We start from the raw sequence: 72,089 nt of genomic DNA on the forward strand, positions 1-72,089 counted from the left end.
CATGTGGAAGAATTAGGAGCTTGATGAGGCATAAACCCTTTGGAATCATCTTGGATGAGACCAATAGTGTGTCATCATTAGGTTGATATTTACTTGCAAGTTGTGGGTTGGTTAAGGGTGGCATAGCATAGTCGAGTGAGGTGGCTATCTAAGTGGCCAATGGTGGAGGATTGTAACAAGTATCAACATTTCCACAAGAGCAACCAAGTGGGATTTAGTCTACCTTGATTAGATGGTGAGTGTTAAGTTCATGGCTTAGGCAATAGCTCTCAAGGCCAAGATTAATGCATCCAATGCTTCATTATAAGCACTTGGCATGGGCCATATAGGTGCCCCAAAGTAAATTATAGGCAATGGTAAGGATCTCAACTCAAGAAAAGCCAAATGCTAGTGTGAAGAGGCTAAACTACAAGACATGCCAAATTGGTGATGATCTCAATCATATTGAGACAATGAGAGGCAAAGGTCCAAAATGACCTAATGTGAAGAGGCCAAACTAAAGACAAAGCCAAATTGGTGATGATCTCAATCGTATTGAGATAGTGAGAAGCAAAGGTCCAAAACGACCTAATAGGCATGGGCACAGCCCAAGTAGAATCCTATATGGTTGAATGGAAATTTTGAGGCCTAAAAAGCCCATGCATGATGACATAAAGGCCAATATCAACCTCATTGTAATGAACATGCCCCTCAAAAGTCGAGTAGTAATGTTCCTAGTGAATATGAACCGTAGTCTTGGCACTTAGAGTCAACATGTGGTCACCCAAATCAACAATGCGCCTACTACTGGCACTTAGAATCAATCATATAACCCTCCAAATCAGTTGAATTATCATGGCCTAGTTAGCATTAACTATTTGATGCGTGGTTTTCTTTGTCTAAATTGATGGCAATTGATGCCTACTACATTTGATTGCCCGATTTCATGTGTAGGCCTTATGGCCACTGAGATAATGTGGTGTCCAATTTCTTGGAGAGCCCTTAGGCCACACACAAGCTTCGTCCGAGTCAAGATGAGAGACCCTACAGTGGTCTAGCAATAGAAATTGAACATTGATATAAGGAGGCCTTATGGTCGATTCTCTAATTGAGAGAGAGAGAGAGAGAGAGAGAGAGAGAGAGAGAGAGAGAGAGAGAGAGAGAGAGAGAGAGAGAGAGAGAGAGAGAGAGAGAGAGAGAGAGAGAGAGAGAGAGAGGGGGGGGGGGGAGGGAGAGGGGGAGGGAGAGGGAGAGGGAGAGGGAGGGAGATTCTCTAATTACAAAATCCCTTAACTCTTCTATAAATCAACATCAAATCATTAGGAAGCAAAGCAAGAATGATTCAATTTGCACTCATGAGGCTTATACCCATGTACCAACAATCAAGAGGTTGATCCAGGGTCTTTTGCCTCCTTTGCTCTCCTTTGTGATGCTCCCGAGTGTGGTCTCTTCTCACATGTCTCTTCATCTCCGTTTCTTCTACTACAATCCCTTCAAATACCCCTTGCTCTAAAATCACAAATGCAAGAGCCAAACACAAAAGAGAATGCCAAAAGCAAAAGCACCAAGCACATATTCAAACTCAAAAGGCCAAAAGAAAAGCCAGCTACATGCTTCACAAGCTCCTTGCTTCGAGTTTTTTGTGATGACACAAAGGCTAAGAGTTTTATTATTTTCAATTTTTTAAAGCTTTTTCAAACTGTGGTTTTTAATGCTTCTACCTTCGCACTCAAATCTAAATCTACCTACAATCCACAGCAAATCAATCATGCAACAATGATCAAAAATCCAACACACAAATGCAAATCAATAGCCTCTCAATCGTCATCCTACACTAATCCATGCAACATTTTGGAGTACAATCCCCTATTCTATCACCTAGCCTAGAGTGCACACGCCTAGTTGCTCAAATGTGTTGGTTCTAACAACAAAACCAAAATGTCATCGCCGTCATGAGCTAGACCATTATACTTCTGAACTACTTATTATTTCAAGCATTAAATTGAGAAACATAGCTATGGCTACCTCTTACAAGATTCTCAATGGCTCCACAATCCTTGCAACATGCCTCAAGAGAGCTTCACCTTCTTTACTTCCATTGCCACACAATCTTCCCGAAGAAGAAAAATGTTGAGATAGTTGCAATGGAGCTTCTATGTAGAGATGCAGGTTGAGAGAGGGGGAAGAGATAGAGACACACAATTTGTGGTACTAAAGAGTGTACCTCAATAATATTTTAGATAGGTATATGTATTATGTACAACCTGGCCCTTACGAGCGGACACAGGCACTGCCCTTTATCCCAACAACCTCCCCCCTAAAGGCAACCTAAAGGCAATGTGCCCAAAGGTAGAGGAAAAGAATCAGCTAAGTCTAAGTATGTACAAAGCTGAAGAGACTATCCTATCCAATACAAGCAATGGGCAAACCTCTCTGCTAGAAGACTGCCTATATGTATTTTGTCTTTGCATGAAAGACAAGGTTTCATGCTAAGATGATAGCACTCTTACTATCACAATGGAGGACAAGAAGCTCAATAATCCCAAACTCAGCAAACGTGACAACCATAAGGTCTCCATCCGCAAAGAAACAAAGATAAGTAAAAGAAATTTCAAATTCCGTACTTTCAATGGCACTCAAGATGGAAAAACTGTTCTTGCATTCATCAGTCAGTTTGATGATTACTTTCATGAGGAAGCATATGCTGAAAAAGATAAAATCAAGTGTGTCACTAATCATTTAGTGGATAGAGCATCTCTTTGGTGGACCGTGGTTCGTAAGAGCATAGATTGTCCCACTACGTGGGAGAGTTTCAAGAAGAAGTTTATGCAGAATTTCCTTCCTCCACTATTTCATGAAAAAGCCATAAAGCAATGGGACCTTCTTCAGCAAAGAGATCGTGAGCCTATTCCTCAGTACACCGAACGCTTTTGGAATGCATTACTCAGCATGCCTCAGTGGTGGCAACCACATACTCAGCCTCCATAGTAAATAGTGCAACACACTTCTGCAAAGCCTGGATATCCAAGAAATAGATCCTCCTGTGAAGGTAAACACATATCCTAAAGTGGACTTCCTACAGTCCACATGTCTAGCATAGATGCATCCGTAAAGCCAATGACAGATGCTTTCTACTTACCAAAGCAGATGCACAAATCCTTTATGCCCTTGAGGTATCTCATAATACCTTTCACTATTTCCCAATGCTTCTTGCCAGGGTTTGCCATGTACCTTCTAACTAGTCCCACTACAAAGGCAATGTCTCGACATGTAGCAACCATAGCACACATCAAAATGCCAACGGCTAAAGCATACAAAATCTTGGCCATTTCATCATCAGATGTAGGGTTGTCCTCTACATTGAGTTTCACATATGGAGGCAATGGAACTCCAATTTCTTCCACCCCCTCCATATTGAAATGCTACAAAATCTTGGATACATGCTCCTGCTAAGATAGATAGAGTAACCCCTTCAATCTACCTCTGAGTATCCACATCCCAAAAATGTGATTGGCATCACCAATATCATTCATGTCAAAGTTTCCATGAAGAATTTGCTTCAATGAATCCAGGACATGAGTATCCCTGCCAACAATCAGCATGTCATCAACATACAGAACCAAGATAAGCAGGCTGCCATCTGCAGCCTTCTTGGTGTACAAGTAGTAATCAACTTGACTTCTCTGAAAGCCCTGAGATTGCATGAAAGTATCAAACTTATGGTACCATTCCCATGGTGTCTATTTCAGCCCCCATACAAACTCCGTTTCAGTTTACAAACCATCGTCTCTTTGCCTTTAACAATAAAACCCTCAAGCTACTGCATATATATGTCTTCATGCAGATCACATGTAAGAATGCAGTCTTTACATCCATCTACATGAGCTTCATATTTTCAGTTTTGCAGCTAAGCCCAAAATGGTTCTTAGAGTAGTCATCTTGACTACAGGAGAGAACATCTTGTCGAAGTCAATTCCATGTTCCTACTTGTACCCCTTTGCAACCAACAGTGCTTTGTACTTTGGCAAAGAACCAGAGGTGACCTTCATCTTGTAAACCCACTTGCATGGAAGAGTCTTTTACCCTTTAGGAAACTACACCAAGTCCCAAGTACCATTCTTATCAAGTGATTCCATTTCCAACAACATGGCATTGAACTACTTCTTGTTATCCGGTCTATTCATTGCTTCCTTGAATCATGACGGATCACCACAATCCGTCAACATGGCATAATCTACAGCATACTATGCACCAGGAACAAACTTGTCAGGTGGTCTCGATGGCTGAGTCAACCTACTAAGCGAAGGCTTACATTTTCTGGCTGCTAATGGGCCTACAAATCTGCATTTACAAGTTGATGTCTTGAAATAGGGTCTGTAATTCTGCATGTACAGGTTGTTGTCCTAAAATTCTAGCATGTTGTCCTGACAGTTCAGGCTATTCTAACTACATGTTTTTAGGCTGAAATTGTCGTGTATCATGGGAAATACCTTGTTGGTCATTTCCAGCATCATTTCTTGCATTTTCAAGAGTATTTACAATAGGTATACGCTTTTGTCCACTAGGCACAAATGGTTGTCTAAAAGGTACATCCTCCTTGAAAACAACCCTCTTGACTTCCTCAGTCTTCTCGGGTTTCTTATGCATGTGATCTTCACGAAAGATGATGTCATTGCTACATACTATCTTTCTTTTCTTGGGATCCCCAAGTCTATACCCCATCTCACCCTCATCACCGTATCCTAGGAATATGCATTTACAAGACTTTGTTTGCTACATTCTTCTTTCCGTGTGCACAAAAGCCTCACAGTCAAACAATCGCAAATGAGCATAAGAAGGTGGCTTTCTTGACCACTCTTCTTGAGGGATTCTCCCCCCAAAGATCTATTCGGTGACCTATTAATCAAATGAACGGCTATCATAACAGCCTTTGCCCAAAAGCCATGGGGTAATTCAGCATGAGATAGCATCATACAGACGTTATCCTGTATAGTCCGATTCATGCACTCTGCAATTCCATTTTGGGGTGGATTATGAGGGGCAATGAGCTCCCTCTTTATCCCCTCGCTGTCACAAAATGCCTGAAAGGTTTTGGACACATACTCCCCACCGTTGTCAAAGCAAAGACACTTAAGTGTCTTATCAGTCTGATTCTCTACCAATGCCAATAATTTTTGAAACATGTCAAGCACTTCATCCTTGCTATGAATAGGGTAAACCCATACATTTTGAGTAGCGTCATCAACAAATGTGACAAAGTATTTCTTTCCTCCTAGAGATAACCATGGCATCTGACATACATCAAAATATACTAACTCTAGAGGCAAAGATTTCAGTGAAAGAGACTTTTTATGAGATGTATGTGCATGCTTACCATAAACATAATGATCACAATGCTCAAAATCAACATAATGAAGACAAGGAAAGTAACCCAAACGAGAAAGTACTTTCATTCTTGTCTAACTCATGCGTCCTAATCGACCATGCCACAAGGAAGCACTTGACTGCTTGGTCATAGTGACAACATGGTCACACACACTAGATACATGAAGTGGATACAAAGTATCACTCTTGCAACCTCTGGAAATAACCCTGGATCCCTTATACAAATCTTTCATTTCCCATCACCAAAGATGGTATGAAAACCATCATTCTCTAGCTATCCATTACTAATCAAGCTCTTCTTCAGCTGAGATACATGCCTTACATCCTGAAGAGTAAGGACAGATCCATGCCGAAACTGCAATTGCACATTGCCAATGCCTATAATGTCACATGCATACTTGTCCTGAAGATGGACAACACCATGTCAACCTCCTGTATAGTATGTAAACCACTCACTGTGAGGAGTGACATGAAAAGAGACACCTAAATCCAAAATCCAAGTGTGCATGTTATCTTCCGTATCGACGATCAAAGCATGTGCATTGAAACATGAAGAGACAAAGAGTATATCATTCCCACTATCACTTTCATGGCTAACTACATTCACCTCCTTGATCTTTACAGTGCTCTTCTTAGCAGGCTGACTCTCTTTCTTGTTATCAACCGTCTTCTTGCCCTTCCCTTTCTCTTTCTTCCATTTATAGCAGTCATGTTTAAAGCGTCCCTTCTTGCCACAATGATAGCATTCAATATCCTTACCACGTGATTTACGACGTCCCTTACTATTAGATTTGCCATTCTGTTGTGATCTGCCTCTAGTATGCAAAGCACTAGAAGACTTACTGGATGCATTGTTTTGCCGATTTATTTCTTCCATGAGTAGAGCACTCTCTACATCAGCATACAAAAGCATAGCATTAGAATTGCTCATAGCAGTCCTGAAGGTATCCTAGCTCTCTAGCAGAGTGCAAAGCAAGAACATAGCCTTGAACTCATCATCAATATTGAACTTCAAAGCGGAAAGCTAGCTGAAAATGGAGTTAAACTCACTAAGGTGAGTAGACATTGCAATACCCTCTTTCATATGCAAATCCATGAGTTTCTTCAACCAGTAGACTTTGCATGTAGCACTCTTCTGGGCGTATGATTCTTCCAATCGCTTCCAAATATCATAAGCAGAATCCAGCCCTTCAATGTTAAACAACAAGGCATCAAAAATCAATAGCTCAATGGTTGAGTGGTGTGCAAGCTCATTCATCTCATCCCAGTCGTCCTACTCTACATCAGCTAGTTTTGTTCCCTTTACTTTAATTATATTTGCTTGCCTTTTCTATAACAAGATATTATAGCATTGCTTTTTCCAAACTGCAAAGCTATGTGCTCCCTCAAGCTTCTTGACATGCATTAGATTATTGTCACTACTGCTAGCCATGATTCACAGCCAAATAACTATATGAGAGTACATGATAGCTAATGCCAAGCAATGAAAGCTCCAAAATCCACTCAGTAGTGCTAGGAATATCCCCAAGTATGTACAACAAGAACATACATCAGTTCATTGCCCAAAATGCCTCAAAAGCATTCAATGATAGTAAACATACCAATTTCCTAACAAAAAATAAAGTGTAGTCTTGACATTCTTGACAATATAGATGGCTATCCTACAATTTAGGAGTGAAGTCCAGAAATTCGTGACAATACATGTGGCTATCCTACAATTCAGGAGTGCAATCCCCCGGACATTTAGGAAAAATCTGTCCTGAAAATTTAGAACTGAAATAACCTCTCAGACTGACTGATATTGAGCTCCAAAGACCATGCAAAGCTACTCAAAACATCACCACAATATTCTTACATAGAAACATATCAAATTTCCTGACAATGGGGTATGTTGTCATGGATATGCAGGAAATTGTCTTGAATGTATAGCACTAGACCTGTAAGTAAATTTGATCCAAAAAATGAGCTTTAATCATTTCTCAAACGCGTTTCAGAATCAAATCCAAGCATGTAACATCATCCATAAACATGAATACATGGTATAGAATGCCCGAGACCAAGTCTAGAAGCAAGAGATAATGCATACACAATCAAAATGTCATTCAACTTTGTTATTCTAGCAACCAAATATCTGTCAAAACTGAGTGAAATCTCAATCAAAATCAACCCAAATGCACTTCAATACATAGGCATATCATTCCTCAGTGTCTTGACATCACTTGAGCATGTATACGCATCAATATACATGTCCAAGGACCAATGTCATTAAAGGACAGAGAGTTGCTTGTAAATTGTAGGTTGTGGACTCTATATTTCAACCACAAGCAAGTCTACAAACTAAGCAAAATGATTGCCAAGATTAGGTGCAAATGACCTCAAGTCAATGCCACATGATCCCTAAGACATCCAGTGTCCTCTGACATCCAATAGCCATCAAATGAGCATGATCTATATGCACTAGATGCACAAAGATATGTGCTACCCTATTTATTTCATATCTAAATACTGTGTATTTCAGACCTAAAGCTGAATGTATATCGGCCCCAAGTGTAATTCTATACTTCAATGCTCAATGTTAAGCATTAGATGCAAAGTTTGGAGCACAACCATGATGCCAAACGAAGAGAAGCAACTATTGTAGGTCCTAAACATGCTAAAAACCAGATCTGCATACCCATGCTGATGACGCCTTCAGCCCTGAAGATATTGTAATGTTGGTCCAAGTGTTGGAGATAATGGGGAGGGTCCCCAAGTGGCCAACGATGGCTATCAACAAGCTCAAATGAAGAGGGAAGCTTCAAGCTTCAAGAAGAAGCTTCAAACCTTGCTGCCCTGCTTGCAGACTCTTCACATTGAACTCTTCTTCAACTTCAAGCTCCTACACGTGAACAAATTCCAAGCTCCTGATTGCCTGAACCAAGCTCTGATATACCAGTTTGTTGAGATAGATACAATGGAGCTTCTATGTAGTGATGTAATTTGAGAGAGAGAGAGAGAGAGAGAGAGAGAGAGAGAGAAGAGATAAAGACACACGATTTGTGGTACTAAAGAGTGTACCTCAATAATGTTTTAGATAGGTATATGTACTATGTACAGCCTAGCCCTTACGAGCGGACACGGGCACTGCCCTTTATCCCAACAAAAAAGAAGAGGAACCACAAGCTTATCTCTCTCTCTCTCTCTCTCTCTCTCTCTCTCTCTCTCTCTCTCTCTCTCTCTCTCTCTCTCTCTCTCTCTCTCTCTCTCTCTCTCTCTCTCTCTCTCTCTCTCTCTCTCTCTCTCTCTCTCTCTCTCTCTCTCTCTCTCTCTCTCTCTCTCTCTCTCTCTCTCTCTCTCTCTCTCTCTATGCAAGCAAGAAGCAAGAAGAGAGCTCTCAAGATTGCACAAGACAAGAATGAGCTTATCCATTCACTTTCTAGTTTTTATACATGGTCTCAATTTTTGGGCACCCTCTTATTGTGTTTGCCTAGACCATCCTTCTCTCACCTTGCACACACTATTTACATTTTTATTTCAATCATTTTTCGACTAGCTTGGCCAAGATCCATTGTTACAATTTGCACAAGAGTGAGTCTAGCACTCTTTTATAAAAATAATTCCAAGTAATTTTTTAGTTACATAATTACATGCATTAAGTTGTTGCTCCATTTTCACTTTTCTTGCTCTTTTGTATTTTTTATTTTGCCTTCTTTTGCATGCTCCTTGGTTGCACCTTCCTAAAAGAGGTTAACATCTATCTTTTATACCTTTGCAAAATTGTTTTCTATGATAGATATGGATCTTGCCAACGACGCTGACATGATTCAATTTGCTTTAAAATGGCCATCCACTTGGGAGAAGAATGATCATGACTTTTGCAAAAGCAACCCTATCTAGAATACGTTTTCAAAAACCTTTTCATAGAAGCAGTTATAGTCATCACACCTTATTCCGCCATATGCTTCTGCTACCAAGAGCAATGATTAGTTAGATATTGAGAAGCTTAAGCAAAACTATAAATCATCTATTTTCATTATTACATAAGTGGTATACACATTAACTTGAACTTGCTTGCTTTTTTGGTAGTCATCTCATGACGATGGCTAAGCAAAGACATGCAACTCAATTATATCAACTACCACATGTGGCTGACCTAGCAGAGACCCATATTCTTTAATAGCTACTTTTGGACTCTAGTTTTTGTCCATCTTACTAGTAGCGTTCTCATGCTCGTTTTCAACTACCACATATGGTTGATCTAGCAAAGACCCATATTCTTTAATAGCTACTTTTGGACTCCAGTTTTTGTCCATCTTACTAGTAGTGTTCTCCATGCTCTTTTTCAACAACTCCTTTTCCCTCAACAATGCTATTTATTCCCATCTTTGTCAGTTCAAGATTTTGTGCTTCATTAGATACTATCATCAAAAAGGAGCCCATTGAGTATCCTTACAACTAAGTATTAGCCTATGTAAGCATGAGCACTCACATACTATTTGAACTATAAGCTATTCAGAGTTTGGGTTCCTCAAGTGTAGAACAATACTTCACACTTGCATGCACTTTGACCCATCTCCCAGACCACCATTCATATAAGTCCCATGCACAAGGCAAAAGACTAGTACTCTCACTTAGGAAGTGAATGCACATAAGATTTTTCTTTGTAGGTACAAAAGTTTGAGGAAAATCAAGTGCAATCACTTCTACTTCCACAATGAATATCCCACCTTCTACAACCTCCCATTCATTTTTCAATGACCATTGTAACTCTCTCCAATAGGAAGGATCATTAATCAAGTATATGTCAAGAAATAATGCCAACTTCTATAGGTTTTGTCAAATATAACAACATCAACCACAATTTGCTAGCATATGAATCATCTGTACTATCAACAATAACATCATTTTCTTCCTCATCAATAGCATTCATTACTTTTCCATCAAGACCATTACTTCTTCATAGAGACTTCATCCACCATTCTAGCATTTCGCATCTATGTTGACATGAGTGCCATGAGACTAGCACTCATCTCAAAGGAGGATAGTATTAACACGAAATGTGAAATGATACAATAAGTCAAGGAAATTCAAAGACAATCAATGTGCAAGTGACATAGTTATATTTTTGTAGATATTATTTTTGGAGGGCTTCAACATGTTATTTATGATCATGTTAGTATTATTTTGTGAGAGCAAGGCTCACTACAACTATACACATCGTATTCTCCTACAATTGTATTTGTCATGTCTACAATTGTTGTGTGGATTGCACTCATACATATGTAATTGCAATAGTGCGGGCTAGATCTAATTAGATCAAGGTATAATCATGCGTCAAGCAAGGACTGGCCTACAGCTCACGAAGTAGGTAGAATACCCAAAAAAGTGGTGCAAACCCTAATTCACAATTGTGGAAATTTTAAAACACAAAGTGTACACAAAGCTTAATTCACAAGGGTATAAACTCTAAAATGCAAAAGAGGTGTAAACTTTAAAACACAAATGGGCTATCATCCTATAAAAGGAGACTAAACTAACCTTAATATTGATCTATAAAAAGGGGGGAGGTCTTGGTAGTATTCACCCTTTTGGTACATCCATGCTACAAAATATTTATTAGTGTAACACTTGAAGCTTTCCATTCATTTCTTCTATTCTATCATCTTGTCTCCATTGTTGAGAGTGAGGGAAAGTGAAAGAGTGAGAGGTGTGTTGAAGTGAGGAAATTGGGATAGTGTTCTTTCCATTCATGTTAAGAGGTTTGACTTCGAAGTTGCATGTGAGGTTGTGAGATTGCAAGAGAGTGAAGGATTCAACAAGATATAGCTCTCTCTCTCTCTCTCTCTCTCTCTCTCTCTCTCTCTCTCTCTCTCTCTCTCTCTCTCTCTCTCTCTCTCTCTCTCTCTCTCTCTCTCTCTCTCTCTCTCTCTCTCTCTCTCTCTCTTTGTGATGCAAAGGAGCAATGGCACAAGATTGTGTTGTTTCGATTATGGAACCATCTTTGAGCCTTCAAACTTTTGAACTATAATGCAAAAACGTAAGATATGCGAGATCACTACAACTCGAAGCTAGTATTGCATTCTTGCTTTCTTGGGTTAGGAAGAAGGATGCATGGTTAGTTAGAGTGGAGTGTCGAGAAGACAAGATGAGAGATTGTCACCAAAGTGACAATCTCATGTTATTACTAACCTTAATAATCCACTTGTGTAATAATTATGATTAATCCATTTCGACGTACTAAAGTAGTTTTATATTAATGTACTAATGAATGCCAACATGCTTAGCTAACCCATTATTCTCAATACGATCATTAGATAAATATATACATTTTGTGTGACCATTATGTTTATGCCAAGATTCAAGATTGTCTTGATGCTTGGGGATTTTTGAGAGACAAGACTTAGGTACATTACAATTTGCAAGGATTGTGCAGCTACCTACTTCTTCCTTCTAGGACAAACTATAACAAGGAGGTGTTAAAGAGGTAAGTCTACTACAGTCTCTTGAGTCGTTGGGTTTTCTTGATTGGTTGGTATTGTGAGAGTAGAACACGATGATTTAGAGCCTAGCATATGAGCAACTAGGTGAGAGATAGTAAACCTAGGTTAGTCAAAACTCTTGAAATAATAAGAGATTCATCTATGTCCCATTGTTGAGCACTCAATAAGCCCAATAAATGGTTTGTTTTGAACTATGTTATCATTGCTTGACCACTACAAACTACTTATAATATTTGAATGGACTAAGGAATGTTAGGAGGCATATGAAACTCTAAATTAGACTTTAATGATGGCACATATCTTATGAGCTCTAGATTGGTCATTGTTGTTCATATGCATATTGATGCATTTAAGATTGCCATCCAATAGTCAATTCAAGTTAGAGAAAAAAAACTCTAACTTTTATTAGGTATAGTCGGGGCAAGCACTGCAGCTAGGGGTCCTCTAGTTAGAGATGCCCAAATCGCTCCAAACCTTAGCCCCATTCTTTCCATAGTACACAAATTCAGGGCACATCGAGGGGGCAAGACACCCGACTTTCTCAATAGAACTATCACCCTAAATTCCACTACACCACTCCACCTTCCACCAATTGGATCCTCAAGTGTGAGACGCACCAAGGAGCTTTTGTAACTTGTTTGCAATTGCACGTGCACCATCCCAATTCACAACTAGACAAACATACTCCCAAGGAGAGCACATTGTTTATGCAAGTAAACTAAAGATAGAGTGCAATAACCATTAGCTTCAACAATCCATAAGTCCTCATTGAACAACAATTATTTTGTACATTACCCTTCCCTCTATCAATTTCCGTGCACTTTGAGATCCTACATCTTGTGAGGGCCACCACACTATAAGGACATAGCATGCAATGGGACTAGCACTAGCAAGGGGGGACAATGTTAACCCTCACAAGAGAAAGGCTACTAAATACAAGTTGGAAGTTGAATTAAGGTGCAAAAGAGAACTAATCAAGGGTGCATAAAATTAATTGCCCTTATTGTTTCAAATTTTAAAGAGCTCAATGTATCACTTTTGACACCTTTCATCCATAAGATGCCCATGTGATATTTTCAAACCCATTGCTCACGGGTGATTGACATTTTATTGTAAGTAATTTCAATGTTAGATTAGAACACCTATAATGAATGTAAGGATCATGGGTAATCTCTATTTGTTTTGACATTGACCATGTCCACAAGGAGGTAATGTAGGCACAAAAGAAGAGGATCGATCACTAGATCAATAGTAAAAGGGGAGAATGCCAATTAGGAGATGGTCTTCTACATCCCCTTCTTCTCCTCCTCTATCTTGTTCTCTTGGTGTTGGAGCTACATGGTGTAGATGTGAAGGCGTGGTGGCTTGGTGTGCAATGCATGAATTGTGAGACCATCAACATACATGTTAAAATTTTAGTACATAAAGCAAGTTTAATATATTCTCTTGTAATGTTAGAATTCAATGACAACACTAGCTATGTTTCCTTCTGTTTTCAATAACTTTGGTACATCCATTTTTCATTTTGTTATTATTTCTAGTATTTTTCACTACATTGTAATCTAGTTGTCTCTCTTTAGAGAAAATAGCAAGGACATGAATTTGATTTTCCAAACTCTAACTAGTGCTCTTCGTAGCCCATTATGATCATTGATGAATAGTTTGAGCTAAAGTTTATTGCATTTCAAAGTGTAAGCATGTTACTATATAATTTTCATCGTTGTTATACATCATAAATTGGTAGTATTAATATTCATGTTGTAGCGATTAGGTTTCAAAGTATGGACGTATATGTCATTCAAGAATTGTGAATTATCATTTTTATCAAATAAAATTATCCACACTACTGCTCAATTTTCATGCTTAGTTCTTTTACACAATGCATTGCACCATTAACTATACATTCTTGACCAAAGATCAATTATCAAATTGGTCAAAGTTGCATTATTTAGTGCAATTGCACTCTTACTTGGAATTGTAAAGTGTGTAACTCATTGTGAGCAAAGGTCACAAGCTATGAAGTTGCATTATTTAGTGCAATTACACTCTTATTTGGAATTGTAAAGTGTGTAACTCATTGTGAGCAAAGGTCACAGGCTATGAACACACTCCAATCATATTGTTGAGAACAAGGCTATCATGTTTAATACTTAGTTCTTTCACATAAGGCATTTGCACCATTGACTATACATTCTTGACCGAATACCAATGATCAAACATGGTCACAATTGTATTATCTAGTGCATTTGCACTCTTATTTGGAATTGTGACGTATGGTGAGCAAAGGTCATGGGCTTTGAACATACTCCAATCATATTGTTGGGAAGAGGCTATTACATTATATAGTTTTCTGAGTTGTGGTGCTACAAAGATTAATGAGACTACAACAAAAGAGCAATATACCAACAAAAAATAAGACGAGAATACATGTAATCTTATTTCAAAATGTTGGGCCTTGCCGTCAAAATACGCACTAATAAAAGCTTCAATGCAAGTACATCTATATAAGCATTGAATTTACAAATGTAAAAACTAGTACATATATCCACCGATGCATATATCAACACATACCAATGCATATATCAATGAGCATAACAACAAATACCATTGCACATATCAACACTATATTGATGTGTAGAAAACCATTCCAATGTATACCACACTGTGTGCAAGGAATCATTCCAACAAATATATCAATAGATACATAAAAGAAAAACGCAAGATTTGCCCCTACAAAAGGGTCAAATCCTTGGGTTTCAAGCCTACATCAAAGCAAGTTTCCAAAGAGATGAAAGCAAAGTTTTTTGTGTAAAGATTACATTGTTCACTACAAATGTGATAAATCAGTGCTTATGAGATTTTGAAGCCACCACAATAGAGTACTCCCTCATGACAAACTTAGAACTAAAGGAAACATAGAAGAGAAGTTGGAAGCAAGCATATGATGAGTGGCAACTAAATATATGAGACTTTGAGGACAAAGCCATCATATATTGCATTTTTTTCCTTCAAACTCAAATTACTAGATTGGGTTTAAGGGTGTTTGAGTTTAAATGGGGTTGTTTGTATACAATATAAGAGGTGCTAGAAGTCAAAACAAGTCCCAAGCCAAGGAAATGACTCCCAACTTGTCACGGAAAAACACCTTGACCTATGGCTAAAAAAGTTTAGAAAGGTATCATATACAACACAAACTACCCAAACAATAAGCACAAATTAGGAAGATTCTTGTTAAAAGACCCACAAACCACTCATTGCCGATTGGAGGCAGAAACTCTACACTAAATCACACAAATAGCAACTATTAAATATGAATGCAAATGACTCAATGACACACCCTTTTGACCATAACAAAGCTAGTCACAGTTTAGCCACCAGCTAGTTAATGCATGAGATGTCTGACAAGGAAGAGGTCACACTTCATAGAGTAGATGACTCTTGTCATAGACACAACAACTCCAAGTAAAGTTATGTCACCAAAGATCCGAAGGAGTCCTAGGATGCTACTCCAAACACAATTCGTAAGATAATCAACGGTCGTGTTTCCAAATATACAAAAGGGCAAACCTTACTCGTATGCTTTGGGGTAGTCACGTGCTTCAAAGAACCCTAGCTTTTTCCAGCTTAAGAAAACTTGAGAAACCCCCAAATATTGCTCTTTCCATATTGCTCTCTACTTTTTTTAAAACATGAAGTCAGACCCCACGTTGCTAGTGAAAGTAGGTTAATCCACCTACCATACAACCTCTGTTTTTGGACAGCAAATTTCCAATTTCCACACCTCAACCATGATCCCAAGTTACTGCTAGGAGTGGCGCATAGATTTTCACAACAACGTTCAGCACATGACTTCAGCAAAGGCTTACTTGAACTTCCATAAACAACTCCAAGAAGATCAAAGTTAGGGATCCCTTCAACTCAAGTTTATCCTGAAAGAGAATCAATGAGTTCCACATAACATCTCAACCACAATTTGCAAAAATATCAGATCTTGAAAGCTCGCTTCTAGTGATGGATTTATCAACCACAATTTGCAAAAATATCAGATTTAGGAAGCTAGCTTCTAGTCATGGATTTATTTCTGGAGTATGTTTCAAGGCAAGAAAGTCCCCGGGCAAGGAAGACTGAAATCAAAGGAGTACCAAAAACAACTATACTGAGCCCAGCACTTCACACACAATCTTGTGTACAATTATTCCCCAACATCAAGATCACAAAATATACAATGTACAAGTTCAATATATTGATATGATAGAGACTTCAAAATTGGTAAAGCAGGCAAGATAGACATAACATAGATCTGAACATTTGGTAGTACAAGATTGAATACATTGAATGCAAACCATTCAAATTAGAAACAATGAGTGTGTCCAATTCTTTCTGAGAAGAACCTTCTGAAAGAGCCCTTGCTATGAAGACCATTAATGTTACAGAACAGTACAACAGTCATCTGACAAGATTGTCTTCCATTGGCACATACCTGCAGAACAATGCTTTGAGGCTTTATGCCTCAAATGCTAGCTGCCTGCTTTCTGTCAACCCTATTTCGTCCATGATATAGGTTATTCACAATCTTTGTAACTTCCACCTATATAGTGCTCTTTACAGCATGTATATTTACACATATATACACTTATTTGCTACATCCAAATAATTGAGGACAGTATTAATGCTAGTAGGAATGCTCTCCCCAACAAATGGGTCTGCCGCTTCATCTCGACGTCAAGTATTGCTCAAGAGTTCAACATGCTAGCACCCACCTCAGATTTGGAACTTATCTGAAGCTTCACAAGCCAATCCCCACTCATGACAACACATTAAGAAACAAGGCATTCCTCTAATCAGTACTACAGTCAGAGCTGACACATTCTACAAACCACGGATGAAGCGGAGTTTGCACAAGTACATTGATCACAATACCAGTAATCATCACTGTCCACCACTTGGCTTGTGCTCCCACTTCTGGAGCTACCGACTCGTAACCTACTAGTCCTGCTCTTTCGAGACGTCTGTGCCTTAGTCTTGTTACCTACAGCCCTCGAGCTGTTGACGTCTGCCAGGCCATTCTCAAGTGCCCGAACAAGATTCTCAAAGTAATTTTTTGTTACACTGAGCCAGGGTCCAAGCAATGTCAGTAAAAGAGAACTTATGCTTGAAAACAAAGCCATTTGTTGAAGAGATGCACTGCCGTAACCCACCTTGTTAATCCAGCAAGCTTTGTGCGGAAGTCATTGAAGCTTCCCTCTTCATTTGGCCCATCCTCCAGAAAGCTTTTAAGCTCTTTTTCTGCACACTGATGAAGCCGCTCCAGTCCAGCTTCAGCTTCACCTGAGCAACTACTCTTGCTTAAACGCAATTCATACACACAAGATTTTATTGTATATAGCCATATGCTATTTTACCTTGCAAGTACTCAAAAAACTGCTTCTTTGCAACTTCATGTTCTGGAAGGTAATATCCATAGGCATATGTCCATTTCAACACTCGTCGGCATTCTATTATCTGCAGAATAGTGAAGACTCAAAAAAAATTTGAGTCGCCCCAGCATGGCACCCAGAAATTTCACTAATCTAAGTAGAGAAGCTAAATGCACAGAGTCTGCTGCCTTAGTTCTGCTGCATATAGACTCCACCACAATTCAACTCAAAACTGTAACATCCATCCCATTAAGACACAATACTTGGTCTCACAGTTTCAAAACTGGAATACACTTTGCTGTACTTATTTACACTGCCATAAAATCCACCCTCTATTCATTTCTCTATCCAGTATCTTTGACCCAAAGTTATTGTATATTATCCACAAGTCGACCAATATGTCAACTACTCAGTCAGGCAAATAATTGAATTGAAAATACATATTCTAAAACAAGAAGCCACCCTTTAAAATTCCCTCATTCTTCAGTTCCCTTACACCCATGAGTAAACAATCTGTTTACTATCTCTTGCAAGAATTTATAGATACAAAAGCAGATATGTGCAGGTACTAATACAAACATAGTCATATTGTAACAAATAAATTGATACAACACCTCCATAATCTAAAACCAAATGTTTTATTCTCACTCAAAACACAAACCATAAACAACAATAACACTAAAGACAATACCTGCAGCCATGCATCAGTTACGAACTTTAACTGGGAAACTGGCTGACATTGTTTGTCACTCAACTTTTCAATCTGCAACAAATAACCCACTTATTGATCATTTAAAAACTAAATCTCACAAGCATTTGCACAGAAATCAAAGAAAACAACTTTCATTCACCAGCTCTGCCTGCATTTGTTGAAGGTCGGAGATTGCCTTGGCCCGTGACTGTTGAACCATATACTCAATTAGCCAAAAGTAAAAAATGAAGCATAAGTACAAGCACCATATCTAGAATGGAAATTAACATCCTTAACTGATTCATTGGAGGCCCACCGCTCATAATAATGAGTGTACCGTTCCAGGGAGTTTTTGGCCATCTCTCTCTTGCGCTCAGCCTCATCATGCTGGTCACGTGGTGGAGAGAAGCATGACATGTATTCTGTATTATTTGTCATCACAAAATAACATTCAAGCAATATCAGACACCATACCTTGCCTTCCTTCTTTTCTGATTCATATCGATTGCAAGCATAGAAACCGCCAGTCCTTTCACCATGATCGGACCATGCACCCAAGCATAGCCTGTTTCAAACATTGGTTCTTTAAGAATACATGTTGGTGGTTTCAAATAAATAAGGACATACAGCTTCTTTGGAGTTTTAAACAGAAAGCTCACATGATCTAGAATACTAGAGAAAAATAAGAAATGACAAGGAAGACCGAAGCAGTGGCTTATGTGATTTACTTTGTGTATAAAGCCCTTTGAGAGATATAGGGTTACAAATAGATGCTATGGTTGTGTTATGTCAGACAGCTTTTAGAAAAGATGGAGAAAGCACAAGAGGAGAATATGCAAAAACCTAAGAGAAAAGAAATTAGTACACGTGTCACTCAAACACTGTCAAATCTACATGGCATGCTATACTGTCCAACAAAAACATGTGCAAACTGGAACTAAACAGTAACTAAACCAGCTTTGATAGAAGCACTGCAAAACACTGTCAGCTGTAGTCCATGTGGCATACTATACTGTCCAACAGAATCATGTGCAAATCAGAACCATTAAGTGACTAAACATAGCTAAACCAGCTCTAAGAGGAGCACTGCAAAACCATGATCACATATAAATCTGTGGCTCCTAACTTGCTCTATGAAATCTAAAAACAAGGGAAATGTATGATTACTAAGCAATTATAATCCGCATGTTTCTGCACCTTGAATCACCACTCACCAACAAAATTCATATTTACAGGGTGGTGTACAAGTTATATGCATGCAGCCCTGGTTTTTCTCAATCGGACGCTTGCATTTAGGACAAGGCTTTGAGTTTGCAAGAATCCTGTTAAAAAAAAGACAACAAATCAGTTCAAGAGATATTTCAATTACTGAATGCTTGAATATATAAGAGTATTCATAGGGCCTTGTTGAGATAAAGTTTTCCCTTTGGGGCTCCTGGGGGACAGCAAATCAAGCACATACATAAAAGGGATATAGAGATTGACATGCATTACAAGTCTAAAACGTTTAGGGACTGTATTTGAGCCTATCAGCGCCGAGCCAATTCAGAACATAAATAGAAACCAACAAAGAGATTAACATCTATCACAATTTAAAAGGACTTAGAAAGGGGGATGGGTAGCACACACAGATAGAGAGAGAGAGAGAGAGAGAGAGAGAGAGAGGGGGGACCAGTTCATGTTTTCTGATTCTGCAGAGTTCTTTGTTATCCACTGTGCTACTGTGGTGCATTCAACAGGCCTATGGGCCTCCTCTGAACACTGCACAGCAATCCAATAGAACTCATGAGCTCTGTAGCATGTCAAGCTACCCTACTGCAGAACCATTCCACAAGACTTGCATTCCAGCAGAAGTTGTAACCGCATTTGCATGTGACATCGTATAAGCCACTTCCTGCCGCATACTCCACAGCATATTCACAACCTGGAGCAGGACACCACTTTGCCTGGGCAACCACAATGCACAACGCTTTAAAGAAGGCTGTTGAAAGTCAAAGCCATCTCTCAAAAAGTGTTGGCCACATTGACAACTACTATCTCAGTCTTTACAACTACCATCCTCATGTAAGGGAGGTAAACATTTCTAATGATTTCTTATCAATTGTTGACCTTGAAATTTGCCTGGCCTTTGTCATTTCAACAGTAAAACTTGGAAACCATTGACTTACATACATATAATAACAGGAGTTCTAACCTTTCGATTATCTTCAACATAAGACCTAAGTACATAACGCATGTACTTGGCTTTGTCTTCATTTGACACCAGAGACAAAATCAAATTTTCTCCAACAGCAGCAGCACATTCAGGATTTGGACACCTCAAGGACAGACAGCCAGGCCCATCACTTATAGATGTATGTACATACCCTACAATGAAAGCAAACAACGTGATAAAGAGTATTGATAGGTGTCACAGATACTGGCTGCTTCATAGATTTGAGTTCTACCTTTTAGCACATACCTTCCCAGCATACTTTACAGTAGAAATGGGAGCATGCAGCTGCTTGCATTTTCTCGGTGGGATGATAATCCAGGCAGATACCACATTTAAGCTGTCAACCAGAAGTAAGAACAATTAGGAGTAGCAACTTCCAAAAGTAACTCCTACATTTCCCTCCCTCTCTCTCATTGTCTCCCTCTCTCCCCTTTTTTCTCGGTCTCTATATTCTTTCCCCCCTATCAGTATCTTTGTACTCTTACTCCCTCTATTTCTAACTTTATGTCTGTCCATCTCTCTTCCCTTGCCTGTTAGCCCAACCAGCAGCTCTATTCCCTACCTTTCCTGTAGGACAGACAAAGCTAAGTGAAAAACACTCAGATTCCCATAACTCAAGACGACAGCCTCTAAGTTTTGATATGAAGGGAGAATGGATTACAGCCTTTTGAATTTTAATTTAGTTCATTTAGAGGCTTGTACTACTTCTGTTCCTAGAGTTTTTCTCTGTAGACTAATGACAACAGCTAAAATATCCTCATATATTTATAACAGGATGGTCTCTCAGCTATTATTTTATGTTAAAATATTTATATAGCCTGCTGCCACACAACCATAGTTGCCAGGGGCTTCTGAAAAAGGAGGTATCAAATCGGTCTCATACAAGCTCGTAAAACATTAAAAAATGGAAAAAACAAAGCCCATGGAACTTTATGTACAAATGTATAGATAGAATACAACCCATGTAAGACATTCATTATGATTCATGATTCTATACACTACAAAACCCATGGAACTTTATGTACAAATGTATAGATAGAATTCAACCCATGTAAGACATTCATTATGATTCATGATTCTATACGATACAAATGACACATTCAATGGAGCATCAATGTCTACATGCATCATGGTTATGGAAGAAGCATAAATGGACAACAACTGGAATAATCCCTGTAATCAATGCCAATCCTTAATGATAAGCCATGTGAATGTGTCCATGATAAATGTTGATTACAAAAATTCAAAAACATTTTGTGGGGTAGGACTTTTTAATGTTTGAAGTGTGTGTTTCATAGATATGAGACAGGTATCCTAACCTTATGAAACGAGTTTTTTGATAACTACGCACAACACAATCACCATGGATTTGCAGAGGGAGCACATGCTAACTGTGTGGGCACTAAAGCAAGGGAGAAAGCTGAGAGGTGATAGAGGACAAAGACTCCCAAACAAGAGATGGGAATTGTAAATAAATAAATGTCCCCGACACATCTGATGGTAGTCCTAGTCCAACAATGAAAATAAAACTACTCAAATCAAGCAAATAGATTGAATATACTTTGTTAGGTGGCCAGTGTGTCGAGAGCAATGGACATCTACTTGCCTATGTCGAGAGGTTATGAATTTTTAACATAATGCTCAAGGGGTAACCAAGTTGTGTGCACATGTGAGATTAAGTGGAATGTGCATCGCAATTATAGGCAACCCTAGCTTAGGCAATGAGGGACATTGGCAGAAGCTATGGTGTATAGTGCTAGTCGGTTCCTAGGACAACAAAGACAAATAAAACCTTGGGAATTTTGGGTGTCATGGGGGTTGGGGAATTAAATCAATAAAAATGTTGGACTAAAGTTTGTGGAAGTTTTGAACTCTTTCTTGTTCATAATGGTTAGGAATTTAAAATTGGCATTGGGCAGTGGCCAAATTTTATGCATGGCCAATTATTGTTCCATATACTAGATTTAAAAAGGCCAGAAATTGTTTTCTAGAGATTGAGTTTGCATGTCCAGGTCTTCCACATTGCGTTCAGCCATGAACAGAGCAATGCAAGGTCAGGGGAGGCCATTCTAGTCAAATTTGGGGGGCAGAGAAAGTAGCTGAAGGTCAATCAGTAGCAGTGACCTCGTCAGTGCACTGATCTGGTCTGAAAACAGCAGCAAAGCCCTAATTTGCTGTAGGCAACAGCAACTGTTCCCTGATTTGGGTGGAGACCATTCTGGTCAATTCTCGGAGAGCAGCTAAAGGTCAATCAGTAGCAAGTGACCTGCTTTGTTCACTCATCTGGGGCAACAGTAGCAAAACCCTGACTTGCTGCAGGCACCAGCAGCTGTTCACTGATTTGCTGCAGGCGAAAGCTCGTGATGCACCAAAAATAGCTAAGTGATTCCTGTTGGAGGCTCGTTGATGCAATCAACTGCTGTTTGGGCACTTTCTAGTCAGGAAAATTAGAAAATCCGCTCTTACTGCTTCTCTCATCTCCATGCCTGATGCATGACCAATCTTTGTGGAGAAAGTTGTTTGAGGCCTCATCTTTGGACCTGAAGTGTTGCTGTTGGGATTCTGCAGGAATTAGGGTATGCACGACTGCCTTGGGATGGCATGTGTGCATGTTTTTGTGCAGCATGAAGGTTCCTATTGTAAATTCAGTCAGTGGACAGGACATTGCAAGGTATCTGGTGGTCCATGGCAGGGCTGAATTGCATGCAATTAAAAAAGAACCAATTTTTGCTCCCCGGCATGTGAAATCAAGGGGGCATACTAAAAATTATTTTGGTCAAAAAATTTAAGTTTCAAGTAGCTTTTAGGAGAGAATAATGTATTTTTATCACATTGTACATTTAAAAATCTTAGGATAGCATTTAGTTTTCATGGCGTATCATACATTTCGTACTTAACAACCATGGTGTGGGCTAGTGGTATAGGACACCAACCCCTAGAATGTGTGTCAAAAGTGGATGCAGCAATAGAAATGCATACATATGTTGAAATAGACTGCTGAACACAAGACAAAGAGAAAAAGAACACTGCAAAAGAAGAGAACTCAAAGATGTGCTCAAGAAATGGAATCCATATACCAAACATGAGGCAATCGCGTACAAGAGTGAGTCACTCGCTGCATGGCAGCACCGGCTCCTCTCTCCAACAGGAAGTCCACCTGGTAAATGATGATATGAGGAAGAGAAGGAAACCCACTATAAATAGGCACTAAATATGCTAAAATCAATAGCTAGTCGACCAACATTAAATGCTGGCCGATTGGTATTAAATGCCAAAAATAAATCACAACAATAATGCCTAAAATAAAACAATGTGCCCAACCCTAAATGGCATGCACAAACTCACACATGAGCTGACAATCCTGCTAACACCCTCTCTCAGATCATGGGTGATCTGATACAATGATTACAAGGAGAATGACTCATCATAGTCCATACAACATAGAATCACCAAAATAGAACCATGGATACCCAAGCAATGGGCGATCAAGCCACCACCAAGGTGCCTCGAAGAGAACCTAACGTCGATGTCCATCATACGAACTCTTGAAAATAGAAAAGAACCATAGCATGTCTCTATATCCGTCAGCAATGTCTCGCAATAGCATACAAGACCATCATATCAAAAATGCCTCTAAACAAATGTGATCATGTATTCCCCGCCTTTGGCCAAACCACCAAAGTGTCCCCTCGTGTGAGCTGAAGACTAAGAGCCAATCCCACTCTCTGTCAAATAACCAGCTCATCATGAACCTCAATGCCAATCCTAGCTCCAAGGTTTGAATTTGCAAGACTTTGATCAATGCGTCAAGGACATCCCTCCCTGGAACTTGTGCACCTGTATACCTATATAGATGAGGTTCTCCTACCCCATCTCACCACCCTCTCACACTCCCCCTCCAGCACTAAAGAGTTGTGAGGGATGACCGCATCACCTGTACTAGAAAGCAATAGAGGAACGTGCAGCCAAGCCCTTCCCTTGATTTGAAGAAGCAGATCCCTTCCATACCTTGGACTTCTCCTTGGCTGCACAATCAGAGTCGGAGTTGAACTTGGAAAAAGAGGATGACTCGTCAGAGGAGTCCACATCCTGCTACTATTGCTTCTCCTTCTACTGAGGTTGGACAAGCTTTATAGTTGCCAAGACATATGTTTTCTAGTTGTACAATAAGTCTAAAACGTTTGCAAGTCTCAAAAAAGTATGAGACACAAAGACTAAAAGTTAAAAATAAGTGACCGAGTTGGTCAAAGAAAATGTGCTTGTTTAAAAAAGATGAGTCTTCTAGGTGTGGCACTAATAGTGAGGATGAGGTCAATGACATTTAAGTTTGGATATAAAAAGATGGATACAAATGAGAATCTAGATATTGATGAGATTCGACTCATATAGAGCTCAAGAGTTAGGATCTAAGAGATAGTAACATGGGAGTCAAGATAGGGAACGAGAACGCAAAGGGGCTCGGAATGGAAGACAACCAAAATTAGGGAACGAGAACAAGGGGGTGGGACAGTGGACAGGACTTCATACATAAATAGCATTTTAAAATGTGTGCATGTGATATGGTGGGTGGATGTGTAGGTGAATGTGTACTGCCAAGGAACATATGCATGTGCATACATACATACGTTTATTTTTCACTGTAGAACAACTGTGTGTATATGTGGGCTGATTTGATATGACTTCATACAAGAGTATGCTGATTTTGTGTGTATGTCTATGTGTGACGCAAGGGGAAGAAACAATGATAACTTGCATATTAAACTCGTTGAAAGAAGGCTAAAACACCCATCCACCCACAACCCCCAAAACAAAACGAAAAAACAAAAACCTGTTAGCCGTTCCTAACAAGGGGACAACATAGGGGATGGCCGAACAAGGAGGCAATTGTCAAGGACACGACAAGGGACGTCTCCCATCCCATTTTTCCATTCCCTTTGGCAGATCTATTCAAGATGATGTTTTTGCATTGAAAGGGCCTGGTATGGCCATTCCTTGTTACTATGGTTTAAGGTTTAAGATATCATTATCATATTAACATGTTTATTAGCAATTCTCAAGTGACAAAATTCATTTTGACGTCCCACAAAAAAGGGCATGTTTAAGTTGTTATATATCTATGGACTTGTCTTTTCTATATCTAAGGTTATGGTTGGTCATGAATGATGGATGGAGAATATAAATAGTTGGTCTAATGAACTTAAAACATATTTTTGTTTGTAAAATGTAATGCTTATCAAATGAAACCCATTTCTAACATTTCATAAAACTCAAATGAAACCTTTGAAACCCATTTCATACCTCCCACTTATGAAAAAACCCTAGCAATTATGGCAAGCTTGACCAACAAAAACCGCATCATGCAAGACCTACGGCATCTTCCATATTATCCTACATTTGGAATACTTCTAGAGCTCCACACCAAGAGTAGGAGGAGGGGGAAACACCTAGGACAAGAGTGCAATTATAAAAACTAACTCCATTCCCATTGTAATTGGCTGATGAATGCTAGAAACAATGTTGCAATACTAAACATTGGCTTTGATCCAACTATAATCTTCTACCTACAGCACTTGGCACGTTGTTATTCAAATCCCTTTGCAATTTCGTGACCCGTGCCAACAGGGCCGTCAATGGTGTAATGCATATTAAAGAGTTGGCGAAGAGACTCCTAGCATAGTGATTATCTATGGAGAAAGCAATAAACACACACTCCTCTTTATTCATGTTCTAAAGAACCAATTCATTTCAATAACATTGAACAACATGCAATAACACCAACCATTATCAACCCACCTTACATGATGCTCAATTTTGGCACTAACAAAAGAATGTGATAGAGCCTTTTCAAGAACAAGTCATCTTACAGGATTCTTATCATAGATGGATCTAGAAACCTAAAGGTGGTTCATTGAATATTTATTGTCTATAGAAATGTCCAATCCGCTTCAGTAAAACCATCAGTTGCATGCAGCAAATACAGGTTCTCTACCATCTTCTATCTGCCAAGGTATCCACACTATCTAAGGAGTTGTGGTTGTCTAATGAATTTTAACACCACATAATTGCTCTACATGTTGCAAAATCATATATTCTTTGAAAATCGACCAGATATAACTCTAAATTCTCTCATGTTTAATTATCAGATATATTCTCTCCTGTTGGATATAACTCTAAACTGTCACATGTCTAATTATCAAACATAACAAGCAAAAATACCAGCATAATCTACCAGGCCATATTTCTGTGAACCTTAACTTTTACTGTGTCTACTTTACTACTAGTTACATTGCAAGTCTCACAGATTTTCCCTGAATTTAGTGCTGTCAGCACATATAGAAAACATAACTTGGCTAGGCGAGTCCTTACTCCAAGAACACAGTTTGAACTGCTGCTCTTATCAGAAGGCATCCATCAAACTAACCTCTCTAATATCTGGCCTTAGAACAGAGGAGGGTCTATCAACTAGCCCCAAGCGCCGGCGAACTCTTGATTCATCAGCAAACCACTCATCATTTACTCTTGTGACACACCTGCACCAAAAAAAAAGGCAAATAAGATAAGAGTTGCTTGCATTCACTGTGTAATAAAGAAGTAAAGTCAAGCTCATGAGATAGTTATTGAATGCACCTTAAAGCAGTAGCATTATATTTATCACAGAGCTTTGTTGAAAGTATGCACAAAGTGAAGTACATACAGTGACAAGAATTGCAATTTTGATTTCAATGTTACTTGCCCAGTAAAAAACACTGATGCAGGCACATCAATTTGTTGGTCATTGTGTAGCTTCAAGTAAAAAGACCCAAAAGAAGTTTTACAATTAACATTTGTACATTTCTCCTCGCAAGTTTAACATTTGTACCTTTCTGACCAGCTATAATCCAGATTCCTCACCTCGCAAGTATGCTAGACGTGCTATAACAAAACCTAATTCTATGATTCCTTTCTCTTGGCTCCTTAGCCTTCTTGCCTTCCAAAGTGTAGCCATAGATCTCTAAAGTTTAGAATTTTACATGTACTTTTTACAATTTTAAATATACTTTACGCCACAAATCCCAAATTCATTCATTGCTAGGCCTTCCGAGCCCATTCACAATGATGCACATTTACTGCAAGGCAGCTCAGCTCAACTTAAAGAATCATAACATCCTACACCATCTAGTTTTCTCGCAAGAGAAGTATTACATGGAGTAGAATTTTTTCCTTGCCAAGAGAAAAGCATAAGGTCTACTTAGAGGATGATCCTGCAGCACATCAGAGTATACATGCATTATCAAATTGAGACAAGGAGCAAACATAGGCTATCTACCTGGATGGAGTGATCATCAGAAGAGAAGCAAACCTACTGGGGGGAGCACAACCTATGAGACCAACTTAGAGATAGTACTATGGAACTACAATAGCTCCACACATTATGAAGGTAAGGTAAGAAGGAAAATGGATTGTCTACTAAGATGGAAAGCTCATCGTAATGGAGAAATGAGATCATTAACAGTACACAACTTATGAGACCAACTTAGAAGTAGCAACATGAAATTAAAACAGTTCCACGAGGTGCTTGTGGGCAGATGTTTGGTTGTTCACAAAGAATTTACATGCCACAATCTTATAGTTTACACAAAGACCCAGAGAGTATTAGGGCCAACACTGCAAGAACCAAGGATACCTACATTAATGATTACAGACTGCTAGTTTTGCCCCAGCCACCTCTCAGTGCATTACCATAGGAGATAACCCACCACAGCAGACATTACAGAATATGTGAGACATCCCCTTGACCTAGGAGGAGCATTCTTAATGGCATGGGATAATGACAGTTATCAATAGGATCACATCTTTTCCATTTAGCAATGGTGCTATCACAATGGACTATGCCATGGGCTCTCTCTCCTTAATGCCTTTAATCTCTGGAGTCACAGTTTCAAATCAAACAACCAGAGTGAGGGCAGGCCATGTTGAACTGGCTATATTGCTGACATGCATGTATCATGTACCAACACACAAGCAGCACCATATAGCAAGGTAACCACAACACATTTCACCCCCGAAATATTGCATTTCAGCATGAAATGTTTCACCATTGGGTAGATCCTAAGTGAAACGCCACATGAAATGGCAGAATAACACATTTACAATACCTATGTTTAGGAGGTTTTAAATAGAATGTGCTTTTTTTCATTGGAGTGAAACAAGTAGGTGAAATGTTGCATGTTGAAACATTTCATTAATGGAACATGTTTCGTGTTTCACCCTTGGTGAAACACATTTCATGGTTTCTATGCTAGCGGATCCCCTTCTCATAACCACCAAATTTTACAAATTGATCACATATACAAGCCAATCCAAGACATGGACGATGGATCCAAAACTACCATTGGAGAAGCTCACTCCACTTTTTTGTGAGATTCTACATTCTGCAAAGGAGAGATCTAGACAGCCATCCAAGAATGTGCCAGCAACCAAATCGTACAACTAGGAGTGCCACACCACAAGAGCACAACTCCACAAGGCAGTGACTGTAGGGCAAGTTACCATACTAAGTCATGCCACATCTTTCAACATCTCATTAAACAAGAGAAGACCTATTTCACCAAGATTAAGGAGTTCTATAAATGTTGATAGGTCGAGACTACAAGGAAGCTTGGAGGAGATTCCAAGAGCACCAAGATGTTACCCCCATTTCCTCGCTACATCTTTGGTACACACATGCTCATTCCCCTTACCACATACATAGTCAAGCCCCTTTGTCTTATGCCCAGAGCCTTATCCCATGCCTTCCTCCTCCTATAATACCATGGTGAGTGGAGCTACCAACCAATTGGAGAATGGTAAAGTCCAAGATCATGATGTATAGATTATTAAACATTTAGCACATCCTAGAAACATATTGGCTCCCTTGTGAGCACATGTAATTAATAAAACTCTATGTGAAAGGTTCTTCACCAATTGGCTTACCACATAGTACCAATCCACAAGGCAATCAATCCTATAAAGCCATGGAACTATATATCTATCATGATTGATCATAATATGGTCACCAAGTTCTTTGGTTCTACTCTTGAGCACAAATGAGTAAATGGTTGTCACACAATTAAAGAAATGAGCAAATGGATTGTCACACAAATTAAAGTGTTGATCGATTAATATAACCAAGGAAACATCTTAAGGAGTTGAAATTGATAACACTTATACATCATCAATGGTCTATCCAAAAGATCTTAGTCTCTCAAAAAATTCATTGCCCCATTCCTTGTAAGACATCCTTCACGTTTCCTTCTTCTATATGGATGAATTTAAGACTAAGTGCTCATTGGCAATCACATGTGCCTTGCACAATCATCTCTTGCATACAAATCTCAATTTGAGTTAGACAAGGACATTAGTAGCTCTGACTAAAACCAACCTTCCTTCTTGAATAGGATGGTAATGACCTCACAATAATTACAGCAAGCAATAAAATTCACATAAACTGAAATACAAATGTTACCACTTAATCTTGTATAGTTGACTCTTGGTTGGTCCCAAAAATTGGCACTCCATGCAATATTTATTTAACTTGTATTGCAATTTGATGATATATAATGGGATTGCTCCAATCTCCTTCACTTTCCAATGCCTCTCGCTGTCATTAATGACCAGAAAGCCTTATTATCAGTTTGCCCTTTGATCTAACAAGAGATTGGCCTCTAAATAACCCTTGGTTGGTTAAATCTAACCCCAAATTTGGATGGCTACCTTCTTGAAATCTCTTGCATTCCTTGAATTCCAGCTACTGATTTCAAGTACTAAGCCTTCAATTTGCTGGCATGGGATCTGAGGCAGCTGCTAAATCCTAATTTCTACTATGTAAACTAGGGTTGACAACAGCCAAAACGTAGCTGCTGTTCACCAAGGCCTGAAAATAGCTGATATCTACCGTAAATGGTTCAGAACTGCTGAGGGATTGCTTGTAGAGGAGAGAGGAAGCTGAAGAGAGAGAAATCTCTGATTTCTATTCATTCATTATCTTCTTTCATGTTCATTGTCTCTTAAGTTACCCTAAACCTAACTATGTTCTTTTTCAGTCTATGCTTTGTTGTACAATTGTGTATGTTATCCGTAGACAAGTGTTACAAATAGCATTCTGACCATTACTTTATTGCAATCAGCCAAATTTTATGGTTCCTCTTGGATCAATCAACCAGTTTCCAGCATTTATGGCTATTTAGAGCTAGCTTCCACTTGGCTGGTCATTCATTCAATCATTCACAAGTTTTCTACTGCAGATTTCAGCACACTCTTACATTCAAGGATGCTCCTCTGTCTTTTGGTGTTGCCTTCCGTCATCAACCTGATCAATGCCCTCACTGATGCCTTGGGTTACGTTCAGGGACTGATCAATCCACCTTGTATTCAGCATTCTTTTGAAGTTCAGAGCAAATTTTCTTCTTCCATTCTATTCTATCATTGCAAAATCTCTCTTTCCTTCCCTCTCAATGCTAGTGTTTCCTCTTCCGTTGCACACTCTCACAGCGGTATTTGACTGAATTTTAGACAAGTTCTTCCAGTCTAAGCAAACGCGGACTCCTTAAGGAAGTTGGTGATGCCTCAACAATGGAACCATGACACTAGGCCTTTGGTGGATCAAAGGGCAATAAAACTTAACTTTGTGAGCACACAGTAACACAAAAATTCAACAGCAGAAAAACAAAATAAGCAATGGAGCTAGAACGGCCCTACACCAAAACACAAAGGCAAACTGGCCCCACAACCTAGCACCCGTTCCGGTATTTCCATATCATTGTTAAAAGATCGATACAATTGTTCACAAATCTCACATGCCTTTGCACCCATCTCCAACTACTAACCAATCAAGACCAAAAGCACCAAATTTGAACCAAAACAATTCGTATGAAAAGTCTATCCATGCAAAACATCTTTTGTGAGTGGCAAAGATCCTCACATGAGGAGTTAGTTTTGAAGATATATTTTTGGAGTACACAGCACAACCCTAAAGTTGTCATCTTCATTGCAGTAATCTATTATGGAAGGGGAAAAGAAAGTCCAACCCATTTTGCATAAAAAAGATAACGTCTTTGAGACTGACAAATATGTCCAATATCAATGAAACATATATTACATTGAAGTCAACTCTCCAAAAGATTGGAGGAAAGCAAAAGAAAGCAATTGACTTTCACAACAGAGCTTTAGAGTTTGCAAGAGGGTGATTAGGTATTGTTATGCTTTCAGAAAGTCAAGTAAAAGAAAACAAGGGTAGAGAGTCTCTTTCCTAAACTCAATATGAGTACTATAGCCCTTTAAGTGATACAAAGGATAAAAATTACATAAGCTAGCTTATAGGTTGAAGCTACCTCATCATTGAAAGGTTCACAAAGCCTTTCATGTGAGCCTTCATAAGCCTTTCTATGTGATGCACTAGAGGAGATTACTAATGAGATGTAGTCAAATGGTGAAGAACTTGATAGTAAGATCTAGGTTCCAAAGCAAACACAAGCACATAAGAAAAGAAAGGTCAAGGGTAAAGTTTCCCATCATTATTTGGTAGAGTTTCAACACTACACACCAATTGATGCAAGTGAATATGAAAGAATGACTTAACAGATTCACCTCACTTATTGCACTTGATGCTTTTCAATTAGAGTAAGCTTTGATCATGGCTCATTCAAGCTCAACAAAGTGAAAATTTGAAGCATTGTCTAATGCTCATAAGAAGAGTGGTGCCTAAAGTTCCTTAATACAAAATACACACAATTATCCAAAGGTTTTTTGCCAATCCTTCAAATTTCATCTAAGTATTGAATGCTAACAATATCTATGCCTAAAGTTCCTTAATACAAAATACACACAATTATCCAAAGGTTTTTTGCCGATCCTTCAAATTTCACCCAAGTATTGAATGCTAACAATATGTATGCTTTGAGACTTTTATGATCAATATAATGGATACTTATATTTCTTTAGTTATGCTTGGTTATTTACTTGCAAAGAAAGTATCAGTTTGATACTTATACATTGGCACTACATATGCAGATGCACTTGTAATAACAATATTGCTTAATTACTTTGTCACATGTACTTGCTGCTACTTGGAATACCTTGTTGGATTCTCTCTAAATCTAATCGAGGTTGATTGCCATTTTGAGCAAACAATCTTCTGAAAGTGGAACATCTACTTACTTACAAGATTTGCTTGATAAAACATTCAACTACCATCATCCTAAACTCATAGGCCATTTTAGACAGATGGACCTCCTTGGTTGAAGTCCTACTTATCTATGTTGCCCCTGGAGTATCCAAGGCATAATCAATAGACCGAATGACATAATCATGTTAGAGATTTATTCATCCCTTGAACAAGCATTGGCAATTTACTGTTGTACAATTAGCACTCTCGAGCACAATCACACATTTCCTATTTATCAGGTCAGAGACCTCGATGCAATCTACAGTTCATTTCCAGCTTCACCGAGAAATTGGGCAAGCTTGGCAAGCTATACAAGTTGCCATGTGACAATTGTCAATTATGCATAGCATTTTCAGGTATTATTTTATTCAGCAATTGCATATGTGCAACAGTCAGCTAGTTTTTAGTAGCTGACCTGATTATTTTATTGCCTTTATTCATGCCTATTTATAGGCAGCCTGCCTTGATCATTCTTTACTTGTCATTTCACATGGAGAGGGAGATTGGCTCGTGGAGATACTTCAATAGCATGTGTATACATCTACCTTCTTCATTTCAGCATTCATCTTTTGTAAATTTAAACACGTTCAAAGCAAATGGAGGAAGCCCTAGCAAGCACCATTTGCGGCGGCAAAGGGGGCTACCCTTGTTTTTCTGCAGGTTATTCAGCTTACAATGTCTTTCGAGATCAATGTGGAGTTTTAGCCTATTATGGACCATAACGTCCCATGTTACCGACTCTTCCTTCGAATCACAAGCTCGACAAGGAGAATCACCACACCTAGAGGGTAAAGATAATTGCCATCTTGGAGTCATATGATTCAACGGAGCTCATGACCGAGACTTTTAGACCCTCGTATAGCTCATGATGCCTCCAATGAGAAAGCTGAATTGATGAATATACATGCACATTGGGATAAACGAAATGCATGTATCTGCTCTTTCCTCTCTCTCTCTCTCTCTCACACACTAACCATTATAGCTCACATCAAGCATTTGACAATTGCTTGGGAGATATGGCTGGAATCAGACCTATTGTACAATTGAATGATTGTCATGAAACGGGTGTCTTTGTTGAGAGTCATCTCTTGCCACGTCAATAGTGCTACATGGTAGTCTGCCACGTGGCAGCAGTCAAACTGTCCGACTGCAGTAATGCAGCCGACCTGATTATTTCAGGTATTTTTTCAGACACTCTTTTCAACCTTTATAAGGCTGAGTTTCCAGCAATCTTCTACACTTGTATCTGACATATTTCAGCCTGCTAGTGATGGAGACTACACTCAAGCTGACGGAGATTGAGGTCCTCATGGTGGAGACATACGCAGATATTTCCTCTACACCCGTGTATAATTCTGCATCCTTATACAACATTCTTCACTGCAGATTTTCTGTGTTTCACTCTCTTTCTCTTTCTTTGTTCATTCTTTGTCATGGTCATTCGCTTCCGCATTGCTTCACTCTGACATGGTATCAAAGCATTGAAGGACTAACCTAGTGGACCTATCTGAAGAGGAGTTTTCAGCGCAACACAAGGCTGTGTTTTCAGCGTTCAAGTGCGAGCAGGTGGCTACACATCAGACAAGGCTGAGGCGAGCGCGGGCATGCGAGAAAAGAGAAGATTTGCTGAAGCTGCTGCTGTTTTTCTGCTGTTAGAGAAGGAATAAGACTCCATTTTTTGGCCTTCAAGTGCAGGTTTTACCTTTTCATCGCCTCCAACGGCTGAAGAAGGTTCGGGACACGGAGACAAGAGCCCTGGCAAGCTGCATTTTCACAGTCAGAGGGGGTTTCTTTTGCATTTGTGCAAGCATTGCAAGTGAAGATGTCTACAAAGACTGACGTGGAGTTCTAGGCGATCATGGACCTAAAAGTGCCTGTCTTACCAGCTCTTCCATCAAATCAAAAGCTCAATGGCGACAATTACGGCATCTAGCATGTGATGATATTGGCCATATTGGAGTCTTATGATTTGGCGCAGCTTGTGATGGAGGAGATCAACCAGCCCTCCGTGAGAGATGAGTGCAAACTCTCTTCAAATGCTCGTGCAAAGTTGACCAAGGCCCAATCTCATTGGGATAAGCTAAATGCCAGGATTCGTTCTTTTCTTTTTGTCTTGTACAACAACTATGATAGCCCATATAGAGCACTTGACCGTGGCTTGAGAGATATGGCTGAAGCTTGACCACATGTACAACCAGATGACCCTTATGAAGAGGGTTTCTTTGGAGGTGCAAATGCGAACCCTGTCCATGAATAAGTCTTCTTTGCTTCGAGAACACATCAACAAGCTTCGACAGCTTTAGATGCAGGTTCAAAATGCAAGGAGGCCCATTTCCTCCAAAGACATGGCAATCACCTTACTATCCCAGTTGCCGCCACAATTCAGTACCTTTTATTCCACTCTTATTTCTTCACGGCGACAGCCGACTCTTCATTGGAAAGAGTTAGTTTCTAAGGTCTTGGACCAAGAGAAACAGTTGAAGGGATAGAATGCTTCCAAATCGGAGGCTTTGGTTGGTCAAGCCTCTCAGAAGAAGGGGAAGAACCAAAAGAAGAAGGAGGACAACAAATCCAAGAAGGACAAGGAGAAGGAATCGACTTGCCATATTGGTGGTAAGACCAGTCGTTGGAAGAAGGATTGCCCCGACAAAGACAAGTAAGACACCAAGGAGGAGGACACGAAGGATTCTGGAGTGGTGGCTGCACACTCATCACCTGCTTTTCTACACTTAGCAGTCATTGAGAACTCTACACCGAAGACTTCTGATGCTGCGATGACAGCTCCCTAGACTCAAGAGTAGATCGTGGAAAGTGGTGCCTCACAGCACAGGACTCCTCCCGTTGGTGTTGCCCATTTGCGACCTTCGCATGGACAGATTCTCATTGGAGACACTTCTTTTGTGTCTATTCCTACGCGGGGTGAGATGCAATTGATTCTAGATGGACGTGATGGTGCCCACAATTCAAAGGTGTTGCATGTGCCTAGCTTGGGGTATCATTTGCTTTCGGTCCATGAGATTTGTTCTCTTGGTCTCTTGGTGGAATTTGACAGTAATGCTATTTGAGTCCTTGATCGTGGATCAAGGAAGGTTCTCTCTGCAGGGTATGAGGAGAATGGCATCTACAAATTGAAGTCTTCTACAACTCTTACCTCTCTTCTTCTTACTTCTCGGACACAGTCCAAGCTATGGCATGCTTGGTTTGGCCACGTGAACTATGAGTACCTTTGGAAGGTGTCGCGAGGATCATTTGTCCGAGGTTTGCCAAACACAGAGGTGAGCCATCAGCCATGTGTCTCCTGCATTCATGGGAAACTGCATCGCGATGCAATTCCCACCAAAGCTTCGAGGCGGTCTACTTCACCTATGGAGCTTGTACTTCATCTTGATCATAGATGACTACAACAGGATGACATGGGTCTATTTCTTGACATTGAAGTTAAAGGCTTTCTCCCACTTCAAGGATTGGCTTTTCTTTGAGGAGAATCGTTCTAGCCGGCGACTGAAGACCTTGCGCTCAGACAAGGGTGGTGAATTTGTGTCTAATGAGTTTACTTGTTTTTGTGCAGATCGGGGCATTCACCAAGAGTTTGCTAACACCAAGAGTTTTAGTGCAGATAGGCGCATTCACCAAGAGTTTGCTAACACCAACACTCCTCAAGAGAATGGCATTTTGGAGCGGAAGAACCGAAGTGTGATCGAGATGGCACACACCATGATGGAGCACCAACAAACACCTCAGTTTCTATGGGCCGAGGCAGTGGCTACGACAGTCCACATCCTAAATCAATCCCCCACTTCGGCCATTGACAGGATGACCCCTTTCAAGGATTACTTTGGGGCTACGCATGATGTCTCTTATTTCAGGATCTTTGGGTATGATGTCTATATGCACATCCCGGAGGCGCAATGTGACAGATTTGAAGCGGCTTCTCGATCTGTTGGCTACAACTCCCAATCCCAAGATTATCACTTGTATGATCCTCTGAAGCGGGATGTCTACACGAGCCGAGATGTGCCATTCATGGAAGTTCCAGCCACAAAGGGGGGTGAGGAACACCCCATACTTAGAGATCCAAGGGAGAGTTGGGCTCCCGAGCCAATTCCTTTGGAGCCAGAGCCTCTTGATGAGGATTCTTCTTCAGATTTCGAGTCTTCTCTTCCACCGGCCACCCCAATGGAGATTCAGCCGATGGAGGTACCGGAGTCTTCAGTAGATGAAGAGCCACGTGGAGAGATCCAGCCTCCTCCTCGTTGAGTCCGTGACACCCTCTGAGATTCAAGGATCAAGGGGGTCCTTTAGGAGTGGGAACCGCAAGATGGACCGCGGAGGTCACGGAGGCATCAAGCACATTCTACGGAGCTTGTTTGCTCTAACTACCGTTTGATGTCACGTGTTATGCAAGATAGAGATCCTACATCAGTGAAGGAGACTTTACAATCGATCATTGGTAGAGCCTACATCAGTGAAGGAGGCTTTACAGTTCATCATTGGCGGAAGGCGATGGAAGCCGAGTTGGAGGCTATTGAGCAGAATGGCACTTGGTTTCTTGTGCCTCGTTCCTCTCATAAGAAGACAATTGGTGTCAAATGGGTCTTCAAGACCAAGTATCATAGTGATGGCTCTTGTGAAGTCAACCTTCTTGAATGGTGATTTGAAGGAGGAGATCTATGTAGAGCATCCTCCTAGCTTTGGTTCCTCAGATGAGCAGGTTTACAGGTTGAAGAAGGCCTTGTATGGCTCGAAGCAAGCTCTGTACACTTGAAACAAGAAGATTGATTCGTTGCTCCAGACCAAGTTGGGATATCAGTGCTCTAGGGCCGATCCGCAACTTTGTGTGCACACTTCCGAGGGTGATCGTGTATTGTTTGTTTTGTATGTTGATCACTTGATTGTTACAAGTGATCGTGCCCCGAAGGTCGAAGAGACGAAGGCAGCCCTACATGAGAAGTTCGAGATGATGGTTTAGCCTTCTCCATTTCTTTTTGGGCCACATGATTTATCAACCTTAGAGGGGGATTTTCATCTCTCAACAAAGATATGTACAAGAGCTCTTGGTGACTTTTGAGATGGAGGATTGCCAGTTCATTTCTACTCCTATGGATCCGAATTGGAAGGCCACTTCACACACAGATTCTCCTTTGGCAAATGCTACTCGCTACCGTCAACTAATTGGATCATTGATTTGGCTTCTCAACACAGGTTGATCTATGTTTTGTTGTAGGTCTCTTGGCTAGGTTTATGAGTGCATCTCAACACGTGCATTGGTAGGCTGCTCAAAGGATACTTCGGCTTTTGAAGGGAACCTCGGGATTTCCTATCCAGCTCGGTATTGTGGATCAAAGGCAATACACTACAGGTTATTGTTTTACCTTGGGTATTGGTGCTATCTCTTGGAATAGCAAGAAGTAGCCCACGATAGCCCTATCTTGGACTAAGGCAAAGTATCGAGCTGTGTCCTCTTCCACATGTGAGACTGTGTGGCTTCGGCGGTTGTTGGAGAAGCTTGGCTATCCCCAAACTCATCCTACTATTTTGCGGTGCGATAATGAGGGTTGCATAGCCTTGGCATGGAATCCCATATTTCATGCCCAGACGAAGCACATAGAGATTTAGTATCACTTCATCAAGGAAAAGCTTTGTCCTACTATTTTGCGATACGACAATGAGAGTAGAATAGCCTTGGCACGGAATTTTGTATTTCATGCCCAGACGAAGCACATTGAGATCCAATATCACTTCATCAAGCAAAAGCTTCAGGATGCGACCATTGATGTGGAGTACTATAAAACTGAAGACAATCTTGCAGATTTGTTTACGAAGGCACTTCCCCAAGCTTTACTTCATCGACATTTCAAATCCCTCCGTCTACTGCCTTGTCCAATATTTGAGAGGGGATATTGAGAGTCATCTCCTGCCACGCTAGCAGTACGCCACGTGGCAACAATCGAACTGTCCAACTACAGTCAGCTGCACTTTAATGCAAACGACCTAATTATTTTAGGTATTTTTCTAGGCACTCTTTTCAGCCTTTATAAGGCTGAGTTTCCAGCAGTCTTCTACACTTGTATCTGACAGATTTCAGCCTGCTAGTGACGGAGATTGCACTCGAGCTGATGGAGATTGAGGTCCTCGTGGTGGAGACATGCGCAAATATTTCCTCTACACCCGTGTATAATTTTGCATCCTTATACAACATTCTTCATTGCAGGATTTTTGTGTTTCGCTCTCTTTCTCTCTCTGTTCACTCTTTATCACGGTCATTCGCTTCCGCATTGCTTCACTCTAATGGTCTTTGCACATACAGATGTGGACATTGAGCCCATCTAAGTCCACTTCCATGTGGGAGCATATCAATAAGCTTCAGCAATTGCACATGCAAATCCAGAACACAAGTAAGGTGATTAGCACGAAGGACAGGCAAATAACTCTTCTTTCACAATTACTACCCCAATTTAGTGCATTCTATTCCACCTTGAATGCTTTACGGTGGACAAACCCTTAAGTGGGAGGAGTTGATTCCAATGATCATGGACCAAGATCCAGGAGGCACCACTCAAAGGTCAAAACGCTCCCAAGACGAGGGAATTGCCAAGACAATCTTCCCAACATAAAGGAACAAACAACAACAACAAAAAGAGGGACGCAAAGACCGAGCAAGATGAAGCCTCGAAGGAGTCTCCTAGTAACATTTATGGCAAGACAAGTCATTGGAAGGAGAATTGCCTTAACAAGGACAAGGACATCAAGAAGAAGAAAACTACGGAGGACTTGGGAGTTGTGGCTCCTTCTTGAGAATAGTGGCACTTCTCGCCACATGACTCCTACACATGGTATTGCCAATATGCATCCAATGCATGCGCAAAATCCCATAGGTAATAGCTCTTTAGTGCCTATCAAAGACAAAGGTGATATGCAACTTATTCCATATGGGCAAGGTGGTTAGTCTACAAGATGCGGACTTCATCAGCCTTTACTTCTCTTCTTCCATCTTCTCAAACTTAGATTGAGCTATAGCATGCTCAATTTGACCATCTCAACTAGTACCTTCAAAAGACAGCTTGTGGTCGACTTGTACATGTTTTGCCAAAGATCGGGGTAAGCCATCTACCATATGTATCTTGCATTCATGGCAAGCAACATAAAAGTGTTATTTCCAACAAGGCTTTGCATAGGGTTGAGGTGCCCTTGGAGGTTGTTTCGATGGACTCGTGTAAACCAATGCAAACGGAGTCCCTTAAGACACGTTTATATTTTATGCTAATTATTAATGATTTTAGCAAGATGACTTGGGCGTACTTCTGGAAGCTGAAGTCAATAGCATTCTCATACTTGAAAGATTGGTTGATCTTTCAGAAGGACAAGTGTGACAAGAAACTAAAGACCATGCATTCCAACACAGGAGGAGAGTTTGCCTCCAACAAGCTAGTCATGCTTTGTATATTGGAGTGAAAGAATTGCAATGTGATCGCGATATCATCAACCATGATGAAGCATCGGCAAACATCTTAGTATCTATGAACTAAGGAAGCACTGGCCGCCGTTATCCATATCCTTGATCAATTCCCTACATTGACCATGATAGGTATGATACCTTTGGAGACTTACTTTGGTCACAAGCCAGATGTTTCTTATTTTAGGGTGTTCGAGTGTAATGTTTATGTCTATATCCCAAAGAAACAGAGAGATAAGATTTAACTCAGCTTCCAAAAGACATGCGTTCGTGGATTATAGCTCGCAATCCCAAGGATACAAGCTTTATGATCTAGTTTCAAAAGAGATATACATTGTAAGTATGGAGGGAGAACATAAGAATGACAATACTTTGAACTTAACCAACTTAATCAATTATCACTATGAAAATTAGAAGATAGAGAGGGCGGGGGGAGAGAGAGAGAGAGAGAGACAAGAGAGTCAACACCATGTTGAGAGGGAAATCGACCACTCTCTCTTTACAAGAATTTGTTGAAAAAAACCGTGAGCACCAAGTGCTTGAACCATACACAAAAGGACTAATTTGCTACAATTCTAAAAATTAGCATTTTGAAACCCTAATATCTACCTACTCTGGGCAGCAAGCTCATTTTCTTCTTTAGTGTTTCGACTAGATCAAGTTAAGTAAAAAGTGCTTCTTGAATGAGTGATAGATAGGAGCGTACAAAGCATGTGGCTGAAATTTTAGCCTGAAAGCTTATTGGAAATGAAAAGAGAGACCTTCAATATATTGGCATGGGCCTTAAGTGCTCAAAAGTGAAAAGTAGAGGCTACAAATGACAAGTGTTAGGACACTTGACACCTGTCTCTTCAAAATAACGCATCTCATTCTAGACGCCACATGACACTTTTCTAGAGAAAGAAGCTTCCAAATCTTCTACTCCAAAATTCTCTCAAATGGTTCAGAATTTGAGATAGCCACTGAAGACCAAATTGTTCCTTGTGAAATTCCAAAGCCTTTGAGAGAACACCGTTTCTATTTGAGCAACTTCCAAAAATAGTAATCTCCTACATTTTAGTTATTGCTAAATTTAAATTCTAGAGACCTTCAGTATATAGATTCAATGGTTCATGGTTTGTTTCTTTGATCATGGGCATCAAATTTACTTTCTAAAATTAGTCATTATATGAACCTTTAATCAATGTGGCTACCCGAGTATAAAAAGTCTTAGTCATCTGAGCATTCTAGTCAATATGATCATCTTACTAAACTTTTAATTTCTCTTCGACATCTCATATAACAACCCAAGTATAATTATAGGGTGTTTTGGCCATTGACTACCTTTGAATAGAAACATGAACATTTTATCATATTTTAAAACACTCAAATAATACAAATCACTTTTCACAGTATATGAGCATCAAGCTAATTTGGATCATTGAGCCAATATGTCTTGGTAACAATTGATATATAAAAGGTTGCTTACATACACGAGCCAAGATGTTCAGTTCATAGAGTTTTCAGCTACAGAGAGGGATATTGAACATCCTGCACTTGGAGATCTAAATGACAATTGGACACTTGAGAATGTGTCTTTGGAGCTTATGCCTCTTCAAGCCCCACCATTAATGGAGAAGCAGATTGCTTCACCCTCACATTCCCCCCTTGAGTCAACATAGGTGGATATTTTAAAGACTTCAGCAAAGGCAAAACTATGAGGGGAGTATTAGTCTACTCCTTGTTAAGCACATGATACACTCTGTAATACAAGGATTGAGAGAGTTCTTGAGTGGAAGTCGTAGGATGACTTGCGGCAATCTCGAAGAAAGACATACTCCACCTACTTGTTTATACTAATAATTGTTTAATGTCTCTATGCCACACAGGACAAAGGAGGCTTTGCAATCATAGCATTGGAAGAAAGTTATGGAGCAAGAGTTGTATATGATTGAGAAAAATAGCACTCACAATCTTGTGCCTCAACCCCCTCATAAGAAGGTGATTAGAGTCGAATGGGTCTTTAAGGCCAAGTATCATAGTGATGGCACTCTAGATAAGCACAAGGCGCAACTCGTTGCAAAAGAATTCCATAGCAACCAAGAGTGGATTTCCACGATACCTTTACCCCTATACGTTGGATGGCTACCATTGGACCATTCTTGCCTTAGCAAGCCTTAGGAGATGGCTAGTTTATCAATTTGATGTGAAGTTTGCATTTCTTAACAAAGATTTGAAGAAGATCTATATTGAGCAAATATCCTAGCTTTTCCTCATCAAATGGCACGATGTAAAGGTTGAAGAAGACTCTTAACTACCTCAAATAGGCTCTACATGCTTGGAACAAGAAAATAAGACTCATTGCTCCAAGGGAAGTTAGGATATATCCCTCTGCTTCTGATCCATAGTTGTATGTCCAAACCTCAATTGGAGAACATGCATCGTTCGTGCTTTATGTAGATGATCTCATCTTGATGGGTGACGATGCCCAAAAGATCAAACAAACAAAGAAGACACTATACTAGATGTTCGAGATCACAAATATAAGCTTTCTCCATTTCTTTCTAGGTCATGAGATTTGGTAAACCCCGAGGGGGATTTTTATCTCTTAACAACAATACGTGCAAGAGTTTTTGACTATGTAGCTTTTGACTATGTTTAAGATGAAAGGTATAAGGCTCTTTCTACTCCCATGGATCTAAACTAAAAGGCTATAGCCCATGTAAATTCACCGACAACAGATGGTACCAACTACAAGAAATTCATTGAGTAATTGATGCTATGAGAGTGCATAACGGAAGAAGGAACTAGCCAAAATTCCCAAAACCGACCAACCTAAAATTTGGGGCCAAAAAAATGTCCAACCAACATTTAATGTTGGTAAAAATGCCAAAAATGCTCAGAAAAATCCCAAAAAGAATGGACAATGTTTGACAGATGAGGCACGTCGAAAAATGCAGAAACTGCCCCAAGAAATGCACATAAAATCCTGACTAGAGGAGAAAATGCACTAAAATGCAATAAACTAAGTGCTCTAGAATGACCTACCTCCTCCGTCAAAACAAGTGATAGATAAGTCAGAGCTCCTAATGTCCTTGTCTGACTTGACTGAGTCAACTAAGGCTCACAAGCAAGAGATGACAAGGCATGACAAACACGACTGCTAACATCCCTTCTCAGATCCTAGATGTGGTGGAAGGCCAAGGGAGAAACGGATCTTGGAATGGCAAGAGAAATGCCAATGTTGATGAAGTCTGTCGATGAAGACTACCGATGAAGAAGCTCCTCGCAATCCTGAAAAGTCCCCCTCTAAAACAATAAGTGCAAGAAAATCCACAGCCACATCACCGAGATTATCCCTCCCTAAAAGGAAAGGGGGGTACGAGGGAACCATTGGAGGAGAGGGTGGAGAATGGGAAGGAACTTGTGGAAAAGAGGGTGCACAAGCAAGAACGGGTGTAGCAATAGACAGTTGCCTTGGAGGACCTTGCATAAGAGAAGGAAAATGAAGCCTATAAAGCCCGCTCTCCTGCCAACTTGTCGCAATAACAGCCCCTATAGAAAAATCCTCAATACAACCGGCCTGCTCGATGAAGACAACCCGGGTACCAGGCCTAGTAAGGCCATAGACTAAGAGGAGGGGAAAGACCAAGACTAGAACATAAAGAGTCTGTGAAAGGGAGCTCAACACACGCTTGGAAAATAAAGGCAAAGTACCAACACCACAAATAAGCACCGAAACAATGTCACCAACAACGACTGAACCCTCAAAAGGACATAGATCCTGCATCAAATCACCTCGTGGAGTCATATGACTAGAAACTCCACTATCAACCAGCCAAGGCCTCTCAAAAGATGAGGCAACCACAGAAGAAGACTCCTCCAAGTCAACAATATGAAGAAACACTGCCTACTGGAGTAGAGGTAGAAGGCTCAAATGTTTTAGCTCCATCCTTCGCTCTCAAACGAAGATGAGGATACTTCTTCCAACGTTTATCCTCTGAATGTGTCCCCTTCCCACAATATAGGCATTTAGGCTTTTCCGAGTCAAAGTCAAAACTTGAAGAACTCTCTTATCTTTTAGCATGTGACTTCCCTTTCTCTGTGTCCCCCCTCCCAAACCTACAACAAAAGCTTTGGTAGAGGTGGATCCATTGGCTACCTCTTTGGCGCACTCATCATGCTCTAAAACAAGAAGAACAAGCTCCTCCCATAGAAGCTTCTCATGGGTCCTCGATATAAAAAGACTAGTGTAGAAGACATTAAACCGGGGAAATGGCAGCTAAGTCAAAAGAATCATGGCTATATTCTCTGAAGAGATCAACCAACCAAGGAAAGCAAGCTCATCCCTCATGTCCTCCAACCTATTGATATGATCCTTCATGAATGAAGAATCATCAACAACGAGCATCTGTAATTTCTTCTCAAGAGTAATCCGATCGGCAAATGACTTTTGATGGTACAAAGAGGCAAGCTTGGTCCACACTTCCATTGCTTTCTATAACCTACGCACATGCACTAGAACAAAATCTCATAAGCTCATAAAGAGAAAAGATCGAGCTCTTGAGTTGAGTTAATCCCATAAGGCCGCATGATCCATCCATGATCCAACATTGGAATCCTCCACTGGACGAGGAATAGGGTAGGTAATAAACTCCCAAAGATTGAAGGTATCAAGGATACACTCTGTCTTACATAACCAAAGCAAGTAGTTGGAACCATCAAGCCGGTCTTCTTTGGGAAAAGAAGGGAGTACGAGCACCTAGATAGAGAATGCCATGGAAGACAAATGAAGGCCAACAAAACGAGCCTTTCATGAAACATGGAGAGAACGGGGAGGAGAGGGATCTCGTACAAACGGGCTAGGCGACCTTTGATCGTTACATGAACTAGCACAAAAATCGCTCCATCTCTCAAAGGAAGGAACAAAGACCCCATCCTCTAAGTCAGCAAAGATCTAGTGATAAGTGAAACCAACCTTCCTTCTTGGAATGGTGGTGATAACCTGATTAAAGAGTTAATTACAGCAATAAATAAATGCATATAAAATGAAATACACACTTTATCATAACATTCTTAGACAATAGACATCCTGTTGGCCCCAAAATTGGCGCCCCTTGTGGTATTTCTTTAAATTTCATTCAATTGTAAGCAGTACAACTCGAGATTCTTTAATCTGCTCCTGCTAACCAATTGCTCTTGCTGTCATAAATGACCAGCAAGCCTTTTGGGTCATTTGCCCCTTGATTCACCTAGGACTTCTTCTCCAATTTGACCCTTGGCTGGCCAAATGCTACCCCAAATCAATTCGGGATGGGCTAGCTCCCAAAATCCCTTGATAATCTACTGATTTCAGTCCCTTGAGCCTTCAATCTCTGGCACGGATCCCAAGGTGGCTGCTAAACCCTAATTTCTGCTGTAAATTAGGTTTTACTGCAGAAATTACAAATGAACCCACCAAAAATAGCTGAAATCTCCTCCAAATGGCTGAGAATTGCTGAGAATGGCTGAGCATAGGCTAAAGGAGATGAGAGAATGCTATAAAGAGAGAAAATTCTGAGATTTGTCGCCAAGAACTGATCAAAATCAGCTGCTGCCCTGCTGTACCAACCCCAAACGGATGCACCAACAACAATAGGAGCATCAGAGACTGTGATCTTCAGGAGAAAGTGCATCAGTAACAATTGCCAGCTTCCCAAGGTCAAGAATATGCAATCTCCATCACCAAAATGGTCTCCAATGGCTGGGAAATGGCCAAAAAGCTGGCAGCAACAGTCCCAACACCTCTTCCCGACAGCTCCAAAATAAAAAAATGAGATTTCCCTCTCCCTTCAGCCCTATTTAGCCTTTCCCCCACTTGCATGGGAAAGTTTTGCCAAATGGCAGCTTTCTTAATCCATTTTCAGCAATTTCCAACCATTTAATTAATTTTTAGAATTAATTAATTCTGAAAATTAATTCAGCCCTTAATCCATAACCAAAAAATTGACCTTGCCCATCCAAAAATTAATTGGCTAGGCCATTTGCAACCCAAAGTGGTCCCATGCATTAATTGACCCTTGGACAAGCATTAATCCATTAATTAATGCCTAGTCCCTAGTGTCACCACTGACACTTAATGGCCAATTAATGGTCCTAGGGGTAAACTGACACCAAAATTCACCTAGAATCTAACAAGTGTAACTTGTTACAACTTTTGCCTTTCACACCCATCTTTTTCACAGGGTCCTTCGGCCTTCAACCGTGAAAAGATAGCTTCCACCTCACATGTGCAACACATGTGCATCTTTTAATTGCACATTTGATTAATCCTTTAATCAAATGTCATTTAAACATAAGCAAAGCATCAAATTTTCACGTCCTTGTGACTAATAAGACATCTTCGTATATAACTACAAAACACCCACAAAAAATTTGCATTTTGACAGTAGACAACCCCGAAACATGAGGAAACAGCTACAACATCACAAGGAAGTCGATGTAGAGGGTTAACCTAGGGGAGATAGACTATTGTCTGCACAAGAACTATGTGTGTTTGCTAAGGAGGATTGTCGCCTGTCCAAGGAACTTTGCAGCAAAAGACTGTCGCCTAACTCAAGAAGCTTGTTGCCTTCAACAAGAGAGGAAGTGGATAGCAAAACATGTACTTGGCACAAGAAAGGCTTACGCCTCCGAGCAGAAAGCCGCATTTTCAGCAAAACATTGATGTGGCAAGGCCGCCTAGCATTTTGGGGTGGTCTCCTCCATGTGAAGTCAGCTATGTGTCGCTCTTAGGCAATGATACCATGCTCTGATACCATGTGAGAGTGTGCAACGAAAGAAGGAACTCGAACGCACAGGAAGAGAGAGACAACTGCGAGAGCAATGAACAAGAAACAAATGCTGAATACAAAAGGACTGATTAGTCCTTGCATGTATGTAGCCCATACTGTCAATGAGGGCGCCAGATCAAAGAAAAATAAAAGAACTCTAAGCAATACACTTCTAACACAATTATAGTACAATTGAGTGGAAGATCAAATCAATTTTATCCAAGTTTTGCAATCAAGAGATGTAGAGTTACGACAAACTCTTCCTAACCAAAATAACCTAAAGACCAAGGACACATACATGTTTGTATACGCATGCAAGCAAACACATCTTACGTATGGTATCCATATCCATGCATGTACCTAAGCATTTGTGCATGTGTTTCTATGTGTGCATGTGGGTGTGGGTGTGTGTGTATGTGTATGTGTATAGACGTGTGTAGGTATATGCATGCATAATGTGTGTACGAACCAAGGCAAGATTACACATCACAAATCACAGTTTCAATCACATAAAGCTTTTCAACATAACTGTCTCACATATTATGCTGGAAATAGAAATAAGCGAACTCCTTATGCAACAACAAAGGACTTCATTATAATACTTTGAACCAAAACAAATGGACGGTATCATGATATAAGTGTCTGTGTGTTCGTATGTTGATCACCATTAAACAACTCTTTTACCAAAAGTATCATGTACAGGTAGGACCAAATAACATTAAGAAATTGCCTTTGTTCCACCCCACTAGAGGACTATGAATACCAATATACTAGCATATTGAGAAAGTTTAAAATTTCTCAGTCAGGCTGATTTTGCAGCGTGGCAGGCATAAATTCCTTAAAGGTCTCCTTGCACCCAAGTTTAAGCAAACTAAACAAATCATTAAAAAGTGGCTCACCATTCACAATTGCGCAATAGAATGCTTGCATGCTCCTTTGATATCAAAAGCACCATCATAACACTACCAATTGCTTCATCTTGCCTTTGCTGAATGTCCTGCTCACTCAAAACTGTATAAGCCAACTGCAAAACAGAAGACAGAGTTCCAGAAGGTTATGTTGCATAAAATTTTTAAAAGTGATGGAAGCATTCATTGCCATTCAGCATAATGTGCATGACATGTAAGACATACAGCTGGGACTGCATGCAGAATGCATGAATAATGGTGCTATAGCCTGCACAAATGAGCAGCAATGTAGCTTGAGGAGATTTATACTTGCAAGTTCTTTAGCAAGTGTTGAAGATTACAAATTTTTCTACTAAGTGATATTAAATAAGTAAGTTGCCATTGTGATTTTGATTTCAGTCTGTGCTCTGTGAACTTGAATAATGGTGACCAATCTTCTCCATTGTCAGTAAACTCTTTCTACCATTTTGTACTCAATCTTGATAAAAAGAGAACATCTTCATTAAACATCCATAACATTTTCCTTTTTTTCCATATTAGATTAAGGGAAAATTTTAGTAACTGTACAGTGTACACGTAGTTAGACCACAGTGTGCCAAATGGTTGGTCATCATTAAGAGTAAGGGAAGAACTCCAACTGGAAAGAGTGCTGGAATGATTTGTGCACATCACTGCGGACTGAAAGACTTTCCATAGCATCTGTCCTTGCCCCCAGGGCGCAGCCCACAATTCCCAACTTTGACCTAGTACTCTTTATAAGATTTGCATCAACCTACTTGATTCAGCCTTGCAAAGTGCAATTGAGACCTCAGACTCCAATATCAGCAAATTCACAAACTCATTCAGTCCTAATAAACAACAGCTCCTGTTTTATTTTCTTCTAACCATCATCACAATCATTCAACCTCACCGCTTCCCAAACAAGTCATGCAGGACAAGTATGCTTGCACACTACAGCAAGTGACATAAGCTGCACCATGTAGAAGGGTTGCTGCATGGTGCAGCTGATCTATCCCCCATTTTGATATCAGTAGGTATCTCCCCTTTTTCGTTGGTGCTCCAGCATACACACATGAAACCACTCACACACACTTAACTCATTAGAACCCTGGATGAAGTGCCCCCTTGCCAAAATAAGTATGCCACTTGCCACAACAACAGTGTACAAGCTCCCGGGACGTATGAACAACGCTGCCATCCATATCTGCTTTGTGCCCATGACTTTATTGCAAAGTGCAGTAATAACAGAACCAGGTCAATTTGTACCAGCAAGCGACAGGCAAGAGTTCCATCAGCCAATGTATGAGCTATTCCAACCCTTTCAGTAGGAGTTTCAATACTTGCAACATTGAAGAAAAATGAGAAGGATGGGCCTTGCAATGTTTGATTGACAAGCCATTGTGCCTGGAAACTTTAAGCTAGTGAGGGAAAGCGGCACGGTTGTGCGGTTCCTCAATTACCTTGAGCGGTTATTTTGATGACAAAGGGCCAGTCTCACACGGTTATTAATGATGGAAATAAATGGTATGAAAAAGGCGCTTACTTGACCACGGCTGTGTGCAGAATGCAGATCACGATCGTCGAAAACATACTCTCCTTCCTCTTCGTCTTCGTCCGAACGCAAGAGATCGCTTTGGGAATCCTGTCCATAATCATCCTCGGAAGTTTCGCAGAAGGCATCCTGCATATCATCTTCCGAATCCATGATCCCCTTCTCGAAGTGAAAGCAATGACCCGTGTGAGCCTTGAGCGTGTAATGCGAGTCTCCCGCGTCCTGACTAAAGAAGAGCCTGACGAACGAAGAGCAGACTGAGGAAAAGGCCTTAACAAACAAATTGCGTCCGGTCTAAAGAAGGGCCTGAGGGAGGAGGAGGAGGAGGAGGAGGAGGGAGGCAAAGGGTTTAATGAACAAATTGAAAAGGAGCTCCTTGCATAAGCAAGCGGATGGAGCGCCGGGGCTTGACCGGGACAGCGATGGAGGTACTGCGCTTAGACTAGAAAGCTGGTGACATGAGCAACAGGGACAGTGGATTAGGGTTTTGAGGGAAAAGACGCACAGAAAGAGAGAGAAAGGAGAGACAGACAGAGAACGACATATGCTGGGCTTTGCCTCCTCGAAAACACGAGCGGAGGAAAATTGCGAACGAATGAAGGCCGAAGGGGAACGAAAGCCAATTCATTCATTCCCTTCCCCTTTCATTCATTTGATTCATTCCTTTTCCTCTTTCATGATGTCTCAGCATTTTTCTTTCTCTTTTCCGTCCTTTTCTTTTCTAGTGTCGCCCCAAGGACTAACTAGGGGTAAAGGCCCAGGGCCCATCGCTAAAAAGATGGGTTCGCTTCAACTTAGAATTTGTACACCTTAGAAAAAATCCTCCTCAAATTTCTAAAAGAACACAATAAGTCCCATTCAAATTATTAAAAATATAATTATGTTATTAAAATTTATGTACATAATACCGGCTCAATAGAAATTGCCTCCTTGTACGATGATTATGAAATGGATTATCTTTCTTTTCACTAAAGACGAATTTTTCTGTTCTCGTTACATCAACAAGTGTGCAACATTGAACTTTATCCTGCAAAACAAATATAAGCTCACACAATTTGAAATTCATGATGAAAATAGCTCGCGATGAAGTTCTTTGAAATAAAAACCTCCCTATAATACATAACATCCGAGCACCGTTTTAAAATGGAACATGGACTAGTGATAAAACAAAGGGTTGAACTCACATCTAGTGAAATGAGGAGGTGTCACATTGGGCTAAGCTAACTATTACCCTATCTTTAACAAGTTGTAAATGAGTGGGCCATGTATCATTATTGGTCCCCACTAGGATCTAGAAAATGTATCATTGTTGGACCCTATTCAACTATTGGCCCCATATCTTAGCAACCCATAGTAAAGAGGTTTTCGCGACGCAATAGTGCAAGCTTTGCTCAAGAAAATGTTCCCCCCCCCCCCCCCCCAAAAAAAAGGCCTTCAAGTTTGTCTGTAAGCTCTTCAAGAAGCTTGTCTAAAGATTAGTATATTGGTTTTACCCTAATCCTAGGAGATGTTAATTGCATGTTGTTAATATATATTACTTGCATGATCCAAAAAAAAAGGCCCCTTTATCCTAGACTTGTCTTTTGGGAGGAAAGAAAGTGAGTACTAATTAAGTAGTTTACACACACACAAAATTCAGTCCTCATTCTACTATCATGGTTTGCTCTCTATTTTATCACTTCCATGATCACACTCCTCTATGTGTTAATATCAGAGCCTCTCTATCTTTCCATTTTGTCATATCTAAAAGAGGCCATAAGCGGTGTTCCAAGGTTGCTAGACTCACGTGATTTTCTATAACTATTGTTGTATGTTACTGTGTACTGTGGTATAAGGTGTGAGGCTTCTTAGGCGTTAAGTCTTTGGCTTTAGTTGAATGCATGAATCCTTCCAGCCTAGTAAATCCTCTAATGTCATTCACAAGCAAGAACTCTATTAGCTCTACCCTTAAAGGTCTTTCTAAGTGCTACAAATCTCTTGGCAACTCTACAATTATCATGGATGAAGCAAACCCATGAGCTAAGTGGACACTTCCCAAGATAGAAGCAGCCAACATATATGGAGAATGAGGTATACTCAAGTTTCGAGCTTCAACTTTATATGTCAAGGACCAAGGAATCCTAACCATAGGAGACACGAGTCAATTTGATCAAAGTATCAATCTCTTCTCATTAACAATGCATAAGACCAAGAAAATCAAGAACCTGCACTTAGGCTATATTGCTATAGAAGTTATTCCATTGTTTAAAAAAAGGCTTAAATGTTTCTTTCAAGGAAGTAGTATTAGATACCCACCATAAGGAGTTTATCGACATGATAGTAGGTGTTAGATTCCTCCATTATCTAATGGTCCTATTTTCTTTGAGTTGAGGCCCAACTATGTTGCTTTGATTGATGATCCATATCTTAATGAAATGCATATGCTTCATCTTAGGGCAAGAGGATTGCATATGAAATCTTCTTCTACACATTTAGCTAGTATCAAATAGTGCTTTGTAGCATGTCCTTGGGAATTCCTATAGTAGTAGAAGGTAAGAAAAGTGATAAGGATAAGGGGCAAACCATTATCATGAAAGCTAATGAGACTACCCATCAATTTCTTTATGAAATCATTAAATGGTCTGATATTGTGCTTCCCCAAGCATGGCAACTCGACATTAGTTCCATTCAAAAGAAAGAACTTCACCCACAATAGCCTCTTAAAGTCTATAATGATAAAAGAAAATCCATCATCATTCCTATTACACCAACTTCTTCCTCGACACGGACTATAGCTTCAACTAAAAGCTTTGGAACCTAGATTCTTCAGCATCTCTCCCAAAAAAAGGACTTCTACTCGCAACTCAACTTCAAGCCAAAACTCTCAAGCTTCTTCTTCCTCTTTTCTTATCAGTAGTAGTAGCTTACCAACAATTTAGACTCATTTCACTACTAAAAGACTCCAAAAGGGATGGACATCATTCTCTATTCCTCTCAAAGATACTCTTAATGCACATACTATTGTGTCTTCCTCAAATGACAAAGCACCAAAAGACTTACTACATGAAATTCAGCATATCTATATGCCTCTTATGGATCAATGGCCACATGAACACGAAGAGAATTTCCGTTGCGAACAAATATCTCTCTTAGACCTGCTACAAATGATCATGAAGGCTACCCTTCTCAGCCCCCTACAAATGAAATCTATGTTGGGCAAGCTAGGCTTCTCCATTTGTTTCTTGATGAAGTCCCTATTATGCAGCAATTTGAAGGCTATCTTGATAAGGACAACAATTGGTGGAACCAATAACTCCTCCACCAAATGCCATTAAAATTTGGTCATGATGATGAAGATAAGGATGATCTCCAACACTTCATTGACAATGATTACCATAGCTGAATTTGTGGTGGGATGGTAGTGCACACTCCAAATGAGAAACTCCCTACTTAGTACATTTATGATGAGGAAGTTCATCATCAACTTTATATTCCATCTCTCTCCTGATGATGATGATGGTGATAGTGTTATTAATGAAACTCTTGTGCCTTTATAAAACCTCCATAGAAGATGAAGCTCGAGCTCATCCATTCAATGGCCATGGCTACTCATCTTCTTGAAGTAGAAGAAAGGCATAACATTCAATGATGATATCAAACTAGTCAAAATGGGTATGCCTACTAAAGCAGGAAACTTCCCTATCTAATCCCTTGATGGCAAATCTCCCAAAGAAATCAAGATGCTTGTCTATATGATGTGTGCCTTTGTTTCCCAAAGATTGCTGGAAAAGCCAAAATGTCGATCGACTACCATGACCCATGGTCTTGTTGAAGGCTTGCAAAATAGGTGGATTTCTATTCACATTGGTGTCAAATAGGTAATTGCCTCCCGACTCGATCCAGTGCATGTTTTCTTTGAACTTCTTCTTGGAGAATTAGTAGGTAGTAAGCTAAATATAAATCATACAAACTATTTACGAGACAGGCAAGGAAGTGTGTGATCAATGGAATCTTTTGACTCTCTATACAAACCCAAGTAAATAGTCATCGTTATTATCATCCTATTGATGAACATTTTGATTATCTTAACGATGATGGCTATACTAACTACTATGAAGAATATGAATCTTCGTATGAACCCTCTTTGGATGGTAGTATTGACTCATGGGAATCAAGTTTTCCTGCTCCACTCGGTGAATATGATCCCTCTAATGTCTCTTCCATCCATTCTTGGCACGAGTCTGATGTATTCTCTGATTTTGCATCAAAAGATTCATTTGGAATGTAGCTCTCCAAGAATTGGATTTTGGTTCCTCCTATTCTGATGATTGGTGACAATCCTCTGGCTTCTCCAATAACTATTCCTATTCTTCTTTCTATTCCTATTATATGCTTCAAGTTGATATGTTTGAGCTCTCCTTTGATAATGGTATTTTGGATGGAGCCGATGGATATGGAACAAATGAATCCTATATCGCTATATTTGATGAAGCCGATTGGAATCAACTTGTCAATGAAGATGATGAGCTAGACAATAATATTGATCTCACTCTAGTTGAGACACTTAATATGCACAAGTTCCAATCCCATTCTGACTCTCACTTTTAACCATACTTCTCTTCCCTCAACTCCTCTCGAATCCTCTTTATCTCCAGAGCTTAAGATAAAGGAAATCAAATCATTGAAGAAGACACATCCTCTTCCTCTACTCTTAACAATGGGAGTAGTTTTGAAACTTTTTCAGAAAAACATTAGAGAATCCAAAAACAAAAAGCTAAAGATAAGTTCAAGCATGAGTTATTTTCTAATCCTAATGATTTTCCACAAATTGATACCTCGGTAATGACACTTCAAAGAAAGCCAAACTATTTATTCCTCATAATTAGATCACATTAAACATCCTCAATCTATTCATGAATTTATGAAGGAAACTACTATTGGGAAAAGTAGGCTTTAGCATGATTTTATTAAGCTCAATATTGCTATTATGCCTATGTAGCTATAGCTTAAAACCTTGTGCAAACTTCTCTCGAAGAATGTGCATACTCAAAAGAACTCAAAAAACTCTTGTTCAACAATCAATAGCCATCCTCTAAGAAGTTTGTTCCACTATCTCTCCTATCTCTCAAGTACTTGAGTCCTCACCAATCCAACCTCTTAAGTAGGTGTGAAGGAAATCTTCCAAACAAGCTACTCTCCATATCCATGCTCTTAAGGGAGAGGGACCTATTCCCACAATAAATGTAAAAATTAAATCCTCATAGAACTTCATCATGTTCCTTGATAAATTGTTAGATACAGGCTCCAATCTTACTATAGCTCCTTATGAGCTTTTCCACAACACTATGTAGAAGATAGAAATCCTATTATTATAGAACTCTCTAACCATAAAAAGTTAGCTCTAATCTCTATAGTTTAAGGTCGTAACCTCTATAGCTAAAGCTTTTTTCATTTTAGGAGACTTCAAACAGCCCATTGAGATCCAACTTATGTGAGGATTGAAGTATGATATCATCATTGGTACCGACATTCTTCAACATAGTCCCTTATACTTTATGGACTTAGCTTGTGACTTTTAATTACAAGGAGCAAGAGGTAGATGTAGCTCTCCTACCTAGGATAGGTAGGACTATTTTCATACTCTCCCAACTTCCTAATGAAGTAAAGGAGCACAAATTTGAGTAATGACCACGACAACAAATGAAAAACCATGACAACTACATCCAATAGCTCAAAGCATAGATTCAATAATACATATGGAATGATCCTCTCAAATTCCAAGAAAAAAAGCAGCCACAAGGACAATACTAATGGACTATCTTGCCCTTGTGGCATTAAAACGCCTCCAAGCTATTTTCAAGGGTGGATAGATACCACTTTTGGCTTGTTTCCATTTTCTTTGGGGCGGGTGTGTGTGTGTGTGTGTGTGTGTGTGTGTGTGTGTGTGTGTGTGATATTTTGGTGTTTTCCAAAAATGTCAATGAACACATTTAACATCTTATACAAATTATGGTTCCAATAGACAAGGCAAGAATGGTGCTATTGTGTACAAAGTCTATCTTATTAGTGACGTGTGTCGAATTCTTAGGCTTGAAGTTCCATCATGGACAGGTTGAACTCCAAGAGCATGTGCCCCCTAAAATTTAAGTAGTTTCTATATATCGTGCCCAATGTACATATGCTTCAATAACTCCTTGGATATTTGAATTGGATTAACTCCTCTACACCCAATTTGGCATTCTATGCTGCAGTTCTATATCTATTTCTTCGACAAATCAATTTTCATTGGAAACCTCTCCATACTAAAGAACTTCGCCAAATGAAAACTTTTGTGTCACAATTACCCCCATTGACTTTACCATTTGTTCATTCTCTCATCATCTATTTAGATGCTTCTAATATTGGATGGGATGTAGTCCTATGTGAAGAACTACTTGCGAATAATATTAACAAAAAGCTTCAATTTTATGGATAATCCTTTAGCATCTTTAATCCCATGTAGAAAAATTATCCCTCATACCAACAAGAAATCCTTGGTATCATCAAATGTATAAAAGCTTTTCACCTCTTTGTTGAATTTGTCCCATTCACCATAAGGACAAACTTGCTGCATGTGTATAACTACCTCACCAAAAAGGCTCCTACTAAGATTGGGAATAAATGACTCCTCCACTAGTCACTATTATTTGATGACCCAAACATTACTTTTGAACACATCAAAGGAAAAGACAATGTCCTCCTTACTAAATTACTTTCCTGCAAGCCCTAAAATTGAGGTATATAACACTCAATCCTACTTCTTTCCACAATATAAAAGATTCTTTCTTATCTTAACACCTCAAAAGCAACTGACACTCGTGTAAAGATTATTTGCCCACTCTTATGAGCAATCATGCAACTTACTTCTTGTAATGTGTATAAGGGCTTAGCCCTCACTTGTAGAGATAGAAGAGAAATAGATAGCAATTCTCTATTTGGTCTCTCCTCTTGTGTACTCACTATAGTATCTTTTGCAAACTCTACTCTCTTACCTTCTAGTTTCTCCTTAAACTCTACTTCTTACAATATTGTTTAGTCCTCATTCCACCATCTAGTTTACTCTCAACTTTATCACTATACCACCTTCTGGAGAGGGTGGCGACAATGGCCTTGTGTCGCTTGCATGTGATCTTGTTTGCATTGACTTAGAAGAGTCTGGCTAAGGGAGAGTCCCTCAACACATAAGGAGGAGATGGAACAAGTAGTAGTTGTAAGGTGCAAAAGAGATCATTGAAAAGTAAGGAGGCTGATTTTGAAGTGGCGATTAGAGGCAACTAGATTGATAGGAGAAAGGGCTCAAGGAATCTCCATGTATTCACAAGTACAATAAGGGAGAGGTGTTGAATGTAGATAAAAGAGCCATTATAGCCCCGACCACCTTCTCTTTCTCAAGGCTCAAAGCATGTATCTTTTATATTCTATTATTTGCGTATACGTGTATTTCATGGGAAAGATCCTTGTGGAGGATGAGTTTGCCCAATGGTTTGCAAGCATGTTCTAGACTAATACCATGCTCCACTTAATACCAAATTGTGGGAAAAGGGATTTTTCTTTGTCATAATTGGGTATTCTACTAAGAGGTATAATTGTTATCTTGGGCTAATATGCTATGCATGGATTCCATTCCCAACCCTACTCGATTGGTTGGAGAGTGAGTTGCATGCACTTGACGAGCTACTAGGTAATGTATTATATGTTTTACTTAATCATGTAGGACCTATGCAAGTTCACAAATGAGTATGAGTTTTGTGGGATAGAAGGGGAGAAGCTCCTGAAGTATTGGAGCTATTTGTTTCCAATAGTTTGAAAATTGTTACAAAAGTTGACTTTGCTACTTTTCAAGTTGAATGATATGTTTCTAGAGTCTCAGGACACTTTGCAAGTGCATGTGCTTTTTTAAAAAAGGTTGAAGTGAAGAAGAAGCATCCTAGAGAAAGGCACAACTGAAGCCATCCCAAAAGCTAAAGCAATAACAAATATAAGAAGTACAAGCAAAGCACTCACGTGAGGAAATGGCTAGACTAATCCTAAGGCATTTGAAGCATGAAGAGCCCAAGCAAGTCACCAAGCACAATGATGCACCGTAATTGTAAATTGGTGAAATGGTAGAATTAGGCCATTATTAACAAGGAAAATGAAAATATCAAGCCACCTACTAAATATGGTTGGCAAATAAGCAATAAGCAACCTTTTAATTGGGACGATTGTGCCCTCTAGTTCAAAGAGATGTTTATGAAATCTAGGAGGAAGGTTTGGTTGATGATATGATTTTTACATGTGCAATTCTAGTAACTTAACTTCCAAGGTTGCCATTTTGTCATGGAATATATGATGTTTTGATGATGGGAATAAGTGTATTGCATGCATCAAATATGCATGCAAGTATGAGTAGATGTCATTGCATTGCATGAAAAATGTTGGAGCATGATGTAATAGAGAATGGGTGCTATCCTTGTTTTGTAACAAGGCATGCACTTCATGACATAATCTTTTACATCTCTCCACCATCCTTTCTAGTGAAAGCTTTTGTTGATCTTATCATAGGTCTTAAAGACTCCAAAATATATAGCTATAAGCAAAGAATGCAACTACTCTATAATTCTCAACCTGAAATAAGAAGTAGAGGGAATAACAATCTTACTATTAAGTCAAATTAGACCATTTTTAAGCTGATCATGTGAGTTTTCCTCCACATGACCTTGGTGTAATTTTTGAAATACATGGCTTACTTAGGGCACAAGTGTTCTGCCAAAGATGAAATCCAAGGATGTGGGGGTACAATCATTTTTGCTTGTGTGGAATAGAGAGAGAGAGAGAGAGAGAGAGAGAGAGAGAGAGAGAGAGAGAGAGAGAGAGAGAGAGAGAGAGAGAGAGAGAGAGAGAGAGAGAGAGAGAGAGAGAGAGAGAGTGAGTGAGTGAGTGAGTGAGAGAGAGAGAGAGAGAGCGAGAGAGAGAGAGAGAGAGAGAGAGAGAGAGAGAGAGAGAGAGAGAGAGAGAGAGAGAGAGAGAGAGAGAGAGAGAGAGAGAGAGAGAGAGAGAGAGATGAGTGAGAGAGAGAGAGAGAGAGAGAGAGAGAGAGAGAGAGAGAGAGAGAGAGAGGGGGGGGGGGACCAATTAGGAGAAGCTGTTTTCCATCCCCTTATTCTCTTTCTTCTTCTATGCCTTCATCTCGTGGTAGAGATGTAGATGTAAAGGAGTAGAGGCAACAGCCTAGTGAGCAACACATGAATCACGAGACCATTAATGGTCCTTCCATGATTTTGGACTATAACATGGTTAAGGTGAGTAGGTAAGTCTACTACATCCTTTGAATTTTTAACTTTTTGAGAGCTTAGACAATTCAGAGCAAGAATGCAAGCCAACTATGTAAGAGATAGTTGAGTCGTATGTGTATTGAGCTCTTAAGACAATAAGAGACTCCATCCAATGTCAGGTTGCTAAGCTCTCATAGAGCCTAACATTTTTTCTCAATTACCAATACCTAAATTGAAGAGTCAACCCACAATTATCGGCTGCTAGCCCATGTCTTGAGACTTTCAATTAGCCCATGATTGCCCCACCTAGCCCATGACTACTAATTCGTGATCTCCTATTGCTCATGCCACAATTGGTGCATAGCCCATGATTGGTCTACCCTAGTCCATGGTCACTAGTCTTAGGCCATGAGTGTTGATCTCCAACCAATTGACTAGTGAGTCCACAACTACTAATAACTTCCACATGAGAAAGTTCCTAGCCTATGGTTGGCACACCACCTACTTGATTGTTGAAGATTTGAAACCCAACTTGCTAGCCTCCTCGTCCATCCACTCACTTAGACACTATTGTGTGCATATTAAGCGTTAGTGCCATGTCTTCACTAGCGACTAACCTTAACCCACTAGCCCACTTGTCTATTTCCCATCCACTTATCTTGACCAAAATTTAGAAGGAGGTGGACTATGATCGTGTTGCCAAGGCATGCTTACCCAATGCCAAGAGGAAGCAGCCTACTTGCTTGAGAGCTAAACTATGCAATTTATACATATCAGCCCATAAAAGTAGATAGGCCATGATTGTTACGAGGGTCTAGCATTAGCAATCTAGAGATACACTGTATGCATGCACAAAAAGGTTATTTGGACACTCGATTGGCACTTAAGAAGGTTGAAAATTGGTTGAGCACAAGAAAGACACTTGCACCATCACTCATCGATCTTGCATTGAGCATTAAAAATTTGAATGATTGATTCTCCATCAATCCTTGTGGTTGCATTGAAAAAGTGGTAGAGTCAACGCTTAAAGGTAAATTGAAATAAAAAACCAAGAAAGTCTAACAAAAACAATTTGAAGGAATATGACTTAACTCAAATAGATAGAATTGAAACTAAGGAACCTTGAGACTTAGACCATAAACTCTAATAATTCAACTCGATCCATCAAAAACTTAAGGAAACATAACCCTTTGAGAGGATCCAAGCTAGTTGAATAACTTCTTAAATGAGACACATTTCATAGACAAGACGCGAGTAAGAATGGAGCTTTGAAATAGAAGTAGGGTAGAGTTTACAATGTCATATGCAAGAGAAATCAAGGAGCTTAGCGAAAAAGGAATAATGATAAGAGAGGGACAAAGGGAATCACCAAACACCAAGTGAAACCTTAACAAGCTCTCAAGAAGCTTAAACCTTCTACAAACTCTAACCTACTAGAAAAGACCCAACCTTGTAGGAGAGGTACAAGACTTACTTCGCTAACTTAGAGCCACAACCATTATGGTTGATTTTGAGGAAAGAAGGGACATTTAATTAGCATTCACTAATGATGAGATTAGTGAATAGGCCAATGGGACATTGCCATGTGTGGTCCAATGCAACACTTGACTCTCCATTAATTCGGCCAAATTTCTTTTAAGACTAGCAAAAAGGTGAAAAAGAGCATCTAAAACTTATACTAGGTCTTGGCCCATCCTTACATTGATCGTATCCTTACAAAATAAGAACTACATGTGACTAGCCACATCAACTCGGGCCATTGATGTGACCTTTTGAAAAGTGGAGTACTTTAAAGTCACCCAAAAATAATAAAAGTAGATTATTTGTAATTATAACTCAAAGCAATGTATTATTTAGAAGTTTTTGTAGTTCCTACCTTTTTATATGTATTCATCTTGTAGTTGTCACTATTTTATTGACGCAACTTCTCTAAACTCAAATTTGCAATATTCCTATTCTATCTCAACCTCATTTATTGTCAATACATTAGTATTCGACTTCCATGGCTTCTTCAAGATAGGGATCTAACTCCATACATGTATGCACATGCTACAATACAAGAGAGGATTATTTGTGGTATCTGTCAACATACAAGCTACAAGATTGGATAACAATGCTTCCATCTTGTAAAGGTTCTCACAAGATTAATAAATGAAAAAGAGAAAACATGAGCTTTCATTGGAAAGTCCGAATTGTAGGGTTCAAAATATAGGATAAAAAATGGTATGCAAGGATTCAACATGTGTATACTATGAAGGATCTTCACTTTGGCACCTTCCATATGCAGCAATAATTCCCAACACATTGTAAGGCGATGAAATTTAATTTTCATAACATTGTCTTCTTGTGGAACTTCTTACTTTAGTTAATATGGTTATTTTAGAGATTGCAGAGTAAGTTTTAGTTTGTGCACATGTATTTCCATCAACAAGCATGGAATGGCAACCATTGTAGTCCTTGACAAGTATATTTCATGTGATGCATGTTGAAATAGTAAACGTTATTTTCCCCAATTGCCCATCCTCCTCTTTCATTGATTTTTTTTTGGGTATGTGCATCCTATATTGTTCCACCAAACACACAAGAAATTGGAAGGTCGGAAGAGTTCTCTTCACCAGAACTCAATGGATTATCAATCGATTTTGCATTTGCCTTTGCAGATATAAGGGGGTCAATGGCATATACCTTGTTGACCTTGTGAGTTGGGAGTGTAAGAATAAGGCACCTAGAAATATAATACAAAAAAACTGATTAGCTTATATTGAAAATAGGTGGAGACAATTGCTCGGACTCTATGATGCAAATGGGAAAATTTCAAATTGGGTGTGTGGATTATTTGTGCGTGGAAGGTTCCCAGTGCCTTAAAGACCCAGTCCCGAAACGATGACATGAGTGGGATTAATCCAAAGTGGATGAGCTGAATATTTGTGCATCAAATCCACCTTGTGTCGTGAAGACCTGGACTTTATGATGTGCAATTGGCTATTACTTGACCATGCGAGATTGTGAAAGGATTTGCCTCGACCACATGGACCGAATGGCTCGCAAAAAGAAGTCTATGATTGGACTCTAGGTAATTTTACACGAAGTAAGGTCCAAGTATCCCAAGGTCTTGGACTCTATGACGTGGATGAGAGACCATCGTGGATGTAGAGTCTCTTTGTTTGTCATGGATTATGGACTTTTGAGGTACCCAGACTGTATAATGCATGTAAAGTGGTGACAAAGTGGAAGATGAGTTAGCATGCATGCCATAGGGTCCAAGTTTCTCAAAGATGTGTGGCACCCCACAATGTGCAAGCGGACATGCCAATTTCTATCTCACACCATAGAGTCTGGGGATGTGAAAGGCACTATTTGATGATGTGGATTGAATGGCATGCAAAGGGAAGTTCAAGCTCAGACAACACATAAATTTCCATGGCATAGGGTCCATCCCAATGTTAGGGACTCTATGACTTAGACAATTGACTTCACCATGGACATGGAGTCACTTTGCAAGTCATGGGGTACAGTCTTTGAGGTACTCGCAAACTCTACAATGTGCATAAGGTGGTGACTAAGTGGAAGATGAGTTTACATATGCATGACATAGGGTTTGAGTTTCTCAAAGACCTGCATCCCACGACACTCAAGCTTGCGCCTCCTTAGTCGAGAATATTTAGATTGTTGCACACCATTAGGTCCAGGTGCATAAGAATTATTGACATGAGTTTTGCAAGTAGATTAATTAAAAGGCTCCTGGAAATGAATAGAGAAGAGAGGCACTGACCTTAAAAGAATCAAAATTGTTGCATCTTTGATTTCTTTATCTTCTCTATGTAGGAAGATCTTATCTTTTAGCGAGATGGACAAGTGGTGCAGATCATCATCCAATGTGATGTTGACTATGACTTGGCGTGGAATCGGTTGATCATTCTAATGTTTTCATTCTCAAGTTCTTCTAAGCTATTGTTACAATGACCACTCTCTTGAGGGTGTTTCTTTATCACTATTTGATGGCCTCCTGAATGTTGGTCTTCGACAACATTACCAAGTGTACCCTATTGTTCAGATGCACCTTGGTGTTTGGCAGATTCTTGTTGTGAGGGTACACTTCCTTTTTAATGTTATTATGTTCTACAGCTCATTGATCTTTCGCCTCTTTTTCTTCTTTTGTTGCTTGTTGATCCTCTTGCCTTGAGGACTCCTCATGTTGTTTACCTTCATGATCTCAATCATTTTGCATAGCATCCACCCTCTCCTACTCTTCAACTTGACTATTTTGCACATCAATAGTTACTCTTGAATTTTTTTGCCATTCATTTTCATTTTCAGATGTAACATGAGTGATTCTTTTGGCATTTCTTGTTGCACACCCACTAGCTTTTTAAAATTTTATTGTTGGCCCTCTTCTATAAAAATGTGATCATCCACACCTCCTAGGTCTATAGTAGTGCTGACCTTGGAAGATATGTCATGCCATTTGTCATAGGTAGCTTCTTCAATGATCACCTCTTTATTATATGACCCCCTTGACTCCCTTGGTCTTCTATTGAGAGCAATGTTCAAAATCTCATAAGATTTTCTATCGATAGTGTGAGTAGGCTCAAGCAATTTGTAAAAGTGGTACCTAATTAGCTTGGTTGTGTACGTGTCTTTATCCATTCAGGTCACCCTATGGGCATGGGTTGCACAAACATAGCTATCTTGCATAAAATCAATGAGGTAGTCCTCAACTGATTCTTGCAAACATGCCATGGCTGACAATTGCTACTTGACCCTTAGAATCTTCCTTATTGGAATCCCCACCCTTCCATGAGCCCTAAGAACAAGTATCTTGCCATGCAATAATGATTTGGTTGGCTACCTTGGACTGCTGAATAACAATACATGAACCCACAAGCAATACATCAAACCATTTCACATTAGGCAAAACTTCCCATAGATTTTAGCCATATTGATCAAGACAAGGGTTGAGACATCTCAACCCTTTGGAGCTATGAGACAAGGAGCCTCTGAGCCATTCTTTAAGGGGTTCCATCTTGAGTCCCCCCTTCACTTATGGGGGATACCTATTCCCAAAGAGGGGAGTCCTCCCAGGAGAGATACAAGAGCTTAGACTTCTGATTGCTTATCTTAGATCTTGACAGAGAAGAGAATTCATTGTAGATGCTAAGTAGAGTACCTGCTGAAAGACGGTCTGCATGAACAACATTAGAATTATCATCTGTAAACATTATTTGAGAGTAGAGGCAGTTAACATGAGGAAGGGGCAAGGGATGAATCGTCTGCACCCTTATGGCATGATCAATACATCATGAGAGGGGATGTGTAATGTTGCAAACGGCAAAGGGGCAATTGGGCATCCTTGCTTGATGCTCCTATTGTGTAGAGTGAAGTTGCTTGAAGAGTAGCCATTTATGGCAGCAGTGGCAGTTGCATTAAAGAATAAAGCACGTGTCATAGTCCAAAAATGCTTGTTGAATCTTGCTCTTTGGAGAAGCACTAAAAAAACTCTTAGAGATAACTCTATCATATGCCTTTTCAAAGTCCATGTTTAGTAGTAGATGGTCATCTCTAGGGCCTAAGGCATGATCAATACCTAGTACAATGTTAAGGACAAGGTTTATGATGCCTTTGTTGGCCAATCTAGACATACTACTAGGTGACCTTGAGGGGATTAAGCGTTCCACACAAATCATATTCACACATGTCCCAAGCGTCAATATAAATTTCAATAGGAAATTCGACGAGGCCTGGGGCACGACTCCTCTTTGTCCCTGGGGGGGTAAAGGGTTCACCTACAATGGTGAATAGATGTTTCCTAAAGACTTATTGATTTCTCATTCAAATGTTGGTTGCCTTTGTCATCTTTGATCATCGTTATTGTCTCCTTCGTCATCTTTGATCACTGCTAAAATGAAAAGGGGGAGGTCCTTTATTAAGGCTTGGCCATCACGAGAGAGAGAAGCATTGATAATGACAAGAGAAGTTGTCCACTCACACCATGATCTCCTCTCTCTTCAATCATGTTCCCACTCCTGTACAATTTGTCACTAGGGGAGATGATCATGTTGAAGTCACCAAAAAGGATAGAAGAATCTCCTTGCACCATGAGGTTGACCATAGCAAGAGAATTTGTCAACTCACACCATGACCTCCTCACTCTTCAAATCATGGTTTCAATCATTTGTGATTTGTCACCAAGGGAGACATCATGTTAGGGTCACCAAAAAGGACTAAAGAATCTCCTTGCACTTGTGAGGCTATCCACTTCCACGTATCTTAGATGAGAGATACTAGGGGCATAGACAAAAATACAATCTATATCCTCACCACACATGTTGACCCTAATTCTCGAAACACTTCACATTCAATCATTAGCCATGATGGATGCTTGCATCTTCTACTTCACTAACATCAAATTGCCTCATCTCATTCTCTCATGTACATTGTTGAAATATTCTGAGCTTGGGATTTTGATAGTCATCACCTTAGATATATCAAGCTTGACCTAATGTTTGGCTTACACTTGAACAGCATATCCATAAGCACTCTTTGCCTTTCTTTTAAGCATAGACTATGTGCATTCGAGGATAGAACTGTTACACTATGTGTAGCTCTATCCTTCGAGACTTTATTGAGAGGAGCATATAGATTTGTGAAGTCGTATTGCCCCCTAGCAAGTTGCTTATTGAATGACACCCTCAAGTTGGCTCCCTTATGTCTTACCTCCATGAACTTATCAATAACCTAATTGTCCTTGTTAGGGTCAAGTGGTTGGAGGACCTGACCACCTTGAGTAGTCTCTCCTCTCATATCAACCCCACCTGTAGCCATAGGATTAGGGCCTTTAGTATCCTTGGTCCATGTGCCACTGGGAGACAATTCGACAGGCTCATCTTGCTTACCATCCACCTTCATGTCCCACGATCCTGGATTGAGCTAGGCAGGTTAAAGCTTACTATTTTTTTGGGGGCATCCCTTGGCAAAGTGTCCCAGCCTGGTGGCACACATAACAAACATCAACAAATTTGAAAACCTAACTTCACAGACAATGTCACGCCCTCTCTTATTATAAGTCTTGGGGACATTAGGGGATTCAACCCTACGATCCCATAGAATGCATGCTTTGGCGCTCTCCTTTTGGATTGACTAGTAGGGGAGGGACGTAAAGGACTTTCCCAAAAGCTAAGGCAATGGTTCTAACCTCATTGTTGTCAGAGGAGGCTACATGTAGATGTGGGAAGGAGATCCAAACAAGATGTCCAAAGAGGAACACATCTTCAAGTGAAAAGGTCATAGACCATGGGAGGTAGTGGACCAAATTGTCTTTGTATACCAATGAGCATAAAAACAAGAGTTTGTCTTTCTCGTTTGGCTTTGGATTGTTGTCTCATGGTTTAATTTCTAAGGGTGTTACAATGATAATTGTTTTAGTATAATTAAATCCACATTCATATCTTGAATGTTATGTAGTTATTTGATAAGTCGGTGGATCCAAGGGCATGCAAGTGTCAGTACTACTAATTGACTGCTATCAATGCCTCTCCTCATGCCTTAGGGACCTGTCTAGTGCACATCGTCCCACTATTATACAAATATTTAGGCCAAAACACAAATTGGCATTTTATTTGCCTTTACTAGTCTTTTCATAATGTGCATGGAATGGGGTTAAAAAGTGTTTTCGTACTTTTATGAGCTTTTAAGATAGTGTGTGGGAATTGTTTGTTGTGTAAGTGTGCGATTTTGCGAGATGAACCCCATGCAAGGAGGATTTATATTCGATAACAAATTTTTTTGGCTACGTTAGGATGGCATGTTTAGTCAAATGAATGGAAAGCAAAGGGAAAACATCCAAGAGTCACAATCCATTAGTTTTAGTTTAAATATTGAACTATTACCTTTCCCTTTTTAAAGGAAACCCCTTTCTTTAGCGAATATGTTTTTTTGGCTAGACATAATATTTCTCATTATTGTGCAAATGTGAATATTTATTATTACTATTCAAAATTAAGTTTTCATAGGATAATGCGATAACATTGAAAACTTTTCTTCAATGTTATTTCATCAACTCATAAGTCGGACATAAGGGGGCACAAGAGATAATTTTCACCAACCCCCAATATCTCTTCTCGTGCCATATGGACCATCACATTCCACCTTGTTGGCCTTTTCATATATGTATTAAAAAAACATATCTATAATATAATGTAGTTTATTCAAAAGTCAAACTCAATGGTGTGCACAAGATAATTCTAATCCACTCCCATTCTCTCTTCTTGTGCTGTAGGGTCTATCCCATTGTCACTGATGCATTTTCCAAAAATATTTAACCCTCTAATTCTATTTACAAAAGTCCAAATCTGTTGGACCCCACAATGTGCAAGGAGCATTTATTTTCCAATTTGAATAGGAACTCACAAAGTCACCTTTCACATTTCTTTTAATCTGTATTTAGGCAATGTCGTAACCTACAGCGTGCAAGAACCATTACTCTTCCACACCAAAATCCTATACCCATGCCATAGGGACTCGAGTGTGGCTTAGGACTTCAATATGGACCTCATGATGTGCAAACTCCTCACACCTTATAGTCCAATTTAATTTTTACGTGCCATGGTGTTCAGGTTGTTTTCCTTAACCTTTATCTTTGTTTGTATTTTTGTTTTTCCTAAGTGAGATCAAATGGAATCAAAGAAAGATTGCCCATATTCAAAAGATATTTTCATTGGTGAGGAGTACCCTGCTATGGAGGGAGCTCTATTTCAAGAGGAGTGTAAAACTAGAGCACTTCTCAAGGGTCGATAAGATCCTGAGTTCCAAGGTGATGTCGATGTTGGAGAGGAGGTCATTATTGAGGAAACTCCTGCAGAGAAGCTATTGTCATTCCTAGCAAAGTCAGGCATTCTTCTAGTTTTGATAATGCAAGGGTTATGTTCAATACTCCCTTTGATGTGAGGGAGGTAATTGTGGCAAACCTAGGTTTCATTAAGGATGAGTTCGAGGCATTCAACATACTCATTAAGGTAGAGAAAGTTGTAGAATATTCCAAGTACTTTATACATTTTCCATACTAGGAAAGGAAGTATAATCTCAAGAGGATTATCAGAAAGTGACTCCAATAACTCCCAACATATTGTCAGAAGACTATGGATTTTTCCATTCCAAAAAAAGATATGTGAGTTCTATGAACTATTCTTTGTCTTCCGATGCTAGCTAGCTTCTTAGGAGGAGTTGGCTAACCCTACAAGGCTACAATAGATTGCTTCTTCTTGGAAAAGCATTGTAGACATCAACGATGCAGTCATGGACATTGAAGAAGTCTTGCCTATTAAGAAGGAGGAGAAAATGTCAAATGAGCTTGACATAATAAATTTTAAAGAAAGGCAATCTTGTTGAAGAGGTCCAAAAGGACATTCTAATGTCCATTAAATCCTAGACCCTTGCCAATCTTCTCACCATTCCCATTCTCGAAAAGGAGTTCTTCATGCTTAATGATATATAGTAATACATAAGGCTAAGGGAAGAATTTTGCATTGGAGTGATAATAGAGTTTTGTGAGGATAAAAGGGACTCAATTGATGATTCCCTTTTTGTCCTTGCAAATGATGCTCTAAAGTTCTATCTACAAAAGGCTCTTGAGCACTATGAGACACTTCAATTTGAAGAGGAGTTTGTGGAGACCCAAAGGCAAATTGGAATTGAGTCAATGGGTAAGGAGGTGGAGCGGAAGCATATTGTGGAAGAGCCTCATCAAGGTTCTATTGATTTGTGGATCAATGATAAGGTTGTAGAGGAAGAAAATCCCCAAAATGTGAGTCTTCTATTTACTATTGCTCGTTTCCTCTTATTACTCGAATCTTCGATTGAGTAGTTGTCTCATATTTTCCACATGTATTGATATACAATGATGATGGTTTCCTCACCTACTTTGGTGGCATATAGACCAAGTTTGGCCAAGACTTTGCCCTTGCACACTACTTTCCAAAGCTTGATCCAAATATTGTAAATATTTTCCATTCAAAGTATAGTGATGACCCATCTCTTACAATGATTGCTCTTAAGACCTTGTCCAAATATTTAGGTTTCTTCCACATACCTACAAATAGAGATAAAATTATACTTATTGAAAAAAATGCCACAATTAGGTTTTTTGGCTATGCTCTAGGATATAAAGGTTCAAGGCTTGGATACTTCCTATGTTACAGTGCTTATACCCTTGTTGCCAATCCCTTGAGGAAATCCCCCTTTGCAAGAGTATGGGAGGTTAAGATATCTATTACAAAACAAAAGTAGTGCATTTTTCCTAGAGAACAATAAAGACAAAGAACATGGGGAAGGGAAGTAAAGAGCAACCAAAGAAGACTACTCTTCGATTAATCTTTGAGCCATATGTACATAATATCCTTGATTGTATTTAGGGAATTTTATAAAGAGTGAATGCTCTCCAAGAAAATCTGATGACAATTACATTATGTATAAAGTCATATTGCTAATGAGAGTATTCTTTTTAAGTTTCATATCAATCCTCTATGGATTTCTTAGTTTTCTACGTGTGCAAATTGTTTTAACATGCCTAAGCTATTTTCTATAAAAATTATTGAACATTTTACACTATGATTTTGTTTTTCTTTGTCCACCACCACATCTCATGGTTCTAAAGTAGAATGTTCTTGCTTGATAGTGAGACTTCTCCATGCCTTGTGTGTTTCATATGGATAATGGTCCATAGTTGTTAATAAAATGTGTTCCATGGTTTAGTGAAATGTGCTATAAAACGAACATATCAAGTCCAAGAAAAAATGCAACTATAAGATAAAGTTCCAAGTAGTATACTCACCAAGTAAACCATGATGTCTTTCTTTGCCCAAGCTTTAACTATTGCTTCCACCAAACTTTTTATAGCCTCCTTGTAGTCCAAACAATAGCTTGCACTAGTCCTGCTTTGGAGTAACTCTCTTAAGAAAATTTCGAGCTCCATCCAGACCTTCATATGATTATTTGCTACTCAAGGATCACTTGCTACATTGGCTATACATGTGCACAATTCTTTCGGTATTTCCATATTCCATTTTTTTGGACATGATCAAAATTAGAGAGAAATCTTCTAGCCTTTGTCCCCCCCATTGATATAGGGGCTAAGACATCGCCTGAATTTCCAGATTGTTGTATATTTTTGTTGAAGTTGCATATGGCCACTGCCATGAAAGCCCATTCTTAATGGGAGTTCTTCATATTTCTTGATGCATGCATTTGAAAGTGATGTAGGTTTGATAGAGTAGGTATAATCTAAATGCAACCTTAAAAGCTTATCATGAATCTAGATCTTTGCATGCAATCTATAAATATGCACTCTTTCTAATAGAATTCGAAGGATAGCCTTCCAATTTCTATCTTGCAATTCATCAATGGCACTACTTTGTAAACTCCTTCCTACATTGTTCAAAGCCCTAGCTATCTATTTGTCTTGTCCCTTGATGGGGCAATACCTATGCTTCTTGTGTCAGACTAGTCCAAGGAGGTCATTCCATCCATATAATACAAGTACAGATGTGGTGTTGTTGCTCCACCAAAAATCACTAACATGCATTTTAAGGCTTTCAAGTCAGCACTTAAATGCCAATTTACCTCAAGTAACCCTATGCCTTCTACCACAAGTAGCTTTCCTTTTTCTTATGACTCTATGATGCTTAGGATGTTTGTGTGATTAAAAAGCCATTTGAGGGTCTCATGGCTCTTGTTGGGCACTTGAGCTACACCTATCCACTATAGATCATTTTTGGATTCAATGCTTTTAATCTTTCCTTGCGATGACAAATCTCTTGCATGCTATAGATCCTTGTTCATGAGTGTAATACTTATACGTTCCATCTTTTGGTGCTTTAATATTTGTGCCTCGTCTAGTATCGATACAAATTCAAGTCTACTCTTTGTATTCTCTATAGTCATAGCATAAGCATGTATCATTGCAACTTTAGGTCCACCCATACATTGTTAAATTCATTATACTAAAAAATCAACATATATTTTTTCTTCCCCTTCTTAAAATGCATTGAATTTGTAATATGCTTGTAGACACCTAAGAGCCTTGTGATTGCCAAGTTTTGCCTTTGTTTCTCTTTTGCAATCATATATGGTTTAGGAAAAACTAAACCACTTTGGTGACGTCGATGAAGATTTTTCACCACCTTCTTATTAATTGCTCTATACCCTTGTCTACTTATAGAAGCATTGTCACATGCTTCAAAAGTTTCCCCTGGTTCAACTATGTTTTGAAAATCCTTGCTTAGCTCCTTCCACACATCTTTCCACAAAGAGATTGAAGCGGGGTTCCGTAGTAAGTTGATAATGTTACCTTTGTTTTTGCATGCTATTTGCCCCATGAAATGAAAATTCTTGAAGTCCACACTTGTTATATTCTTTTTTATTCTTCACTTGAAATCTCCACCCTTCAGGGCTAAATTATCAAGGCTTTTGAAATGCCTTTGCCTAAACCTAAAACTAGCTGATGTCAATGAGGCTTTCAAATTTGCCACTCGATCCTTCTATAATTTATTTTCCTCTTTGAGTTTCTCCATTTCCTCCTTCATATTTTTAAACTTTGTTTCTACCTCAACCAATTTATTCACTTGTTGTCCATACTTTGCCTCCCAAGAAGAATGGCTGTGATAAAATAAATCCCTCAAATTGTGACCTCATTTACATGTTGAGACTCAATGATTGCAATACCCCAACAAGCCATCCTTTTCATCCCCAATAAACCTGATTGTGTCACGAAGAGTTCGAAATCTTGATGATTGACTTGTTAATGGATTTGTCTCCATTCACCCATAGATCAATGTACTTCTTGCCTTGATCTCTCAACTCTCTAGCCTCAACTTCATCGCAAAGCACCTTACAGTTGTTTCCTCTCCATGTGGAATATTCTTCTTCAACACTAATATGAATATGACTCCTCTTTTTCATTGGAGCTTCATCCATGTTTTCTGAAAGCAATTGAAAGATATGGTTACAAGTGACTTCCTAAGAAAGGTCCTTCACCATGAAAATGACTTCTAAAACCATTAAAATTTTTACTTGTTTCTTTCTCATTTCAATAGGTCATGTAAAATGATTTTTAAAGCTTCTTCCAATGGCACGAACAAACCAGAGAAGGAGAATGCTAACAAGAGGAGTAAGGAAAGGAAATAGTGAACAAAGCAACATAAGAATATGTGGAATGCAAAGAGAGACTGGAAAAACAAAATAATTAGAAAAATTTTACTCCAAAAGAAAAATGTAACTAAAACTTGAAAAATAGGTATTTGGATGTCATTATCAAATGTATTGGGAGATGTGGTATGAAAGAATATATGAGGTGATGGCGAGTAATTCACTTATTGACCAATCTAACTTTAAGGGTATACTAGATGAGGCCATTAGAATAGATAATCTTTTAGAAATGGTCATATCACTTGTTCATAAGTACCCACATCCTAATTTATGGGCAACCTCTTTATTGTGTATTGGATCATTGGCGAGTCTATTTTGTGGTAGGACAACTTGTTTCTTTTTGTCTATAGTGTGTGACCAAAATCATTAGTTCATGTACTTGTAGATTTTTAATGTGGGGAGAGGAGTTTGTGGAGTGCGTGAGTCGATTTTCAACCATTGTACTCATCATTATCATAGTGGATTCCTTTTCTTGGTTACATTTTGTGCACCATCTCTTTCATTGTTCTTGTGTATTTTGTTATTTTTCTAGTTATATTGCTCTTCTAACACAATCTCCATAGAGAGAG

The 72,089-nt window shown here is 39.4% G+C and overlaps 1 protein-coding gene across 1 annotated transcript; it reads right to left on the minus strand.

Moving 5' to 3' along the window:
• Positions 1–16,675: 16,675 nt before the first annotated feature.
• On the minus strand, positions 16,676–49,679 carry LOC148020883 (putative E3 ubiquitin-protein ligase ARI7). The gene is made up of 15 exons (XM_087698680.1): positions 49,043–49,679; positions 47,491–47,615; positions 26,588–26,696; positions 20,413–20,503; positions 20,146–20,318; positions 19,793–19,897; positions 19,624–19,712; positions 19,166–19,273; positions 18,426–18,516; positions 18,249–18,338; positions 18,112–18,159; positions 17,952–18,023; positions 17,246–17,345; positions 17,042–17,171; positions 16,676–16,952 (listed from the first exon to the last, which is right to left on the minus strand). Exons 1-15 carry the CDS (start codon positions 49,202–49,204, stop codon positions 16,697–16,699), a joined length of 1,749 nt encoding a protein of 582 aa, XP_087554806.1. The 5' UTR covers positions 49,205–49,679; the 3' UTR covers positions 16,676–16,696.
• Between the last annotated feature and the right edge of the window lie 22,410 nt (positions 49,680–72,089).

Source organism: Lygodium microphyllum, chromosome 18, assembly GCF_053477565.2.
Source record: "Lygodium microphyllum isolate KBCC chromosome 18, Lygodium_microphyllum_v1.1.10, whole genome shotgun sequence".
Lineage (NCBI taxonomy): Eukaryota > Viridiplantae > Streptophyta > Polypodiopsida > Schizaeales > Lygodiaceae > Lygodium > Lygodium microphyllum.

Bases quoted from the DNA above. Each gene is read 5' to 3' on its own strand.
- LOC148020883 (XM_087698680.1), bottom strand. From the start codon at position 49,204: ATGGATTCGGAAGATGATATGCAGGATGCCTTCTGCGAAACTTCCGAG. The intron at 20,504-26,587 runs GTTAGTTTGATG...TCTGGTTGACAG, and splicing joins TAAGGCCAGATATTAGAGAG to CTTAAATGTGGTATCTGCCT. The intron at 16,953-17,041 runs GTGGGTTACGGC...ACCCTGGCTCAG, and splicing joins AAGCTTGCTGGATTAACAAG to TGTAACAAAAAATTACTTTG.